This window comes from Theobroma cacao, chromosome 4 (genome assembly GCF_053813885.1).
Source record: "Theobroma cacao isolate CCN51 chromosome 4, ASM5381388v1, whole genome shotgun sequence".
NCBI lineage: Eukaryota > Viridiplantae > Streptophyta > Magnoliopsida > Malvales > Malvaceae > Theobroma > Theobroma cacao.
This window is the reverse complement of record NC_142642.1, coordinates 20,881,842-20,953,930: the sequence shown is the minus strand read 5'-3', so window position 1 is coordinate 20,953,930 and position 72,089 is coordinate 20,881,842. Positions and strand designations below refer to the sequence as shown.

Sequence of the window (72,089 nt, the reverse complement as noted above, 5' to 3'; positions counted from 1 at the left end):
ATGGTATGTGTCGTTACAATCTCAAGCAAACAAACATCTTCCTTTTTCTCAATAGTTCCCATTTGCATTTGTATTGACAACTTCAGGTGTCAAGTATCATAAAAATTTACAAATTAGTCATGGGATTGAAAATTTCAAATAATAAATATGAAACCAATTTCATAATAATTTTATTAAATCATCATATTGTTCTTCCTTGGGAACAATCAACCAAGGGTAATATATTCAGAAAAAAAAAGAAAAAGATGAAGAAAACATTAAAATCCTCAGATCCTAAGTATGGGTTGTCCTCCACCATTTTGATGCCTTATCTTGGCTATCAAGGTCCTCGAAGAAATTAGAGACTTCTAAGGATGTTCTTGCTTCTATAAGAACAATAAGAGTCATTTTAACGAAGGCATTGTTAGCTTCAACGTTGGTCATAGCAGTAAAATTCTCAATAGTGTGAGTCTCAACACACTTGCCCTTATCCTTCAAGGATGTTTGGTATAAATCAGCAAAGTGCTTTGGCGTTCGACAGATACGTAATTAGTGTCCAACCATGCCACAACAATGGTTGATACTTTCATCACGCTTTTTCAAGGGCTTCTTGCCTTTGCCATGATTTGGGCCAAGGTTGAATTGCCTATGGCAGTCAAGTCTTCCACCACCTTTACGTGGGTTTTGCCCTTGCTTACATTCACAGCCCTTTAATTGGCTTGTACTTTTACTAAAGCTAGCATTTGCTTCAAGCAATGTTTACGAGCTAGCAAGTCTAATATCACGATTTTTGAGCAGTAGTTCATTAATCTATTCTATAGTTAGAAGGATAGAAATCAATTCCAAGTATGTCTTAAATTGACGTTGCTAGTATTTTTATTACAATACAATATTTGAAGTATGGAAAATGGAAAAAGTTTTCTCTAATAGCTTTGATTCAGTGAGTTTAACACTGCATAACTCCAACTAAGAACTAATATCAAATAAGGTTGAGTTGTAGTCGAACATTGATTTAAAGTCTTGCAGCTTGAGATGCTATTAGTCATACTATGCCTAAGGGAGGATAACTGTCTTGGTATGATCATACCTCTCTTTCAACCTCATCCATAGGATCTCAGGGTCTCAAACAGATAAATATTGAGTCTTTAGGCTCTCATGCAAATGACGACGAATGAAGATTAGTGCATTCACCTTATCTTTGTCATTTGCTTTCTCATCTATAATAATTGCATTAGCAAGACCTTGCCCTTGGATATGCATCTCCACATCAAGGCACCAAGACATATAATTACTTCTTCTCACTTTTAAGATGTGAAATTTGGGCTTTTTGATATTTCTCATAATTCTACATGCAGAAAAATGGACCCACAAATTAATTATGACAACTACAAGGGTGTGGCCCATCGCCACTTCAAGGGCCGAAGGGATGCTATAGGCTCGTTGTTGGCTTTAGGCTGACTGGATTGAATACAAAATCAAAATCTATTTACTTGATGAAGAACCAAAAAATCACCTCCTTATTTGGTGATCGTGCTGATAATGTGTTGTAAAAAAAAAAAACAATAGAAATAGGTAGAAAAGAGAGATATTGAGAGAATGCTCTTTGTGTATTATTGAAGCAATGCTTGGAATGAAAAATAATTGTTATACAAATGAGGATGGGGTGACCCCCTATTTATAGTTGAAGCCCCTTATAGATCAATGGCTATCACAATCTCTTACTAAGATACATCTCTAAATTACATTATTTTCTTAATAAATCCCACATTATCACCTAGAAAATATCCACATGTAGATGAATCTTGAAATAACTAGAATGTGGATAATACATTTATCATTTATCAAATTTACTCTAATTTGAATTGGTCTAAATTGGTGTGATATGTCGATATTCCATAACAGAAGTAAGCTTTAAACTTTTTTTGATATAATTTTAAGATTTAATCTAAAAAATAATTTTCTTTTATTTCGTAAAACTTACCTCAATCATCGGATCTTCTTTTAAAAATATCATATTCGAATCCACTACCTTAAAAAATATATTTGAATTTTATTTCTAGTTTTTATTGATACTGAAAATTTATAAATATACAAAATGAGAAGGTGTTACATGACTTTTCAACACCTAAATTCTTTTTCATAAATTAAAAAAAAATTCACTCTTTTAAAAAAGTTTTTCATACTTATAATTTGGAGAATTACAAAAAAATCACTTTTCTAAATTTTATTTTATATTTTTTAGATTTATCAAACTAAAAGTCCAATTATGAAAAAAAAAACACCTTTTTAATAAGTTTTTTGTATAACTTTTTTTTTTTGTAATTTATCAAACCAAAAAAAATTACAAAAAAATCACTTTTCAATAAATTTTCTTATTATACATTTTTGTAATTTACCAAGCCAAAAAGTAAATATCATATGAAAGCAAATTATATTATGAAATAAAAAACACACACGCACACACTCCATGAATGAGAACATTTCATGACTAATTGTAGCGTCCATAAAAGTATCAATATTCTGAAGAGAAAAATCATCCTTGGGATAAGCTTTATTTAGATCTCTGAAATCCACCCACACCTGAATTGGTCTATTATTCTTCTTTACGGGAATCATGTTAGCTAGCTAAGTTGGGGGAGGTATCAACTTGATGAACCCAGCTTTAAAGAGTATGTTGATTTATCCTTTATCTGGCTTTCTATTTCATGGTGGAATACTTGTGCATGCTGCTTTACTGGCTTGGTTCCAAGAGAGATGTGCAACTCATAAATGATAAGTTTTTCATCCAATCCAAGCATTTGCTCGTTATGTCCAAGCGAACACATCTTGAAATTCCTTTTATAGTTAAACCATTGTTATTCTCTGTTCCTTCAAAAAGCTCTTACTTATAAAAAGTGGCTTAGGAGTCTCTCCTTGTTCAGCCAAGTTTAACTCTTTCAACTCATTACCTTATGGTTTTGGTTGTTCTTGAAGCTGTTTTGTTACAAGTAAAGCTTCATGTTCATTTTCTACTTTTTCCACTTGACGACAAGACAGTGGTATATTAAGTGGTTCATGTGATATGGGCTCAAGAGACGATGTTTCTCTAGACCACCCCATCATAAGAAGTAAACCATCTTCCCCTCTTCATGGGTATAAGAGCTTATTTCAGTTAGGTTTTCTTTTTTTCTTTTTGAGCGTCTTCTTTTTCCTCCACATTTCTTTTTTTTTTATATGATTTCCTTCTCTTTTTAGGAATACTCTTCCCACCTTGGAAATGGAACGCTTATGGGGCTAGCTATGGTAGTTTCACCTTCCTTTGCTAGTTCCTCAGAGAAAGAACCTTTAGCGTAACTTACTTCATTTCACTTAAACGGTGTCTTGGTTGTTAGAATGAAGATTTCATTCCCTTCTAGTAGCTTTTGATGCATTGGTGGCATGAAAAGGGAACAATATTATGAATGTGTAGGAACTTCTTTCTTATGAGAAAATGATAGGCCATATTAGCTTCAATAATGTGGAAGCAAGTCTGGTCTTGAATAGGTCTCATCTTGAAACTCACCATGACTTGTCCCAAAGTTTTAATTTTTTTGTTGTCAAAGAAAGTAATGGTCATAGTACAACGCAAGCGCTTTAGGTTTATCTTCACATCTTTAAGAGTAAACAGTGGCATAAGGTTTACTGAAGACCTATCATCAATGAATGTCCTTCGTACTAAGTATCTATTGACATTGCTCTCCACACAGAGTGGCATGTTGTGATAGAGGTGTGATGTGCACATGTTTGCTTTTGTGAATATTATAGAGTTTTCATATCCGCTTGCCATTTTCCTTATAAGTTGTCCCACTAAGTTACACTCCCTATGTTGTGCATCGGTTATTTGTACTAAGGTTGTGGCTGCTTTCCTAATTGACTCTTTTGAAAAGCCAAGTTGATCGAAGAAATGCCTGAACCTAGGCACCTTCAAGAGTGAGCTGACAATGGAGAAGGTAACCATAGCAACTGCATATGTGTCCTCTTCTTATTTGGAGGAAAGGGAAACTTCCTCTTGAACATTGATAACTACACTTACATGCCCTTGGGTATTTGGATGAGTAGGAAATGGGTTATTTTGAATCTTATTGTTTTTAATAAGGACTTCTCCTACTTGTGTGCTACTGTAAAAAATCTTACGCTGGTTCCTACACTTAACCAATGGATGACCCACCACGTGATGATAATCACAATATCGCATATTATACTTCTCTTCTGTTATTGGTGGTTGTGATATGTAAGGCAAATTTATTTGCTCGTCTCTGATCTATTCTTGAAGGAGTGCCCTTACTTTGTCAAGTGGAACAAAGAATGGAAGGGGTACAACAATCTTTTTATCTTGTCTTTTTTTGAAGTTGTCTCGCCATGGCCTCAAGTTTTCTTGAGGATTTATTTTTTTCCTTACCTCTTCCTTAGATTACGTTCACAGTCGGGATGTTTCGTCTATTGAAACAATTGGCTCTTTTTTGCCTAAGGGCCATGTTATAGGTTCGTCATACAGCTTTGACTAAAGTGGAAAAAGTAGGAAGAGGTAAGTTTTCTAAATGCATCTTATATTTATCGAACATACCTTGGATGAAAACTTTAACTAGCTCATTTTCATCATGAAAATCTTGTATGTCCAATGCCTGTTTTCTAAATCGCTAAATGTACTCCCTAAGTTCCTCTCTTGACTTTTGATGTTCCCTTCCCAGATCAATGAAGATCACTTTCTCTTAGGTAAAAAAGAACTTTTCCCCAAACATCTTGCACATTTGGTTCCAAGAGTCAACGGAGTCGGGAGTAAGATTGATGTACTAGGTATAAGCTTTCTCAATGAAGGACTTAGAGAACTCTTTCAGTTTTAAATCGTTATCTAAACCTGCTACTCCTAAGGTTTCCATAAACTTCATGACATATTCTCAAGTATCACTGATTTTGCCATTGAATTGTTTGAATTTTGGGCCATTGTAATCCTTGAGATATGACTTGGCTGCTAGCTTGGTAGGATAGGTAGCTTCAAGTCAAGCTTTGCAGGTTAAACTTTGGGAAATTAAGACTTTTGTTCTTTTGATCAAGCAACTTCTCAAACTCTTCTTTTGTGACAAAGCTTTGAGCATTAGTTGAAGGAGTTGCGGTGATAGCATTGCCAACAATAGAGGGATTAGTGGTATTGAGGAGTGGGTCAGTCATGTTCTCTCCATTTTCATTCGTGTTGTTGACCACGTTAACGACATTTTCGCCATTATAGGTTGGCATAGGTTGAAGTTAAGGGGTTGGGGTAGTTGAAGATGCAAATCGGACGATGGTCTACATCATCCGCTTATTGTTATCCTTCAACACTTGAAGCATTTTCATGAGCTCCTAGAGTAAGTGGGGACGAGCGTTTCTTGGTTGTCAAGAGAACTTTCCATATTTTATGACAAAAAATGGTAACTTTTTCACTTAATGTAATCACTTCTCCTTAGTGGAGTCCGAAAAATGTAAAGGGTTTTTCTAGTAGAGAGAGAGAGAAGATGTGTTGTAATAAGGAAAATGGGATGCACTAGAGGCAGTAAAGAGGAAGATTGGAGCAATCCTTGAAATGTAATACTTTGGTGGTAGGTGGTGAGGAATAAGAATAGGTGGAGAAGGCGATGGAGCATAGCAAATGAAAAAAGCTGTGTAGAGAGAATATTTGGAAGAGGTTAAAGAGAGTTTTGAGAGTAATTTATGATGATTTTCTGATCTCCTGCTTAATTGCCAAACTCTCATATTTATACTAAATAGAAACGCTTTCTTAGGAGTAGTTGGTAGAAGAAGAGCACTTTTAGGATAACACGTTCTGTATGGAAGAACGTTCTAGTTATGGGAAGAGCACGTTCATTATAGGACAAATGACTTATGGGAAGAGTATGTTAAAGAACGATTTATTGGGCATTATGTGGAGAGCATGCAATTAGATAATGCGCGTAAGTTGTGTAGTGGAGAAGTGACACTTAACGTTGTGCTACTTGTACTTTTAAAAAGAAAGAAAGGGTAAAGCATGTGTACCTCCATATTGATCTATTAAGCCAAAGTCTCTTAAGCATCCCAAATGTCAAAATAACTAGTAAACCCAATCACTCGTTTTGAATTACTTTCAGTTCCCCATGTGATATAGTTGTTCCATGCTTTTTCTCATACTGTAAAACAATTTTTAAAGAAATAATGGTTAGCCAAAATTAGGCATTTACATTAGCAAACTGACTTGATATGTTTGATGCTCATGAATGACTTTTAATTTTGATTTACAGTTATTTTTTGTTCTGTAAAGATTTCCTTGATTATCAACAATATAAATCGAAAAGTTATTCCTTTAGCCAAATATAGTATTTAATTTCACTCGATTGCAACGCATGGGGCCACTTTTAGTATATAAAACAAGAAGGTGGTAGTTGACCTTTCAACACCTGAATTCTTTTTTATAAATTATAAAAGAACTCACCCTTTTAAAAACTTTTTTTATACTTTTTTTTATAATTTGTCAAATTACAAAAAAATCGCTTTACTAAATTTTATTTTATATTTTTGAGATTTGTCAAACTAAAAGTCCAATTATGAAAAAAATTAACTTTTTAGTGCTTGTTTAGTCTCTTTTTTTTTTTAAGCTTATCTATTTCTTAAAAGCAAAAGTCAGACCAAACAGAATTTTAAGAAGCTCTTAAAAAATAACTTTTTTTAAGAACAAAATATTAAAAAAAATTTCAAGGAGATCTTTCTCTTTCAATTTTTTTTTAAAACATATAAGTTTTTCAAAAGAATTTTTCTTTTTGTTCCAAAAATGTCTTTATCTATTAAAAATAATCTCAACATCACCCTATCAACAGATACCCCTTTCGCTTTTAATCGAGCTCCCTCTCTTCTCCCTTTCTCTACAAATCACCAATCTTTAATGCAAATCGCAATCTCTTTCTTTTTATTTTTATTTTTTTATGGATAAAAAAAATAAAGTTAACTTTTTTTATTGTGAATAAAAAAATTCGTGATTAATAAAAAGTTATTTGTCAAATACCTTTTATGATAATTTTAATTAAAATTAAAACTTATAAATTGTTTTGTCAAACAACTTATCTATAAAAAAGAAATTATAAAAATAAATTTATTACACAATTTTAGTTTAATTTTAAAAACTAAAAACAAAGTCAAACCGAGCAAGCCCTTAATAAGTTTTTGTATAACTTTTTTTGTAATTTATCAAACCAAAAGAAAAATTACCAAAAAAATCACTCTTCAACAAATTTTCTTATTATACAATTTTGTAATTTGCCAAGAATAAAAGTAAATATCATATGAACGCAGATTATAAGCAAACTATATATATAGCACTTGAATAATATTTTTAAAATTTTTTGTCTACTTTCTAATAATTTGTCTTTGCATAATATGGAACTACAGATACCTTTTTCGTTTTTAATGCTTTCTAATGAAATTTTAAGAGATTTTTTTCTTAATGGGTTATTGTTATTTTATTATGAAAATTCATAATTATTTTTAGGGTGCTGCATTAACGCACTAAGGTTCTGAAAGAGTAGCATTTTATTTTCTTAAAAGAAAAAAGACCCGATGAATAATCACATCAGCTCACCAAAAAATGACAAAAATTTCACTACTTGTAGAATCACTTGCCCACTCCACAAGAGCAGAGCAGACACTCTCACGACAACGGGAAATTTCCATCATTAAAATATTGAAACCTGAAAACGACCTCATGGTAATACTTTTACTCAATCAGGATACAACATCTTATCCTCAATTAACAAATAATACACATGTAAAGGAATTTATTCTTTAGCACACAAATGTTGGAAAATTAGAGCAGCTAAACCACTCCAATGGTAATATGAGTGGAGACTTGAGAGAGGAGGGACAATTTACAGCTGATCAATGATCACGCAAAAGCCAATACCATTAATTATTCCTACTTCAATCACGGATCATCTAAAATATGAAGACAACACTGTCATGAACTCTAGACTTTTGGTTTTGAGCCACACATTCAGAGATCCACATCAGGTTCCTGATCTCCTGCTCCCTCAATCTCATGTAGGCAAAGAAAACACCATAATGGAACTGCACGGCATCCACAAGGAAAATTCAATACGTTATTTCATTGAAGAAAACAAGAGGGTAAAAAACATTTAAATGCAAGCATATGCTGCTGCTGTGCTTTTCTTTATTACTATTATTACAACCGTCATGGATGGCTGAGAACTCAAGTACAAACCTGTTGCTCAAAGGCTAAGCAAAGCCTTTTCACTTCCTCTTCGTAAAATGCCTTGTCAAGCATCTGGCTTTCCCCATACGATAATTTAGAGAAAATAGATTGGTAGGGAGGATATTTTTCCATCACAGCACGAACCTAGACAGTAAACCAAGTAAAGACTTAGAACAGCAAGTAACTTCATTTAAGCAAACCATAAATGTGAAACAAACCTGGTCAATATCCTCACAGACAGCTAGTTCCTCATGTCCATAAGGATAACTGTTTAACATGAAGCAACATTGTTAGAGATCAACACTCCAAAAGCATCTAATACCAAAAATATAAAAAACATAATTAGGCCCGCGAGAAAGAGCTTACAGCAGACCAAAGTTAGAGTATAATTTCCGACGATCATCTCGAGTAAGCTCAGTGCCAATGCTGCAAAATTTAAACCACACCAAACATATTTATCAAAAAATCCATGGCAAGAAATTATCACAAGTAAAATTAAAAGCCTTTCGGTAGCAAATCCTTAAGTAATAGAACCTGTTAATGGTAATATTGACAGCCCTCCTATCAGCCTCAAACGCTAAGAGGTCAGACATTATCTCTGCAGTTGCACCACCAAGTTTCTATAAAAAAAGAAAAAAAGAAAAATGAAATTGACCTTAACAACGAGGTAGGAAATGACAACAACTAGCATACACAAGAAGAAATAGCCACTTTTCTTCTGTATTCAGAACCTTACCTGGCAAAACTTGTAAAAATCTTCAAGGTATGCTTTGTAGAGAGTGTTCCTCATAATTTCAATGTTCATGTCATCAAGGTCCTATAGACAAACCAAGGTGAATAAATCCAAGAATCAAAGGCTTAGAAAATGAAATCAATCAACAAAAAACAAAACTCCTTCAACACAGCTATTAACAATCCAACATGCATGCTTATATAGAGAGAGAGATACACACAAGCACAGAATCAAAGACTAAAGTTAACATGTGAAACAATATTAGAAAAGTTGTTAGAATCCTGTACCTCAGAGGTAATACACTCGGAGAAGTATGGAGCCAGTGGAGTGTCAACAAGAACCAATCTATAGAGTTCACGCATGTTCTGAGCAACTGCCAGGGTTGCAATGCTGAATCAGGGAAAGAAGAAAAGTGAGAATATGTCTTATGAGAGGTAAGATAATAGAGTGATTTCCATCTAGGGGTTAGATCACCTGTCAAACATGCCCAAAGGATGGCACTTCTCCAAAAGCTCCTGAACATCTCTCTCATGCAAGGTTCCAGTAACAATCAAGACAACATTGTCTATCATGTGACCATATCTGAATGAAACAGTCAAAACATTAGTTTTTTCCTTGGTTTTGCACTAAATCCACAGCAACCTGTCAATCAAACTGCATCTCCGAACCAGCTAAAAAGATAGTTTTACCAATACCAACGAAACAGCCGAAAGGAGCCCAAACACTCAAGCAGCTACGTCCACCTTGATCATACAATTAATTCACAAAATAATGGGACGAGGGAAACAAACAACCCCTTCTAAATATCAAGGAAATAGAAGATCACATTGTGTCTTCCCCTACTATTAGGCTGAATAGTTAATGATGTGTCCAATTCATGCCACCCCATGAAGACCACCAGTGCTTAGGTGTTTCCAAATTAACACCTAGCATTGTATTTATCTTACACAAAAACCTCAACACAGCTAATATTAATTAAATCAAAGCTATACCATAAGATGTGACAGAAACCAATACCATGGCTATATCTAACAGCACGATGTTCAACCTCTCTCAAGCAATTCAAACAAAGAAACAAAAAAGGACAAATTTCTACATACGTGATATACTCTAAGAAGGTGGACAACGGCTCGGTAGCTTGGCACAACATATGTTTATACTCATCAACCAGTTTAAGAGTGCATTTCTCGACAATAGTAGTGGTATGTAGTGGTGAAGGTTCTGCAAAGCATTAGCAAGTAGGATCAAAATTAAAGGGAATAAGGTAAATTAAAAACACACCTCAATTAAATCAAAAGTATAATAAGAGGAGCATTAAATTAAGCCTGTAAAGTTGCAATAAATATCAATTAAAATGAAAATCTATGAATAACCATGGTAGATTTCAAACTGGAAAGGGAATTGAATTGAAGACGAGGAAGAAAGTGCGATCGAAGGGCGTACCATTTTGGAGATAAGGGCCGTACTCGGTGGCGGAGAGATGCATCTTGATATCGTCAAGGGTTTCACATTGGCAAAGATTGTTGTAATCGGCGGCGGTTAAGAGCCCCGCCCGGTGACCTCTGACGATGGCTTCCAAGTAACCGCCGTGGATATTGAAGGTCATAGCTTCGAATCCGTACATTTTCCTTTCCTGTTTAAATTATTGTTATTTGAGCAACTAAGATCTGAATTTGGGAAATTCTTTTGAATGGTTGTGCTCTGGAAATTACTGTTTAGATTTCACAAGCCAGGAAAGGAGTAGATCTGTGTCGTAACGTGGTTTCCATTAAATTACAATGCTGCCCCCCATATTTGTTCTTCTACATCATTGGCCGCCCAATGAACGCAATAGCTGAGAGAACTACAAGTCAGGCCCACCCAAAGCCCGCCAAGTTGGGCTTCTTCAGCTTTCAACTCCTATCATAATTATCCAACCCCATTAAAAAAAATTCAAATGTATTATTATAAATCGAATTTGGATACATATCGGATTTGGATAGGGATCGTCAGGTACTCATCACTCCAATCTAATTATAAATAATAGTTTTATTATTAAATTTTAATTTTATATATTATTATTTATAATTAATATGATAATTATTAACAGTCATAATCATTCTAAATATGATTTTAAACTTTAATTTAATAATTTGATTTTCAATAACAATAATATACATAAAATTTAATTTTAAATTAATTTTTATTCAGAGTTTGAATTTTTTTTAGATTTATATTTAATGCGCTGACAATGTATAGTTTTTATACACTATGAGGGCATCAAATGGTGCCACCTCACTAAAAAATATATTTAAAACTTTAAGTGATTTAAAAATAAATATTATTATTTTTTAAAAAATAAAAATAATTTTTTTTCCTTTCTCTAACTCCATCTCACCCAATCTCTTGTTCTTCTTCTTCTATTATAATTTCAAAACTTTGAATTCTTAATTTTGATTCTTAAAAATAATATTTATTTCAATATTCTTTTTAATTTATCATTTTCTATATATTGTGATTATTTATTTATCACTTTTATTTGATGAACAAAAGAGGCTTTTCAAACCCTTTTGAAACTCACACTGTGGAGACATCATTCTGAAGTTTCAATGTGATTATCTTGTGGAACTCACGAAGAAAAGTGAATTTTTTTTTTTTACAACTTTTTCTTTAAGGTTATTTGTTTGGGTTCATCTATTCATAGATCTAGAAAGATGTTGTGCTTAATAGATTTTGTTTCGTCCTATTTAATCTTCAATGAACCTGAAATATGTGGACTTGCTGGGTATTGAAGAAAGCTTGAGTTCTACCATTTTTTTGTACCAGTTGCATTTATACTCCCAGAAGATAATTATATTTCTCCACAATGATGTTTTGCTTTTCACCTTTTCCAATCCTTTTATTCATTTCATTCAACTTACACCAAGGCAAATCAGCCATTTTTGAACAAAGAAAAGATTTTACCTCATTATTTATTACCATTTTTTGAAAGTAATTTCAAATAGAATAGTGAAATAAATATGAATAATTAAATTAAGAAGAAGAGTACAATAAATATTACTTTGAAGAATCAAAATTAAGAATTTAGGATTTTACTTTTCAAAAAAAATGATTAAATACGCAGATAAGCCTTCAAACTATATTAAGAAAGTCAATTTAACCCCTATTCTTTTATTGGGTTCAAATAAGCTCCTAAATTTTTATTTTGTGTCAAATAAGCCTTCACACTAACCATTGACTAATTGAAGTTAGTCAATGCCACATCATCATCCACGTGGCATGTTGAAATGTCATCTTGATAACATGCCACGTGGTAGATGACGTGACATGAAAAATTATTGACTAAGAATTGAGTTTTTTCCTTTCTACCTATCCAATTGTCTAAAAATTATTTGTTAGGGATTTGAAACAAAAAATTAAAGAAAAAAACTAATTGCTTCAAACTTATTACCATCATTTTTTAACTGATTATCATCTTCTTTGTCACGACCCGATACTCCCTTTGAGCTCGTGACAACTACCGCGATGTCTCGATAAACATTTATTATCCAGAATGTCAACCGAAATCTTGCAAGGCTCTTACATCAATTTTACGTCTCTCCTGTGAGCAACAGTTACTAAATATCATGTTTTAAAGGAATATAAACTATTTTTAAATAAAAAATAAACAAAAATAATTTCTACCACACAAGGGTATTTTAGTCATTTTTACCTAAAAATTTTGAAACCTGGTGAAAATACAGCATATGATCAAAAAATATACATTTCTGATCTAAAAATAATTTTAATAATCTAAATCATCCATTTAAAATGAAATTTTGGCTAATCAAACTAAATAAAAATATTAAATAAAATATTCTATTTTCTTATAAAACAATATTTATAGAATCTTGCATAAACAATTTTTGTAGCGTAAGAGTAAAATAAATTCATATATATAATAGCACACTAAACCAGGTATACGAAAATATTCTACAATGACATGTGGGCCCAATATAACCGAAAATATAAAAGACTGTAGACCTTCGATTTCTAAGGATGCAAATCCAAAAGCAATCCTCGACATAATCTGTTATCTACAGACTGTCCTGAGCCTGAAATGGATAAAAAGAAAGGGTGAGTTTTTACAAACCCAGTGAGTAAGCAAAATTCATCTATAACATCTAAAGCCGAGTAAATGGAGACAGTTAAATCATCCCATCATAATATAGTTCATAACATTCAAAACTCATTTCAATTCCTATAAAACAATTACATTTCAGCAAAATAATCAACAAGGCTTATAATTCTCTTAAAAACTTGGCTTGTGCCAAAACTCATACTTGGTGACACATTGGCCCAAGCATCCAACCGAGTCCGCCAATGATGTTAAAACAACATATACCCATAAAACATGTTTTTACTTTTAAAATATAGCCATTCCTTGGCGTTGACTGAATTTTATCCTCATGTGGTGGTTCGGCGTGAAGTGAACTCTAAATTTACCTTCGGAGATACCTTCCGCGCCTCTCATTCTAAGGTAAAATATAACGGGCTTTACCGTGACCCTCTAATAAGCTGGTCCACAGAAACCCGTCCACTGCAGTAAGCTAAATACATAACTCACCAAATCAATAAAATTTCGGCAGCACAACATGGCTAATATAGTACTATCCAGCCTATCAATGTAAGACAAAACAATTTATATAATTCACAAAACCACAATTCCAACCATTCATGCTACCACAATTTCATAAGCCATCAATTCAAATCATGTATATATATATATAACACGAATATATAGCCTCCACTTACTCTATTTCGAAAATCAACATTTAGTTTCAGAATAATTTATAAATCTCATTCGTTTAACCAACATTTACAATGTAAAACATAATAATTTGCAAATTAAGTGCCTTATTCTTTAAAATCATAAAACAAGTATAAACCACTTTAGATAATTAATGAAATACCCCATACTTTGATATGGTGATAAATAAAGTTGAGCGAATGCAAATTGAGGTCAATTAAAATGTTTAAAAGTGATAAAAGACGAAAAGAGTAGTTTAGGATAAAATATTCCGAAAGTGAGAAAATAACAATAAAATAACAATAATTTTATCGGAGGAGAATTTGTGAGATAAAAGGCGATTCGGAAGTCAAATGAGGCATAATAAGGTATTTTGGGTACCAAGGAGACAAGATAAAATTTTTAGAATAAAATAATATTAAAATATTAATATTTAGTCGGATATCGAAATCAGTCATGAAGAAAGATCATATGGTTGATCTAAGTGGGGGAGAAGATGACAAGCCCGACTCTATAAAAACATGTGTCATGACATATATGTGATGGACAGCATGTTTGCATGCTAAGAGAGTCCCAAAAAATTTACAAAAGTCAGTATTGTACTTAGACGTACAACATAGTTGATTTAAGCCTCGAACTAGATCAAATAGAGAATTTAAGATGAAATTAAGAATTTTAAAGTCCCAGAATGGTTTAATATGGTGATTCGGAGTTCGAGGATCAATTTGGAGTCAAATCGAAATGTTCGCTATCTAGGGGCAAAATGGTCATTTGTCACATAAGAACAAAATGGAAATTTTAGAAAAGATTTTTTTTGGCCCCATTTGACTTATTAGAGTATAATTTGACTTATTGGAGTAAGATTTGAGGTTTAGAAGTGAAAAATTTTAATTTCGGTATAATTTGGAGAAAAAAGGTAAAATGGTAATTTTGTCACCCCAGGGGCAAAATTGTAATTTTCCACCACCAGGACATTTTTCCAGCACATGGTCTTCCTTTATCCTCATTTTGACCATTGACTAATTGTGTGGTGGAGATAAAAAGGATTAAAATTTTAAAATTTTAAAAATAGACCAATAAGAAAATGACATGTGTCATACCTTTATTATTTTATTGTTTCTCATTAAAAAGGCATAAAATCAGCCCATTTTCTTCATATGGCCGGCCAAGCAAGGAAGAGAGAGAAAGAGAGAAAGAACAAAGGGAAAAACAAGAAAACCTAGGTGAAAATTCAAAGAAAAAGTGAAGAAATCAAGGAAACAAGCTAGGTAAGTTAGAATTTCTTTAGTTCTCCTTGATACCTAGCTTACCCATGTTTTTGTTCTTGATTTCCATGGTTAAATATTGAGTTATTATGATGAATTCAATTCTGAAAAATGGGTTAGGAGAGATAAAATTGTTAGATTAATTTGATTTTAAGTTATGTTAGTGTTTTAAGTTAGTTTAGCATATTTAGAAACAAAACAACAAGAAAAGAATTTATTTTCTCCCACAACCCTTAATGGCCGAATTTACCATGTGTTGAGTGAGGATGAATTTGATTTTCATTCTAGGAGAATTGGTTAAGAAATGATGAATTATGAGCCTAAAAAAATAATGGGAATTTTCAGAGCAAAAATACGAATTTTTACCCACTAGGGGTATTTTCGTAATTTGCTATCGAGACTGATAAATTGAATCTCATTCACAGTCATTGAGGTAATTTAGTTATAATTGGAGTGTAAAAAGTGAGAAGAATTGATTTGGAGTTAAATTGGAGATAATAGGCAGAATTAGGTCAACATTGCATTTAAGCGGTAGTCGGATAAGTTGTATTTCATATCATGCACGTATACCGAGCCTGAATTGATTTTATAATGGTCAAGTATTGATGTGGTGAATTATGTATTGTACATTGTGGATAGGTGGTGAGCAAAGTACACTGGTAAAAGTACAGAGATTGTACTTGGAGACTGGGATTATGAGTACATCGACTCCTAGAACAGTGAGTGAACTTATTATCGTCTTAATTATCTAGAGTAGTTTTATACAACTATGTGGTTTTATGGAAAATGGGTTTAAATGGTAAATTGCTATGTTTTAAGAGAAATTGTAATTTTATAAAATGATTTTATAAATTTTTTGAAAAATCGAATATTGGTTTTGAAAATAGAGTAATTGGAGACTGCCTGCTTGTGTTGCAAATTTATGGTTTTGAATTGAATGGCTTATGACAATAAATGAGCATGAATGGCTAAACTAATTTTGGTGTTAGAATTATTTATATTGTGTATTTAGCCTTGAGAGGCTAGGTTGCGATAAATTGTCATGTCATGCTAGAATGAATTTTATTGATTGGTGGATTATATATTAATTATTTACTGCAGAGGGGGTTCCGTGGACCAGCCTATTAGAGGGGCAGGGTAAACTCCATTATATTATTACCTCGAACGGAGAGGCGCGTAGGGTATCTCCTAGGGTAAAGCTTAGGGTTCACTTCACGTCAGACCACCACGTGAAGGGGAACTCAGCCAATGTCTAGGAACGGCTGTATTTTTCTCAAACTAAAAATATATTTTAAGTGTATACAAAATTTTAACAGCCTTAGAGGACTCGGTTGGATGCCCTGCGCAAGGTATCACCGAGTATGAGTTTTGGCACGAGCCAAAGTTTTAAGAAATTCATAAGCCAAGTTGATTACTCGATTTATATGGATTGATTTTATTTGGTTGAAATGAACTGAAAGGTAATGAAATTACAGTATGATGACTTATTTTAATTGTCTCTATTTACTCGACTTTAGATACTTTAGATGGTATTTGTTTACTTATTGGGATTATAAAATCTCACCCCTTCTTCCTATACATTTTTCAGGCTCAGGACAGTTTTTAGATAGTCGAGTAGGACGAGAACTAAGCTCGGAATTGCATTATAGAAAGTAAGAGTTCACAGTCTTACATCCTCTTGGTCAATTGGAGCCCACGTGTTATTGCAGATCAAAACTTATATTTTGGTTATCTGTATTTCTATTCATACAAGTTTTACTTTACTTTCATGTGCGGAAAAAATTATTTACGAATATTTCTATAAAAATTTATTTTATGACAAAATAGAATATTTCATTTATTATTTTTGAATAGTACTAGTTGTCAACAATTTACTTTCAAACGAACGTTTTAGATATTTAATTTATTTTTAAATCATTAAATATATATTTTTTGCTCACCTATTACATTTTTAGCAAGTTTTGAGATTTTTAACGAAAAATTACAAAAATGCCCCTGTGAGCCAAAAAATAATATTTTATTATCCTTATTTGAAAATGACTTATGATTTTTTTTGAAATGCGAGATTTAATAACTATTTCTCACCGAGAAGTGTGAAAGTTGATACGAGAGCCTTGTGAGGTTTCGATCGACATTCGGGGTGAAAATGTCTGTCGAGGCCTCGAGGCGGTTATCACGGGCCCGATGGGGAGTTCCGGGTCGTGACAATTTAGGTTGGTATCAGAGTATGGTTTAAAGATCAAATATTTTGATTTTAAAGCTTTGGATTTTAAAGTCTTTGGTTTTAAAGTTGTTTTAAGGAATCTACACTGACACTGCGTGGCCCTAAGTCCAATTAAGTTAAGTTAAGTTAGGTTAGATTGAATAGAATGTATGCATCTACATATAGAAATCTACCTACTTTGGAGATGCATAAATAATTAAACAATTACTATTTGATTGCATATAGGTTTTGAGGTGCGCTGGTGACACATGCACCATGTCTAGGAGAGATGGTAGTCCTGACGCCTCTCATAGTATTAGCGAGGGATCGCTAGATTCTACTGCTAGGAGTCGATGGCAGCCCGAACCGAGTAGTCTAAAAAGTGCAGATAGTGATAATATTAATGTAAGCATGAGAGGTTCCCTTTTGAGAGAATCTAAGGAATATGCTAAAGAAAGGGGGAAATTAAGGATAGCCGAAGGAGCTATTCGTTCTAGGAAGAGCGTGACAGTAGTTCGACACTTTCCACCAGGCTGTGGGAGAAATGTAAGGGGACAACCAGAAAAGGATAAGGAGAAAGTAACAGTGGCGAGTAAACCCCTTAGAAAAGTGTCAGGTGTACGACATTTTCCTCCCGATTGTGGAAGAAATGCTGCGCTGGTGAGTGATGAAGAATATAGGAGAATACAACAAGCCTGGATTAAGGAGCAAAAAAAAAAATCTCAAGAGGAGGAAAACCCGAAAGAGGATCTTCTGGAGGACTCGGAGTAGAATCTTTCGATAAGATCAGATTAAGATGATAATCCCAAGGACATGTAATATTTTTGTAGGATTTTACACTACCTTAACTCTAAGTAGATGTTGTGTAAAAGAGATAATAATTATCTGTACAAAGAATTAAAAATAGTTTGGCTTTTAAAGTATAGGACTAGAATGTATTATAAAATGGCTGTTTAAGTAACTGAAGGTATATGGGAATCTTTAGTATGATAGGGATAAATTGGTAATATAATTATTGAGGAAGGTTATAGAAGGAAGCAATAAGGTTATAAATGACATTTGGAATGGATAATGTGATTACATTAATGATTGTAATTTAAGCATGGAAGGGATTATTCAGTGATGTTATGACACTATGAGGTAATAGTTGGGCACAAATATAACCCAATGAAGTTAAATTATGGAATATGGAGAATATAAAATTTTGATTCAGTAAGGATTGCGAGAATAAAGTAAGGAGGAAGCTGAGCTATTTTTGTAGTTAATTATACCGAAAGTCAATAAGATTATTGGAGTATAAGACAAAGAAGATAAATGGGATAGGGATGACAATAAATTTAAGAAAAGTTGTAGATAGTAAGCAACTTATGTGTGGAGTGGTATATTTATCATGAATTTATTACACTGTATGGAAAGGATGTTTTGAGGTGGAATTTTATGAATGTTGATAAACGTCAAAAGATGACATGAGATGAAAGTATTAACTTGGCTTAGTGTGTATGACAAGAAAATAGAAGGTACCTATACTTATGGAACTCATGATATATATCTAAAAGGGAAACCACTGGTTGAGAATGATTGATGTGGTGACTTTGAATATAGACAAATAGATTTGATGAGAAAATTTTTAATAGCTACAGTACTTCAACATTGACTGTTCAACGCTGTAATGCTTCGAATACCTCACGCTTATGATGCATGAGTAAGATGGGAGTGACATGATAATGAGCTTACAAATTGAATTTTGGTTGTTGGTCATTGTGTTTTGTTATCTGGGAGTTTTAAATATTCTGGAGAATGTTTACCCAAATGAATTGAAAAACTTCTTTATTTTCTTGTATATGGGCATATAATTAAAAGAAAAATTGAAAGATTCTTGAGATGACTATATTGAGATGAGATACCAAGTAATGAAAGTGTGAAGGAAGAATTACGAGACTGATATAGAAAATCAGTTTATATAGAATATCATTACGAGAATTTGTAATATCTGTTTTGATATAGTAAAATGACAAGAGTTAGGAACAACATGAGGCTAATTGTGTGACACTCTAGAAACCTATGAAGATGAGTTAGGGATTGAATGGATGAGTACGTATTTATATATCTTTAAGAGTAAGTGTTTTAGGAATACATAAACATCTTTGAGAAGAGATTCTAATCATACACAGCAAGTATGAAACGTAAAATTTTTAAAACTTGCTGAGAAGCTTAACGGCTAAATCACAAGTTAAGGGATCACATGCTGTGAGACATAAGTTTAAGATAGATATTCCCAAGGAAATACTCAAGAGAAGTTTTACTCTGGATCTCGTTAAAGCAAGCACTAAGTTATGTGATTATAAAAAGGAAGCTGTAAGCTGAGAGTGATATTAGTATTAGTATTGAAAAATACTTGAGGAGAATCTAGTTTTAAGTTTTACAATTTCAATTACAATTTATAAATTGGTTAAGGAAGAATGATGTTATATTCATATGAAGGAGTGGAACAAAGGATGATAGAAGTTAACCTTGAAAATGAAGTTAGATAATGAAACTTTCCTAATATATATTATGGAAATTAGAATTCGAAAATGCTTGAGGTATACATGATTCAAATGAGTTTGAGTCTTAAGTGACAAATCAATATCATAATGCAAGAAAGATACAAGGTAATGTAGAGGTATGAAGGATAATCAAGGAAAAAGGATGACTCTTAGGAATTGTGGTATTGCATGAGATGCAATGATCAAGTTGAGATAAATCTTTGAGGCATCAATAGGATTATAAAACATACACGCATAATAGATTATAATTCAATGGAGATGACATTGTGATGAATGATATATAGTATAAAGAAACTCAAACATATGGTTGGAAATGATATGAATGATATGAAGTTATACACAAGTATAATAAGAAGGTTGACATGCATTATAAGAATTATTACATTGAAACTAGGATTGGGATACGGATGAATAAAGGGGGAATGTAGTCTAAGGCATGTGAACACATGGATTCCTATATATAAAGAGAGATGTTGACATTTGAAAATGCATGTATATATGTATATATGAAATTGATAATTTTACTAACTGAAGTGAAGAATGGTTCTCGGTAATTGGGAGATTTTGAAATAGTGTCCAGAGAGGTTAGTGAGCAAAAGTGTTAACGGACATGTAATGAACGATTAAAGTTATGAATGACTTTGAAAGTAAACCTTGAATTGTTTAAGTTCTTAATGGAACTTTATTAAAAGAAGGGTCTGGACCAGTATAAGATGGATGAATCAAGGTTGAGAAATTTGGTATGGAGAAAATTAATAAAATGATGAATAGGTATACATAAGTAAGTATGATATGTGATCGAAATCGGTATAATTGAGGTGAAGTTATGGTTCAAATTTAATAATGGTGATAAAGGCATGCTTAGTGTCTCGATATAAGAAATCATGGTTGTGAAAAGTATTACTGATCCGGTTTCAAAGGATGATAATTGCCATAAATAAAGCATTTAATTGAACTAAAGGTGAACGAGGTAAATAAATTGAATGTCCTCATAGAAGGAACAAGGAGTAGGATCATAGAAGGAGATTGATAACGCAACATCGACGGGAATTCGGGGACAAATTATATTTAAGTGGGGGAGATTGAAATACCCCATACTTTGATATGGTGATAAATAAAGTTGATCGAATGCAAATTGAGGTCAATTAAAATGTTTAAAAGTGATAAAAGACAAAAAGAGTAGTTTAGGATAAAATATTCTGAAAGTGAGAAAATAACAATAAAATAATAATAATTTTATCGGAAGAGAATTTGTGAGATAAAAGGCGATTCGGAAGTCAAATGAGGCATAATAAGGTATTTTGGGTACCAAGGAGACAAAATAAAATTTTTAGAATAAAATAATATTTTATTAATAAAATAATATTTTATTAATAAAATAATATTAAAATATTAATATTTAGCTGGATATCGAAATCAGTCATGAAGAAGGATCATATGGTTGATCTAAGTGGGGGAGAAGATGACAAGCCCGACTCTATTAAAATATTTGTCATGACATACATGTGATGGACAGCATGTTTGCATGCTAAGAGAGTCCCAAAAAATTTACAAAAGTCAGTATTGTACCTAGACGTACAACATAGTTGATTTAAGCCTCGAACTAGATCAAATAGAGAATTTAAGATGAAATTAAGAATTTTAAAGTCCCAAAATGGTTTAATATGGTGATTCGGAGTTCGAAGATCAATTTGGAGTCAAATCCGAATTTTCGCTATCTAGGGGCAAAATGGTCATTTGCCACCTGGGAACAAAATGAAAATTTTAGAAAAGATTTTTTTTGGCCCCATTTGACTTATTAGAGTATAATTTGACTTATTGGAGTAAGATTTGAGGTTTAGAAGTGAAAAATTTTAATTTCGGTATAATTTGGAGAAAAAGGGTAAAATGATAATTTTGTCACCCCAGGGGCAAAATTGTAATTTTCCACCACCAGGACATTTTTCCAGCACATGGTCTTCCTTTATCCTCATTTTGACCATTGACTAATTGTGTGGTGGAGATAAAAAGGATTAAAATTTTAAAATTTTAAAAATGGACCAATAAGAAAATGACATGTGTCATACCTTTATTATTTTATTGTTTCTTATTAAAAAGGCATAAAATCAGCCCATTTTCTTCATATGGCCGGCCAAGCAAGGAAGAGAGAGAAAGAGAGAAAGAACAAAGGGAAAAACAAGAAAACCTAGGTGAAAATTCAAAGAAAAAGTGAAGAAATCAAGGAAACAAGCTAGGTAAGTTAGAATTTCTTTAGTTCTCCTTGATACCTAGCTTACCCATGCTTTTGTTCTTAATTTTCATGATTGAATATTGAGTTATTATGATAAATTCAATTCTGAAAAATGGGTTACGAGAGAGAAAATTGTTAGATTAATTTGATTTTAAGTTATGTTAGTGTTTTAAGTTAGTTTAGCATATTTAGAAACAAAACAACAAGAAAAGAATTTATTTTCTCCCACAACCCTTAATGGCCGAATTTACCATGTGTTGAGTGAGGATGAATTTGATTTTCATTCTAGGAGAATTGGTTAAGAAATGATGAATTATGAGCTTAAAAAAATAATGGGAATTTTCAGAGCAAAAATACGAATTTTTACCCACTAGGGGTATTTTCATAATTTACTATCGAGACTGATAAATTGAATCTCATTCACAGTCATTGAGGTAATTTAGTTATAATTGGAGTGTAGAAAGTGAGAAGAATTGATTTGGAGTTAAATTGGAGATAATAGGCAGAATTAGGTCAACACTGCATTTAAGCAGTAGTCGGATAAGTTGTATATCATATCATGCATATATACCGAGCCTGAATTGATTTTATAATGGTCAAGTATTGATGTGGTGAATTTTGTATTGTACATTGTGGATAGGTGGTGAGCAAAGTACACTGGTAAAAGTACAGAGATTGTACTTGGAGACTGGGATTATGAGTACATCGACTCCTAGAACAGTGAGTGAACTTATTATCGTCTTAATTATCTAGAGTAGTTTTATACAACTATGTGGTTTTATGGAAAATGGGTTTAAATGGTAAATTGCTATGTTTTAAGAGAAATTGTAATTTTATAAAATGATTTTATAAATTTTCTGAAAAATCGAATATTGGTTTTGAAAATAGAGTAATTGGAGACTGCCTGCTTGTGTTGCAAATTTATGGTTTTGAATTGAATAGCTTATGACAATAAATGAGCATGAATGGTTAAACTAATTTTGGTGTTAGAATTATTTATATTGTGTATTCAGCCTTGAGAGGCTAGGTTGCGATAAATTGTCATGTCATGCTAGAATGAATTTTATTGATTGGTGGATTATATATTAATTATTTACTGCAGAGGGGGTTCCGTGGATCAGCCTATTAGAGGTGCCGGTAAACTCCATTATATTATTACCTCGAACGGAGAGGCGTGTAGGGTATCTCCTGAGGTAAAGCTTAGGGTTCACTTCACGCTAAACCACCACGTGAAGGGGAACTCAACCAACGCCAAGGAACGACTGTATTTTTCTCAAACTAAAAATATATTTTAAGTGTATACAAAATTTTAACAGCCTTGGGGGACTTGGTTGGATGCCCTGCGCAAGGTATCACCGAGTATGAGTTTTGGCACAAGCCAAAGTTTTAAGAAATTCATAAGCCAAGTTGATTACTCGATTTATATGGATTGATTTTATTTGGTTGAAATGAACTGAAAGGTAATGAAATTACAGTATGATGACTTATTTTAATTGTCTCAATTTACTCGGCTTTAGATACTTTAGATGGTATCTGTTTACTCATTGGGATTATAAAATCTCACCCCTTCTTCCTATACATTTTTCAAGCTCAGGACAGTTTGTAGATAGTCGAGTAGGACGAGAACTAAGCTCGAAACTGCATTATAGAAAGTAAGAGTTCACAGTCTTACATCCTCTTAGTCAATTGGGGCCCACGTGTTATTTCAGATCAAAACTTATATTTTGGTTATCTGTATTTCTATTCATTCAATTTTTACTTTACTTTCATGTGCGAAAAAAATTATTTACGAATATTTCTATAAAAATTTATTTTATGACAAAATAGAATATTTCATTTATTATTTTTGAATAGTATTAGTTGTCAACAATTTACTTTCAAACGAACGTTTTAGATATTTAATTTGTTTTTAAATAATTAAATATATATTTTCTGCTCACTTACTACATTTGTAGCAAGTTTTGAGATTTTTGACTAAAAATTACGAAAATGCCCCTATGAGCCAAAAAATAATATTTTATTATCCTTATTTGAAAATGACTTATGATTTTTTTTGAAATGCGAGATTTAATAACTATTTCTCACCGAGAAGTGTGAAAGTTGATACGAGAGCCTTGCGAGGTTTCGATCGGCATTCGGGGTGAAAATGTCTGTCGAGGCCTCGCGGAGGTTGTCACGGGCCCGATGGGTAGTTTCGAGTCGTGACAATTAAGATGAACATCTAATTACTCACAATTGCAGGAGTTTGGAGTACTCCTATTCTTGGTCCTCGGGCACAATATCTTTACCCTTATCAGAGGGCTCACCACCTATACAAAATACACGACACGTAATTCAATATATTTGTGCCAAACTGTTATAAAACTATTTCAGGCTCTATATGAATGCATGACATTGAATGAGAATTGTCCGAATAATCACTTAAAGATGGTGTTCTACGTAGGTTCAATTGTGATCGGAATGAATTTGTATTAGACCTAATTCGAACTATACACCATTGATTTAACCAAAACATCCGATTCAACTCCAAATATATTCATTATATTTCCAATAATCTAATACACCAAAGTATTACAATGAACTTGATTTTTGGCTAACTTCACCATTTTTCGAAATCCATTCCGATTCTGAACTAACATACTAATCAATGTTTACACAATCTCATAAATCCATATATATATCATTAGGAATCAAATCCAAGTCCATTTACTATAATTTTCTCAGTTTCCATCAAGCCATTTTCTAAAGGAACTATATTTTTCAATAACTGGTTCGATATCCAACATTATAATTCATCAATTCCTAGCTAAATAACATGATTTACAACCAAATCCTTCATCAACATGCCCTATAGAAAATTCGGCCAAATGAGGGTTATTGAAGAACATGTGATTTTCTTGCTTGTTTTTCTTTCCAAACATCACAAAATGACTAAAAACACTAGGATATTATGAAATCTAGAAAAATTCATCACAAAAACTTATCTCTCTAGGTTTGGCCAGCAAAGGTTCTTTCTTGAAAACTTCAATTTCAGCCATGGAAAATGAAAAAGAATGCATGGGAAAGGTAGATCACAAGCTAAAATTAAAAAATCTTACCTTTACTTGCTTGATTCCTTGAAATCCAACAATTTCTCTTGAATTTTTCTTTCCTAGGGTTTGTTCTTCTCTTTTTCTCTTTGTTTCCTTGCTTGGCCAGCCAAAAAAGTGTAAATGTGAGGGTTTTAAGTGAATTTATATAGGCAATTAAAATAATATTAAAGCTTGACACTTGTCACCTTTTAATTGGTCAATGTTTAAAAACTTAACAATTAAGCATTTCATTCCCACCACATATAATCTCTCACTTAAAAAAATAATGGGTGAAATTCATGGGTTTGACAAGCGTCATGGTGGTGTAAATTTCTAAAATTTCCAATTTCGTCCTCATGGACACTTAAAATGACCGTTTTGCCCCTATGTTTCAAAAAATGTCGAAATTGAAATTTTTCACTTTTCAAATTCAAATAATGCTCTAATTAATCAAATTTAGTCAAAATATCATCCAACATTCCAATTTTGCCCTTGGGTGGCTACATCATGAAAATTCTCGAATTAACTCTAAATAAATCCTCGAATTCCAAATCATCATATTAAGACATTCTAAGATTCAATAACTCTCAAATACATCGTAAAATCTTTATTTGGCCTAGTTCGAGGTTTTAATCAACATAATTGTACCATTAGGTACAATACCAACTTTTAACGATTTTTCGATACATTCACTTATGCAAACGTTCTATCAAGCACATGAATGACATGACAAGTGTATAATAGAGTAGGGCTTGACATTCTTAATAGACGTAATCCTTCTTAATGGAAGTCATCATTCTTAACAAAAGAAAAAAAACCTTCACTTTCTTTAACATTCTCTAAACCCAGCGTACCTTATAGTTAGAATGTCCTCTCCCTGTCTACAAATTCCTATTCCTCTTCTAAAAATTGTTTATTCAATAGTTTTGAATTTTCAAAAATTGTGAAAGATGTGGGGAGAGAATTTATTATTGTTAGTAAATAAAATTCAATACTATCAAATTTTTCTTACAAATTTTAAGGAAGAGAAAAGCATTGGATTTTCTTTATAGATTCTAGGGAAGAAAAGAGAAGGATTTAACTTTCTTTTATAAATTCTATAGAAGAAAAGAGCATCATATTTCTTTTACAAATTTGAAGAAGAAATGAGAAAGATTTGACTTTCTTTTATTATGGAACAACATTGTGTATCTTTACTAGTTTCAATATTATAAAAGTTATGTGTCCTACCTTTTACTCTTCCTTTTCTCAAAATCGTTTGTGGGTATTCTTGGATTTCTCTGCATTAGCTTTTAGTCAAGCAACAATGATTTAAATCAAACTGAAAAAGTTGGATTAGGTATTTTTGTTAATAAGGATGATTTTAATTAAGAAGATGGTAATTAGTTAAGAAACAATGATAATCAGTTTGAAACATGTAGTTTTTTTTTCTTTTTAATTTTTTGTTTCAAATCCCAAGCCAATAATTTTTGAAAATTTGAAAAGGAAAAACCCAATTCCGAGTTAATAATTTTTGATGTCACGTCATTTTCCACGAGGTATAAAAAATTACTGACTATATCTTGACTAACGGAAGTTAGTCAATAATTAGTGAAATGAGCTTATGTAACTCAAAATAAAAATTTAGGGGCTTATTTGAACATAATAAAAAGATAGAGGTAAAATTGACTTTCTTGATATAATTCGAGAGCTTATTTGGGTATTTAGCCAAAAATATTTAAGATTTTGAATCTATTGTTGTTAAGGGATGAAGAGGAAGAGATAGAATGAGAGAAAGTTAAAGAGATAGAATAATTGTTTATTTTTAAAAAAATTTATTAAAAAATTAATAATATTTAATTTTAAATCTCTTAAAATTTTGAATTTATTTTTTAATGAGGTGGCATAATCTTATGCCCTGACAATGTATAGAAATTATACACTATTAGTACAGCAAATATAAATCCTAATTCATATTAGTTGGCTAATTAGCAGGCACTTTATCCATTACCATTTCTACTAATAAGTTCAAGTTTTAATAAATAGATTATTTGAAAAGAAAGGAAATTCAATCCTTTCTTTTTGGTAATAAGATTAAATACATGTTGCGATTGGAGAGTTAGATATGATGATGATAAACTTGCATAGATGGGATTAGTAGTGTCCACATGTTGTGTTAGGTCTTGAACATGATTTTTTAAGTTTGAATTTGGTTTGAAATATTATTATAGTATAAAATTATTTATTTTATTTAATTTTGATTTTAAAAATATATTTAAAAATATTAATAAAAATATATTTTAATATTTAAATAAAAATAATTTAATTTAAATTTGAATAACTTTTATAAATTTTAAAAGTGTCAATTGGGTTTAGCATGATTCATGGGCATCTATGGGAGAGATTTTTTTATGAATATTTGTAACACAAAAGAGAAATAAAAATAGTAGTATAAGTTATGTGCTATGCATGTTTGTGTATAGTAAGAGGGAGATGTGCAAAATTATGTGTGAAATTTATGTATGTTTTGTCATTGCTGAAGATATTGGTGAAAACTAAATTATATATGCTAAATGTTCAAATTGAGGCTAAATGTTTGGACACCTTTTCAATTAGGGGCCAAACATTTCAATTGTAATAATTAAGAGCCAAACATTTTCGATTCTTTACAACTAAAGGTTAAGTTGATAGGTGGATGGAACATGTATCACATGTGACAAAAAATTACATCGAAAATGTAGTTGTTACATGCCATGTTGAAAATTTAGTTATTACACATCATGTTGAAAAATGTAATTGTTACATGCTATGTTGAAAATTTAGTTGTTACACGCCATTTGAAAAATGTAGTTGTTATACGCCATGTTGAAGATTTAGTTGTTACATGTCATGTTGAAAATTTAGTTGTTACAAAACATGTTGAAAAATGTAGTTGTTACACACGATATTGAAGATTTAGTTGTTATACGTCTTGTTGAAAAATTTAGTTGTTACACATCAAGATGAAAAAGCTGTTATATGTTGCGCCATAATTTGAACTGTTTTGACTTGATAAAAAAGACTTTTTTAGAAAAGATGAAAAAGTTGTTATGTGTTACGCCATAATTTGAATCGTTTTGACTTGACAAAAAAGACTTTTTGACAAAACTACCCTTTCATATCTTACCTTTCCAAGTCAATGTCCATGTCATACGTGTGTCTTACATGCACTAGACACTTCTCACCTTAGCCCTTAATTGTAAATAACCAAAAATGTTTGACCATTGATTGTTACAATTGAAACGTTTGGCCCTAAATTGACAAAAACTCAAAAGTTTTTACCCCAAATTGAGCATTTAGTTAATTATATAATAAAGGAAAACTATTTATTGTTTTCCAAGACATGAAGGATCATTGAACATATCCTTCTCTCTTGTGACTGGTTTGTCACTGTCATCATGTGGTTTGGTTTAAAGACCTATTTGGCCTGGCATTTCTTTAGCTTAAAAACTATTATGAAGCTCTTATGAAAAATAATAGCTTTTAAAATTAATCTAAATCTGTTTATTAACTTTATTTTTATGAAGAAAGGTGATTTGCAAAGAGAGAAGAAAGGGAGATCGATTGAGGGAGAGAGAGGGGTACTTTTTGGGAGGGTAATGTTAGGATTATTTTTAATGGATGAAGACATTTTTAGAACAAAAAAAAATTCTTGAAAAGCTGATGTGTTTTTAAAATAAGAGAAGAGAGAGTTCCTCTTTGGAGTTTTTCCTGAAGCCTTTTTATTTTATTTTATTTTTTTTAAAAAATATTTTTTAAAAGCTTTTCAAAATTCTGTTTGACTAGAGGTAGATAAGCTGAGAGAAAGTCAAGCAAAATAGATGCTAAATGTGAATTATAAAGTTGATAGGCAAAGGATTTCTACACTGGATAGTTGGTTAAATAAAATATAGTAATTTAAAGTGAATGTAACAATGGTTTTCTTATCTTTTATATACATTTCAACGTTGATAAAATTATTTTTAAAAATAAATTAGTAAGCATACACATTTACGTAAAAAGTAAGAGTAATTGATACAAGTTATAGTAGGTGTTTGGCCCAACTCATGAGAGAACTTTGTTATTTTAAAAGTAAAACTAAAATGTTTGGTTTTCAAAATTTATTTATTTTTACTTTTGCGGTAAACTCATTTAAATATTAATATGTGATAACACATACTTAATGAGATGTTCTACATTCTCACTGTACCTTTCAAAAACTCGTAAAATTATACGAAGAAAGGCATTTCTTCACATTCATCATTTTTATTTGTTTCACTTTATATCTTTTTATCTATTTTAATTTTTTATTTTAAAACTAAATTAAAATATTATTTAATGGTTCCTTACATCTTACAACATTTATGTATTAAGTTTGTCAAGTACTATATTAATTTCTTTTTATTACACTTTTAAACACTCTATTCAAACAACACTTCTTATAACATACTTTTAAACTCTTGCATTATATTTTTATTATATTTCATTTAAGCTCTCCTTTGATTTTAAGTTTATATAATTCGATCTTTGTATGATAGTTGATTTCTCTTGCTTTCCTTGATCCATAAATAATGCTAGTGTAAAACCCGACCCTATAAATACATGTCATGACATACATGCACTGAGTAGTATGTTATTACGCTAGAAAAGCACCTACGAATAAACGAAACCTGATATTGTACCTAACGGTACACTTAAATTGATTTAACCTCGAACTAGTTCAAATAGGAATTGTAGGATGAAATTTAATATTTTATAGTTCAGGAATGACTAAAAATGATTGTTCGGAGTTCGAGGGTTCATTTGGGGTAAAATTAAAAATTTTGATATTCGAGGGCAAAATCGTCATTTTGCCACCTAAGATAATAATTTGATCATGGAGTGAAATTTTTGACCAAGATTAACTATTTGGAGTATAATTTAATGATAGGAAGTGAAAAAGTTTAATTCTGGTATTTTTGGAGTGTAGGGGCAAAATCGTAATTTTGCCACCCACGGACAAAATTTGAGATTTTGAGAGAATTTAGATCAAATTTGACAAATTGGAGAATGGTATGAGTATAAGGGATGAAAAATATGTCTATGGGCAATTTTTCAATTTTTTGGGCAAAAATGTAATTTTTCACTTTTACGGGGGCAAAAGTGTAAATTTCAAAAATTACTCCACCGAGACTTTGGATGAGTCTGAGAATTTTATCTAAGCTATGAATATATGAGACAAGTGTATGGTGAAAATTTGGAAACAAATGGATGAAATTTTAAAAATGGGCCAATGGGAAAGTGACATGTGGCATTTTTTTATGATATAATATTATTTTAATGAAAAGTCAGCCCATTTAAACCCAAATTTTAAGTGCTGGCCGGCCATAAGGAAGAACAAGAGAGGAAATAGAGAGGAAAGGAAGAAAAAAAGAAAAACCAAAGAGAAACAAGAAAATTCAAAGGGAATTCGCAGTTTTCGACCGTTTACGCGTCTAACGGTAAGATTTTTCGATTTTGGCTTGATTTCTACCTTTCCTATGCCTTTATTTCCATTTAGCATGCTTGAGGAGAGAGATCAAAAAGTGATATCAAGGGCTGGATGAAATTCTAGGGGAGAGAAATTGAAATTTTTAGGTTTTGATTTTTAGTTAAATTGATAGTTTTAGTTAGTTAAATGTGTTTAGAAATTAAATTGGGCAAGAAATCATTAAATTTTCACAATACCCACTCTTGGCTGGATGCTCAATGCTGTACAATGATGATGAATTGATTTTATTCTAAGGAAAATGAAGAGAAAATGATGAAAAACGATTAAACGTGATAGAAAAACAAAGTAGAAAATTAACCGACTTAATGTCCCATTTTTGGCCGAATTTTCCAAGGAAGGGAGTGAGCTGATTTTGTTGTTTTTAGAAGGTTATTGGCTGATATTTAATGGTTAGAAATGTTGGAGAGAGAATGGGATGATTTAGAGCTAAAATGGAGCGCGTTAGCAATTTATCGAGCAAAGTGCCAAAAATAGGTTAATATCGCGTTTAAGCCGTTTTAGGCTATTGCATTTCATACCATGCATTAGTATAGGATTTAAGTTAATTATATAGTGATTTAGCATCAATGTGATGAATTGTGTAAATTTTTGTAATGTGTCTAGGAGGAGAGCCTTCCGGAAAAGGCAAAGAAGTCGTACCCGACGAGTAGTGATCGGGGCGCTTAGAAAGCTTTTAGTTTGTACAAACGGTGAGTAAACTTATTATTATTGTAAATTATCTAGAGTTTATTTTTAAATGCCTTTTATGTATTTTATGAAATGAAAACAGGATTTTTGATGTTTTAGGAGTAAATGTGATAAATAAAAATATATTGTATTGATTATGAAATTGAGTAATTGGAGGCTGCAAACTGACTTGAAAAATATATATTTTCCTAGGAATGGCTTATGAGAAATGAGTATATGTGGCTATATTTTGTGAGTGCATTTGGGAAAGTTATGTAAGTTGATTTTACTATGCAGGCTGGATAAATAAATAAAAGCCACGTTATACTGTCGAAATTTTATTAAAATTGGTGGGTTAGTCACTGCAGTGACGGGTTTTCGTGGACTGCCTATTAGAGGGGCACGGTAAACCCAGTTATATAGTTACTCCGGTTGTAGAGGCGAGGAGGGTAACTCCCGGGGCAGTATTAGAGCTCACTTCACGTCGAACCCCCACGTGAATGTGTAACTCGGCCAACGCCAAGGAACGGCTGGTTTTTTTTAAAAAAAATGTGTTTCACGTGTGAATATTTTAACACCCTTGGCGGACTCGGTTAGATACCTCGGCCAAGGTATCCCCGAGGATTAGTTTTGGCTTGAGCCTTGTTTTAATAAAAGACGTAAGCCTTAACAACTGTTTTGGTAAATTACAAATATTTTATGGTTTAAGAAATAAATTGGAAACATTATGAAATGGGTTGAAATTTGTTGTTTAAACTTGCCTCCATTTTACTCGCCTTTAGATATTATGATAATGTCTGTTTACTCATTGGGATTTTATAATCTCACCACCCTCCTTTCCACCCATTTCAGGTTCAGTATAGACTGTAGATAGCTGATCTCATCGAGGACTACCATTGGATCTGCATTTTTCAAACCGTAGGTTCACAGTCCTCTTTACTTTTGTTTATTCGGGGGCCCTCTTGTTATTGTAAATTAAATTAAATATTTTGGCTTACTGTATTTCAATATGTATAAATTCATTTAGCTTTTACGCTATAAAAATTATTCAGTATAACTCTATAAATATTGTTTTATAAGAAAATAGAATATTTTTCTTAATATTTCTTTTATTTTCTTATTATATTCAAATAACCGTAATTTCGTTTTAAATGAAGATTTTAGACTTTTAAACTCATTTTGAATATGAATTATGTGTTTTGTACTTGTATATTACGTTTTAGCCAGTTTCAAAATTTTTGAGAAAAAAATGACCAAAATACCCTTGTGTGGCGAAAATTTTATTTTGATTGTTTTTGATCTAAAATAGTGTATATTCTCTAAAAACTCGATATTTAACAACGATTGCTCACAGGAAAGGAAAGAAACTGATATGTAAGCCTTCTGGGGTTCCGGTTGGCATTCCGGATAATGAGTGTCAATCAGGGACGTTGCTGCGATTGTCATGGGCCCGAGGGAGGTTCCGGGTCGTGACAGCTAGTATGGTTTTTGAAGAAATAAGCTAACTATTAATTAATTGCCCAATACACTATATATGTATCCAACCTTTTTTTATTTGTTTTAATTGATTAAGGGTAACATGCATAATGTATTGCTTATGTTATCAACTATTGTAATACATTGGTTATGTCAAAATAAAAAAGAAGAAAATCCATAAAAAATAATAATAAAAAAGAGAAGAAATTTCCAAAATAGAAAAAGAAGTTAGTCTTCAATAATGGAGTATGAGGCAGATAGAAGTTGCTATAAACACCCCCGCTTTTTTTTAAATGATATAGCTTCTATTATACTATGAAGAAAAACATCTCCAAAATGTATAATTAAATAAATGTCATATTCTGTATTTTTTGACAATATTTAATTTTTTTTAAAAATATTGTTTTGGAATATGGACATTTCGCACCACATTAGACCAATTCAAATTATAGTAAATTTGATAAATGATAAATATATTATCTATATTTTAGATATTTCAAGATTCATCTACATGTTGTGGGATCTATCAAGAAAATAACGTAATTTAGAGATGTATCTAAGTAGGAGATTGTGATAGCCATTGATTTGTAAGGGGTTTCAACTATAAATAGGGGTCATCCTACCTTTATTTTGTATCACAGTTATTTTTTTTCCAAGTATTGCTTTAGTAATACATAAAGAGTATTCTCTCAATATATCTCTTTTCAACCTGTTTTTATTATTTTTTTACAACATATTATTAGCATGATCACCAAAAGAGAAGGTAATTTTCTTGGTTCTTCATCAACCAATTAGATTTTAACTTTGTATATCTTCTAGTCGGCTTGAAGTTGACAATAGACCTAGAGCATCACTTCGGCACCTGAAGCTGCGGTGGGCCTTCGCGAATCCCTGTAGTTGTCATAATTAATTTATGGGTCCATTTTTGTGTGTGTAGAATTATGACAAATATCGAAAAGCCCAAGTTCCACATCTTGGAAGTGAGTGGAAGCAATCTTCTATCCTGATGCCTTGATGCGGAGATGCATCTCCAAGGGTAAGGTCTTGCTAACACAATTATTATAGATGAGAAAGCAAATGACAAAGAGAAGGCTAATGCATTGATCTTCATTCGCTGTCATTTGCTTGAGAGCTTGAAGACTTAATATTTATCCATCCGAGACCTTGAGATCCTGTGAACGAGGTTGAGAGAGAGGTATGATCATACCAAGACAGTTATCCTTATTTAGGCATAGTATGACTGACAGCATAAGCTGCAGGACTTCAAATCAGTGTCTGACTACCACTCAACCTTATTTGTTATTGTTTATTGACTGGAGTTATGTAGTGTTAAGCTCACTAAATCAGAGTTATTAGAGAAAACTTTTTCCACCTTCCATGCTTTAAATATTGCATTGCAACAACAATATCGGCAACGTCAATTTAAGACATACTTGGAGTTAATTTCTGTCTTCTTGACTATAAAGTAAACTAATGAACTGCTGCTCAAGAACCATTATCTTAGACTTGTTGGCTCGAAAGCATTGCTTGAAGCAAATGCTAACTCTAGTAAGAGTATAGGTTGATTTAAAGGCTGTGAACATAGGAAAGGGCATAACCCAAGTAGGGGTGGGGGCATATTTAACCACTTTAGGAAATCCAACCTTGGCTCGAATCATGGCAAGGGCAAGAAGCTTGTGAAGAAGTATGATGAAAGTATTTGTCATTGTTATGGCATAGTTAGACACTGGTCACATACCTGTCGTATGCTAAAGCACTTTGCTAATCTATACCAAACATCCCTGAAGGATAAGGGCAAGCGTGTTGAGACTCACGCCATTGAGAATTCTACTGCTATGACCAACGTCGAAGCTAGCAATGCCTCCGTTAATATGATTTCCCCTGCTCTTGTAGAAGCTACAATATCCTTGGAAGTTTTTGATTTCTTCGAGAACCCTGATAACTAGGATAAGGCATCAAAATGGTGGAAGATAGCCCAAACTAAGGATTTGAGGATTTTAATTTTTTTTCATTTTTTATTTATTACTCTTGGTTGATTTTTCCTAAAAAAGAATAATATGGTCATTTAATAAAATTATTATGAAATTGATTCAATATTTATTATTTGAAATTTTCAATCTCATGACTAATTTACAAATTTTTATGATACTTGACATCTAAAGTTGTCAATACAAGTGCAAATGGGAACCACCGAGAAAAAGGAAGATGTTTGTTTGCTTGATAGTGTAACAACATATACCATACTTTGTTGCAAGCACTTTTTCTCAAGTGTGACATTGCGTAAGGCAAATATCAATATAATATCAAGTCTCATTGAGATTATTGATGGCTTCAGGAATGCCACAGTTGCTTTGCCAAATGGCACCACTTTGCATATCGAGGATGCATTGCTAAGTTGTAGATCGAAGAGCAATTTACTTAGCTTCAAAGATGTACACCGTAATGAGTAACATCTTGAGACAATTTATAAGCAAAATAAGGAATGTACCTACATTACCTCTTATAAGATGGGCCAGAAGACCATTTATGAAAAGTTGAAAGCTTCAACTATAGGATTATATTGTGTCACTGTTAGAGCTGTTGAATCCCTTTCATTATTGCATAGAATTCAAATTTGATATTTATGGACTAATATAATCGGCAAGTGCGCCGTTTCGATATTTTATGGTATTAATGGATGTATCTTGCACATGGTCCCTTGTTTGCTTTTTATCTATTCGCAACATCGCCTTTGCATGTTTACTTGTGCAAATTAAAAAGCTTCGAGCACACTTTCTTGATTATCCAATCAAGAGCATAGGGATGGATAGTTTTGGTGAATTTACGTTGAAAAGCTTTGATACGTATTATGCTTCACTCGGACTCAAGGTTGAGCACCTAATTCCACATATTCATACTCAGCATGAATAGGTAGAATCCCTAATTAAATGCATCTAAATTATCGCACATACTCTTTTATTGAGGACAAAGCTCAACTCTTTAGCATGGGGTCATGCTATTTTGCATGCGACGACACTAACTAGATTGTGCCCCACTGCTAGCCCCTTACAATCTTCCATACAGTTGGTTCTAGGCTATGAACTAGACATTTTACATTTACGCATTTTTGGTTGCGTTGCACAAGTGCTTGTAGCATTGCCAAAAAAGACTAAAATAGGTCCCCAATTCCATTGGGGCATTTATGTTGGTTTTGATTCACTGTCCATCATTAGGTTCTTAGAACCAATGACGGGGTGACTTTTTTACTGCCAGATTCGTGGATTATCATTTTAATGAGATAGTGTTTTCATCAATTGGGATACATAAGGCTTCCATGGTTGAGAAGCAGAAACCAATTGAGAATTTCTCCTAGAATGAGAAAAATCTATCCCATTTAGACCCAAGAACTCCTGAATGTGAAAACGAGGTGCAACGCATAATCCATTTACTAGCTATCGTTAATAGACTTCTTGACGTATTAAATTATATTGCCAAGGTCATGAAGTCTCATATTCTAACTATGAATGCTCCAACTAGGATTGTTGTTCCTGAAGGACAAGTTAAAATGGATCAAAATGGCCTACGCATGAAGCATGGAAGACTGATAGGATCAAAAGACACTAGCCCTCGAAAACAAAAGGGGAGGACTCAGGAATTCACTCTAGAAAAAGCTTGGTATTGAGCTTATTCCATAACAGGCACGAACCCATGAAAAGGTCACCTACCTTGGGAATATTGAGATCTTTGTAACATATTAAAATGAGATTTGAGATTGGAATGAGATAATCATCGATGATGTATTTGCATTCTCAATTGCTCATGAGATTATGAACGATGATTATGAACCGCGATCTATTATCGGATGTCGTCAAAGGCAAGATTGGCCTGAGTGAGAAGAAGCAATCCAGGTTGAATTGGCTTCCCTAGCTAAACGAGAGGTTTTTAGACCTGTAGCTCGAACCACCGATAATGCAAAGTCTTTTGGATACAAGTGGGTCTTTATTCAAAAACCAAATGAGAAAAACGAGGTCGTGAGATATAAAGACCAACTTGTAACCTAAGGCTTTTCTTAAAGACTTGGGATTGATTATGATGAGATGTATTCACTTGTAATGGATTCAATTACCTTTCATTTCCTTATTAGCATAGCTGTTTCTGAAAAATTGGAATGCTTCTTATGGACGTTATGCGACATATCCATATGATTTATTAGACTATAATACTTATATGAAAATTCCTGAAGGGTTCAAAATTACTAAAGCATACACTTACTGCAACTTATTCTCAATAAAGTTGCAAAGATCTTTATATGGGTTAAAGCAATCCGATTGCATGTGGTATTAACGCTTAAGCGAGTACCTAATTAAGAAAGGGTACAAAAATGATCCTATTTGCCTATGCGTGTTTGTTAAGAAATCAAAAATTGGATTTGCTATGGTAGCAGTTTATGTCGATGATATGAATTTGATTGGAACTCTAGAAGAGTTATCTAAAACTGCTAAATATTTGAAAAAGGTGTTTGAAGTTAAAGATTTACGTAAAACCAAACTTTGTCTTAGTCTAGAGCTTGAGCACAAAGCAAATGGAATAGTTTTCCATTAGTCAGCCTATATTGAGAGATTGCTTAGATGTTTTAACATGGATAAGGCTCACCCATTAAGCACCCCTACGGTTGTGAGGTCTTTTAATCCCTAGAAAGACCTATTTCGTCCTAGAGAACCTTATGAAGAGATACTTGGTCTTGAAATACTATATCTCAATGTAATTGGGGCTTTGATGTGCTTGGCACAATGTACAAAACCAGATATCGCTATTGCGATAAATTTGTTGGCGCATTTTAGTTTTAAGCCAACCTAGAGACATTGGAATGAGATGAAATATATCTTCTATTATCTTTGAGGAATCGTAGATTTAGAATTATATTATTCCAGGGATTCTACTAACTCTGATTTAGTTGGATATGCTGATGTGGGATATAAATCTGATCCACAAAAGGCTCACTCTCAAATCGGTTATATATTTTACTATAATGGCACTGCCATTTCTTGCCGTTCTACTAAGCAAATGCTAATAGCTACATCCTCTAACCACTCCAAAATCATCCCTCTATATGAAGTTGGAAGAGAGTGTGTTTGGTTGAGATCCGTTGTAATACATATTCCTAATTCTTGTTGTTTAACATTAGTTACAAATTCTCCCATCATAATTTATGAAGATAATGCTATTTATATTGCACAAAGCAGGGGAGGATATATTAAAGGTGATAGGACGAAGCATATCTCGTCAAAATTTTTTTATACTCACGAACTCTAGGAAAGTCGATAAGTTGATGTTAAACAGATTCGCTCCACCAATAATCTTGCAAATCTTTTTACCAAGTCATTGCCAATGTCAACATTTAAGAAATTAGTTTATGGCATTAGAATGTGGCAAAAGATTGATTTGCCCCTAAAGTGGCGAAGTATCATTTACCCTAGAAGTGGTAAGCCTTAGAAACGTTAGACCCTAGAAGTGGCAATATGGTTCAATTGAGATGGAGCAATTATGGATTTAGTGCACTGTACTCTTTTTCCCTTTTATCTAGTTTTTGTCCCACTTGGTTTTTCCAACTTAAGGTTTTTAACGATATAGTAATAGCACGTCTAAGTAGGCCACCACAGTTGTGTTCAATCAGTGTTATGGAATATGGACATATCACACCACATTAGATCAATTCAAATTAGAGTAAATCTGATAAATGATAAATGTATTATTCACATTCTAGATATTTCAAGATTCATCTACATGTGGATATTATCTAGGTGATAATGTGAGATTTATCAAGAAGATAATGTAATTTAGAGATGTATCTTAATAGGACATTGTGATAGCCATTGATCTGTGAGGGGCTTCAACTATAAATAAGGGGTCACCCCACCCTCATTTTGTATCACAGTTAATTTTTATTCCAAGCATTGCTTCAGTAATACATAAATAACATTCTCTCAATATCTCTCTTTTCATTCTGTTTCTATTATTTCTTTTACAATAAATATAAAATAATAATTATGATAATATTATATTGATGGTAAATCTATACTAATATAAAGATAAACATTGGCTGAGTTAATATATCTTATCTAAAATGAGTTTTCTTCAAATTAGCTGCTTAAATGTATAACATAAGCGGAACTTTTAACAAACTTAACACCAGGTACTTCTCATTTCCTTTCATACAAACTATATACTATTTTTTTTAGTACAAGAGGGAGTATTATCTCAAATTCCATCTCCATGTTACCACCTAAACTACACTCATCATGAGTTCTACACAGTACAATCTCAACCAAAAGCTATTGCACTAACATTGTAGGTTTTACAAGTAATATTCATAATTTTAGCTAATTAATTTACAACATTGCAGAATTTTACAAGACATCCACAATGCTAGCAGCTTAATTTATCTTATACCATACAAACTACACATTCTTGGTGTTCTTTTTGGTACATCATAAAACGAAGGGGACCTCTCTTTCTTGCAACTCTATGCTATCTTTACCAGAAGAGCAGATAAATTGGAAGTCACCAATTCCATCATAGAATAGCCCACCAAACTCATCATCACTTCCTGCTTGTTGGTTCTTTGGCTCATCGTCTGCATCAGTGCTTTCATCTTCAGACACATTTGCATTCTTTTCTACTAGTTCTCTGAATATCGAAGATCGAAGGAGCAGGCCTAGTGCAGTAGGTGATGAAGTCTTGTTGTATGAGTTGACAGGAATTTTGCCTTCAACAACTTCTTGCTTTTGTGGAGAGTTTAAGTACTCTGTAGCAAATGAGTGGTAGAATGAGGGCTTAGATTCCTCTCTTGGACTGTAGCTACTTGCTAATGGTACTGATTCAGGTTCTGTCATTCCCAGTGATTCATCAGCGGCAACTGGATTATTTGTCCCTGGCTTTAACCATCTAATGTAAGTACTCAAATCGAAGTTGGTCACAGCATTTATCCCTCTATATTCAATTGCTGCAATGTCATAAGCGCGAGCAGCCTCCTCTTGGGTGCCTGCAATGAGATAAAACTTGTTGTTTAGGCAAGTAGAACCCTGTTATTTATACTAATCCGTATCTTGTTATTAATGGCTGAAAGGTTGCCATATTTAGCACAGGAAACTAAAGAGGCTTACTGTAAGTGCCAAGGTAGAGATATTTGTTGCCAAAGACTCTCCCTATTCTTGCTTCCCATCTTCCATTGTGATGGTGCCTGCATGTTTTTAACCAAAGAAACTTTTAGTTTTGTTGTGCTGTTGCATAAAAAATACAGATATTAACCACCAAATTATCAAGAAGATTACCTCGCAACTCCCCTGTACTTGGATACACCTCTTGAAAACCCACTGCTCTTTCTGTAACAAACAAAATCCAATTGATGTTATCAAGTAAGAATAAGCTTTAGATAGTTATCAGTTTGTGATTTGATAGATGAAGCCTTACCTTCTTAATGAGGCCAAATACTCCTCTTTTGCGACAGTTTGCATTATCTCAATCTCTTTTTCATAATCTGATATCTGCAGAAATCATCTAGGGAGTTAGATAAATTTTTTTTATGCTGCTTCTCGCAATATATGCAGAAACCAATGTCTTGAGGTTTTGTTTGTGAGATATACACTATCCATACCGGAAAATTGGTGAAAGTTGATGTCCCCCAATACTTAAGAGCAGCTAAATCATAAGCTCTTGCTGCGGCTTCTTCATCATCATAAGCTCCTGAGAATTTTAGAAGAGAACATGGTCATTTTCTCTGTAGTATACAAAAGATAATTCGCTGGGTGTTAAAGAAAAGTGAAACTTGATATAACAGCAAATTGATGATGCACTCACCAAGATAAACTGCAGGTTCAAAGTGTCAATTCCACCACACGGATCGATGGAAGAACATAAAGATCAGGCAACAGGTAAGAATCCAGAATTCAAAATTATAATGAAAAAGTGCAATGCAACTAAGAAACAAAGTTTACCTTGTTTTCCTTTCTTCTTCTGTGTAACATTCCAAGAGAGCTTATCCCACAAGTGGGCTTCATACCGGCCAGTCCACCGATGTCTGTTCATTTTCATGTAAGGCAAAAGTTAGCCATAGAGAAATAAAACAAGGGTAAAGTTTCTCTAGATGAAACAATCTCAGAATACTAGAAAGGTCTTGTTTGCACCTGCTGACTCCACGAAACCTTGAACTTCTTTTCACTGTGGTAGCCGCATTGGTTTGATCGTTTTGTTGCTGTGGCTGCTGACCTTGATTGTCATAACAGCCAAGAGCAACTGAAGCTGGATCTCTTCGCCTTCTTTTGACACACCTTATTGTTTGAATCTCACCATCTGCTGAACACATGCGTCGCCTTCCTTGGATTTGTTCATCCTTAACCAGAATCATTTCCATCTCTAGTTACCTTGATTCTTTTCTTCTTTCTTCTCTCCCTTGCTAATTTTTTTTTTTATTTCTTTGGCTGCTTGACCCATGGAGAGCAAGAGTCCGTGTATATATAATGCGCTTGTGAATTTTGGAGTTTTTATGTTTGATGATTGGTGTAGAAAATATTGTTTAAGTCAAAACAAGTGTGTCGATGATCTCTATGAGCAATTAAGAAAAGTTTGCAACGTCCATACAAATTTTAGGTGTCCATATTCTGTTCGCCAGCCAAATTATACATACATATATATATATATATTAAAAAAAACGATTGTTTAATTCATTTCAAATTTGATTCACAAAGTCGGTTTGGTATGTGTGCATCAAGTAAGGTCAAACATTTGCTGCCATTCCAAGGGATGTTAGTCTTTTGCAAGTTTTTCCTATGGTAAGACTGCCCTTTTTTGGTTTCAGCAGCTCACAGCAAGTTGTGAAACTCTGATTAACCATTAGAAAACCAAACCTCAACGGAGAATATTAGTGCTTCATGCATGGTTCCTAGAACACCCAACTTGATCCATTCGTGCTAGGGTCAAGACTCAAGACCTTTGCTTGTTGTAAAGTGACCAAATTGGTAGATTGCTAGAGATGGCAAAATAGGTTCTATTGCTAATAATTTAGAACTTAGAAGTAATCGCCTCTAAACCTCATGACAGTAGCTGTCCAGACAGGCTAAAAACTGTCAAACTCGAAAGCTGCTAAACATGCACGGTTGTAATACGAGCCAGGAAAATTTAAACAAACTCCAACTAAAAACAAAGAAAGTACTTGTGAGTAGAACTTTACCATGCCTGGTTCAGACATGGCGTCATCATATCAGACAAGTTAAATATATAACAAATTATGTTTGGTATAACTTACAAGAAATTGTCCGGAAATTCCTTTGAGCCTTTTGTTTTCTGTGAAAGGGGGTAAAGATCATAGAGTTAACTTTACATGGCATAGCACGGTAATTCATAGTGACACACTGACAGCTTTTGGGTTCAGCTTCTTTGGATTCCCCGTCCAGTTCGTTATGTTCTTGTGTACCATTTGGAACTGACACTCTTGGTACCTCTTTCCAGGGGCGCCTGTGGGCAGAATGGAGTTTGTTCACCCTACGAAGCTCTGACTGAGTTTCCTATGGAATCAACATGCAAATTATTCTTCTAGACAATGTGAACTTACTATTTAATTCAGGTTGGAGTGGGGGGTATCACAAGAAATTCCCTCTGTATTCTTCTTAGAAAATACTTAGATGAAGCATAACTTATTATCTTAAGTTCTCTCAGTCCACTTTTGTCTGGAATGAATACGAAAGTGCTACTAGGTTATGAAGGCCGATCAATAAGATATCATTGACTGATGGAGTCATGGTTATATCACATATCAATGATCTTGTATGTTCCTATCATAAATGTTGTTAAATGTGTGTAAGGAAAAACAAAAAAACACTACGATAAATTTGATATAGGACTGTATATTTTTAAAATATGCTATTAAAAATATTTTTATTAACACTTTTTCTATGCTTTTTACAGCAATATTATAGATTTGACTGCAGTATACAAAATTTTAGTAGTATTATGATTAAAATGTAACTATAAAGACACTACAAAAAAATTAGCCTTTTCCAACGAAATTTTTTGTTGGAAAAAGGCTAAATTCCGTTGGAAATGCCTATTTCCAACGGAATTTCAACGAAAAATTCCGTTGAAAATTCTGTCGGTAAAACTCTCGTGGGTAATACTTTTCGTTGGAAATCCGTTGAAAAAAATGAACTCATTGTAAGGTACTCGACTGGATTTTCGTTGGAAATGAAATTCCGTTGGAACTTCATTTCCAAAGGAAAATTCTATTGGAACTTCATTTTCAACGGAAAATTCCGTTGGAAAAGGATTTCCAACGGAAAATTCCGTTGAAAATGATTTTCCAATGGAATTAAAATGTTCAAAAAATCATTTGCAACGGAATTTTTCGTTGGAAATGCTTTTCCAACGAAAATTATTTGACTAGATTACCAATTTCCAAAAAAATTACCAAAAATTGCTTTCTCAAAAAAAAAAAAATACAAATTTCCATTTCGATAATAAAATATCCATTCACATCGACATTTGAATTTCATATTATATGAGCTTAGGATTATAGTCTATAAATATATTCAAGTTAATTATTTGTAAATTTTTCTTTTTGTCTTTTTTTTCTTTGAGTTGAGGAGCATAGTTACCACAGTAAATATTATATAAGTTGAATAGAGATAATTTCATTAAATAGAGAAAATTTTATATAAAACAGTTTTAGCACTAATAAAAATCTTTCAATATTATTGCTAAACATTAAGAAAATGGTAACAATCTTGTTGCAAAACATGAAGAAAGTGGTAGTCAACTTCTTCTAAGAGATTAAGATATGTGATTTCTTTTGTTTTTTATCTTTAGAGCTTATTTCGTGTGAGCACATACCAAGACAAATATTATACCTAATTATTTGTATAGAAGGTCTGTACAACTGTCTTCAAATCCAAGGAGGGGTTTTAGGATATACTCAAATTCATTCCAAGTTGACCATATGAAAGTTTGTCGTTATTTTTTGTTGTAAATTTTTTTTGAAATTAGATTTTGCTTATAGTTATCGACCTAAAAATTCATTAAGTAAATAGATAAGATAATAATGTAACAAAGATAAATAGTGTCACATGCTATTAGTTTAGAATCTTTAAGAGGAATTATAGTCATCAACAGTTTTGAAATTCATTCATAAACAAACTTCAATTACATAGCATGTTTATAAGCTCAGCAACAAGATCCCGTCCAAGCACTAACCGGAAAAAGTGAGCAAGCACGGAGATCGGCAGCAACAACGGTCTACGCTCGGCAAAACCAGAACTCCACGCTCGGCAAATAGGCTTAGATCCGGTCCAAGAACTCACCAAAAAAGTTAGTGTAGACACCTATTACACAAACAAATATATATAATAAAAATTAATCAAGAAATAAATAAAATAATCAAATAATATAATAAAAATAAAAATTAAACAAAATTAATTAAAAAATAATAAAATTAAATAAAAAATCAAGAGGGAACAAATAAGGACCGAAAAGGAGGGAGAAATTGGAGCTCTTTGCACCGATCAAGAACCCGTCGGCAAAGAGGAGAGAAAGATTCAAGTTTTTTTTTGTTAGATCTAGGGATTGCCAGTGGAGGGAAGAGATATTTAGGGTTTTGGCTGATTGAACTTCAAGCCACCGGTGGCGGGGAAGGTGAGAGAGAAGGAGAAAGCGGCCGACGAAGGAAAAAGTTTAGAGAGAAGTGAGAGGGTGGCTGCTGCTAGAGAGAGAAAGGGAAAGAAGAAAATGAAGGGAGGGATTGCTAGTGGAGGGAAGAGATATTTAGGGTTTTGGGTGACCGAGCTTCAAGCCATTGGTGGAGGGAAAGGTGGAGAGAAGGAGAAAGAGGACGACGGAGGGAAAAGTTTAGAGAGAAGTGAGAGGGTGGCTGCTGCTAGAGAGAGAAAAAGGAAAGAAGAAAATGAAGGGAGAGGAGCAAAAGAGGGGTTTTTATACCTAGGGTTGGTAGCTATTAAACGACGTAGTTTTGACCATTAGAGAAATTGCCGCATAAGCACCAAACGGTGCGTTTGGTGTGAAGAACACTGGGTTGAAGTGTAAAGCTTGACCTTATAAAATACTTATCATGACATGCATGTGATGGATAGAATGTTTGCATGCTAGAAGAGTCCCGAAAAATTTACAAAAATCGGTATTGTACTTAGAGGTACAATAAAGTTGATTTAAGCCTCGACTAGATCAAATAGAGATTTTAGGGTGAAATTAAAAATTTTAAAGTCCCAGAATGATTTAATATGGTGATTTGGAGTTCGAGGATCATTTTAGAGTCAAATTAAAAATTTCACTATCCAATGGTAAAATGGTAATTTTGCCACTCAAGGACAAAAACAAGAAAATTTTCAAAGATTTTGATTACATTTGACTTATTGGAGTATGATTTGAGGTTGAGAAGTGAAAAATTACAATCCCGGCATTTTTCGGAGCATAGGGGTAAAATGGTAATTTTGCCACCGTAGGGGCAAAATTGTAATTTTCCACCACCAGGACACTTGTCCAGCACATGGTCTTCCCTTATCCTCACTTTGACCTTTGACTAATCATGTGGTGGAGATTGGAAGCATAATTATTAAAGTATAAAAAGAAAAATGGACTAATAAGCATGTGACATGTGTCAAGCAAGGATATTTTATTATTTTCTATAAAAATCAGCCTATAAACCCCTCATTTCTCTCCAAATATTCAGCCACACCAAGAACAAAGGGAAAAAGGAAGAGAACAAACCCTAGGTGGGTAATTTGAAGAGAAAAAGTGTGGAAAATCAAGGAAAATAAGTGAAAAAGGTACGATTTTTCAATTTAAACTTGAAATCTATTTTCCTTAAGCATTTCTCCTTATTTTTCATGGTTAAATTACATGTTTTCATGATGAATTCATGACTGGTCAAAATGGATATGGAGAGAGAAAGATGTTGGATTGATTTGATTTTAAGTTATGTTAGTGTTTTTAGTTAGTTTAGCATATTTAGAAGCAAAACAACAAGAAAAGAATCCACTTTTCCCATGAATGTTCATTGGCCGAATCTTCCTTGATATGTGTGAGAGATGGATTGTTATTATTTTAAGAGAAATGGCTTAAAAAATGATGAATAATGGTGAGAAAATTAAGTAGGAAAAATCACGGTGTTAGTGCACTGTAATGGCTGAATTTTTCCATGAAGAAATGGGAAGGTTTTGATTCTGAAATTGGTGTTATTTGAATAATGTTTGGTGAATTGAGGTATTAGAAAAGAAATGGAGTAATTTGGGATTAAATTGGACGCGTTAGTAATTAATCGAGTGATAAGACGAATTTGGCAGGTATCGAAATTTAGATGGTTACTCGTGCATTTGCATTCCATATCATGCATTAGTAGTCTAAATTAGTTTAATTTCGATTTAGTACTAATGTAGTGAGTTTCTTGATTTTGTATTATGTCAAGGTGGTGAGTCCTCCGATAAAGGTAAGGAAATTGCACCCGAGGATCAGTAGTCTAAGTACTTCAAAAATCTACACTCTAGACATTGTGAGTAAACTTACTGTCATTTTAATTATCTAGGGTGATTTTTAGATGATTTCATGAATTCTATGGAAAAAGGGATTTAAAAAGGTAAATTTTCATTTTTTATGAATAAATGTGTTTCAATGAAATTAATTTATAAATTGTTTTGAAATTAATAATGATCTTGAAAAATAAAGTACACAGAGACTGTTAATTGTTGTAATTCGATTGTTTAAATTGATTGGCTTATGATAAATCGACATGATTGGCTGGTTGGCAATTGTATTGAAATACGAATTGTTTGGTTGCCTTGAAAGGTTGCGAATTACAAAAATTGCCTTATCATGTTATTGAATTTTATTGTATGATGAATTATATATTAATTAATCACTGTAGTAGGGGTTTCTGTGGACCAGCCTTTTAGAGGGGCATGGTAAACCCCATTATATTCTTACCTCGATCGGAGAGGCGCGTTGGGTATCTCCTGGGGTAAAGTTTAAGGTTCACCTCACGCTAAACCACCACGTGAGGGAGAACTTAACCAACATCAAGGAATGACTATGTTTTCAAAACGAAATAAAAATATGTTTTACGTGTATACGAAATTTTTAATAGCCTTGGCGATCTCGGTAGGATGCCTTGGCCAAGGTGTCCCCGATGATGGATTTATAGCACAAGCCTAGTTTTTATGAGATTCATAACCCTCTTTACGTATTTTGATTGAATATGTTCTAATGCTGTGACCCAGTTTACGATGATTTATTTTATTATCTCCATGTACTCAACTCTAGATGTTTATGATGATGTCTGTTTACTTACTGGGATTTTATAATCTCACCATCCCCTTTCCATCCATTTCAGACTCAGATTAGACTGTAGATAGCTGATCTCATCGAGGACTACTGTGGGATTTGCATTATCAAAATCGTAGGTTCACAATCCTCTTTACTTTTGGTTATTCGGAGGGGCCCTACTAGTTATTGTAAATTAAATTAAATACTCTGGCTTATTGTATTACAGTATGTATGAATTTATTTTGCTTTTACGTTACAAAAATTATCTACGCATAATTCTAAAAATGTTGTTTAATAAGAAAATAGCATATTTTACTTAATATTTGTTTTATTTTCTTATTATATCTAAATAATCATAATTTCGTTTTAAATGGAGGTTTTGGACTTTTAAACTTATTTTTAATCATGAATTATGTGTTTTGTACTTGTAAATTACATTTTAGCGGGTTTTGAATTTTTTTGAAAAAAATGACCAAAATACCCCTGTGAGACGAAAGTTATTATTTTATTTGTTTTAAGTTGGAAACAGTTTAAAATCTTTTAGAACATGATATTTGGCAACGGTTGCTCACAAGGGAAATGAGAAACTGATATTAAGCCTTGCGGAGTTTTGGGTTAACATTTTGGGTAATGAGTGTCTATTGGGACACCGCGGCAGTTATCACGAGCTCGAGGGGAGTACCGGGTAGTGACATGAAGAGACAGGCCTAGGGCGCCCCTCTCAAATGGATCAGTTTTCTTGGGTCACTATTTAAGTCCAAGTCAAGTAAAGGCTTTATTTTTTTCTATATAGATTTGTTGTGGCTTGGGTTGGTCAATTTTGTTTGTTCTTAGGATTATTGTATAATCCTGTAGGATTGAGTTCAAATTACTTTAGCATAATATTATAAAAAATCTCCACGTAATATTTTTAGAGTTAGGAAATTAATGCAAACCAAAAAGTACGTAAATAATAATAGCAAAAAGATAATAAAGTTAAAATATATACTTTTAAAAAAATGTTTAGTTATAGAAAGGATTTGAATTTAGGAGAATATTAATAAAAAATATATAAACCTTGGCAAATGAAACATACATATAAAACAAAATAAATAAATGTCTAAATAAAGTATAGTTGTAGTGATGGATTTAGTTTAGTTAGAGATATGACAGTTCCAATTCGTTTGAAATTAAGTTGGGGAGTTTTAAAATCAGAATGGATGGGTGGTAGATTTGGTTAAAGTTTAACTTATTTTTCATTAGGGCAAAGGTTCAAGTCACCCTATCAACACAAATTTAAATATTTTGAATTTTATCAATAAATTAATGTTTAAAAATTACTCAATATAAAACATAATGGTATATTACTACATTTATTATATATATATATATATTAATGATACAAATATTATCTAATAATATTTGATATATATTACAAAAATTGTATAATTGCTAATCAATATAATTTTATGAAAAATATGATAATAACTAATAAAACTAATAACTATAATCATATAAATAAAATTACTATAAGCTTACATATAAAACATATAAATATATATTTATGTAGGATATTTAAATATCTCATATACATACATATATATTAACTTATAAAGTTATATCAGTTAAAGAATATAACTTGTAATTTAATATTAATACAATAAGTTTTTTCCTTTTAATAATGCAGGTTTATATCCATAGTCTAATATAGTTATCATTCTAATTTGTATACGTAGATATAATAAACTAATATATTTTAAATATATTAAATTAATAAGTTCATTATATATCTATCTTCTTAATTTATATATATTAACTAATTAATCCTAAAACATACATAAAGTATTAGTATTTTTTAAAAATTTCTTATTAGATCTTACCATGTGTTTTTTTAAAATTTAAATATTTATTTTCTTCTTTTTATCAATTTTTAATGTTATAGAATCAATTAATTTAAAATTATTAATTTATAATTTATGATTCAATAAAGTTTATAAAAAGTAAAAAAAATTAGCAAAAGAAAACATAATTAAACTTCTAAATATTATAAACTTCACATATGAATATATTTTCTTTTAATAATATCAATTTTTTATAAAAGATTAATAAAATTTATAAAATTTTTTAAATATTTTAATAAAAAAATAAAAAATTATTATTACCAACGAAATTTTCCAATGGAATATTCCGTTGGAAAATTTCTGTTGATAATAACTTTTTCCAACAAAATTTTCGTTGGAAACTTCAACCAGGTTTTAAATTTTTTTACTCCTAGAACTTTTTGACGGATTTCCAACAGAAAATTTTTCGTTGAAAATTTCCAATGAAAATTCCGTCGGACATGATGGTCTCATTTTTTTTTTACTCCCAAAAAATTTTTCCAACGAAAAATTTTCCATTGGAATTTTCCAATGGAAATTCCGTCAGAAATGGTGGTCTCCTTTTTTTTTGCTCGCCAAAAATATTTCCAACGGAAAGTTTTCCATTGGAAATCCGTTGGAAAAATTTTTGTCTCCTGTTTTTTTTGCTCGCCAAAAATTTTTCCAACGAATTTCCAGCAGAATTTTTCCATTGGGAAAATGGATCGAAAATTTTTTAAATTTTCATCGAAAAAAACAAAATATTTTGTAGTGAGATAGTATACATAAGCAAAGACTATACTTTTGATATTGCTATTAAATATAAAAAAAAATGCAATTAAAAGTTTAAATAATTACCCTTTTTAAGATTTCAATTTATGAAAAGATATGTTATCTAAAGATGTATAATTAAAATCCAAATTTGTTGTAGTGAAATCAATAGAATTGACTTTAAGGTTTGCTATAAAATGACATTTTCCTTTCGATTTGTTTTGCTTACTAGATAACACCTAATATAATCCGCCTTATTTAACCAAGTCTATCAAAAGTAAAAAATTAATCTTTTTTTTTTTTTTTGGGATTTGGAGAAGGAGGATTTGAATCTTTCTGTTTAAGTAGGAAGATCATGCACCAACTAATGAGCCAAATGTTCAAGTGCAAAAATTAATCCCTTTTTTATCTTAATAAGGTGAGTTATTGAGATATTAATACGATAATTATAGTTTTAAAAAATGATAATTATATATCAAAATTATCTAATAATTTAAAATTATCATATTATTTGATAAAAGGAGTTGCATAAAAAGGCATGAGGTTTTTCACCGAAAAACAATTACAGTTTCGAAAAAATAATAACATGGAAACAAAATGTCACGACCCAAATTTTCGAGCCATGACCGGCGCAAGGGCCCAATAAACGTAGTCTATTAAGCCCAAGCAAGCCTATCAATTTATCCTACTCATCATTCCATCAAATATCGCTAAGTCATATTTCATACTTTTGAATCAAAATAGTGATATACATTGCCAACTCGTACTGGCATTACTCCTTAAAAATTTACATACAATGTCTACAACATGTATTCTAATAATTTACATTAAGTTTGTCTATACAAAACAAAATAACACTTGACTTCCAGCAGAGTGACTCGGATGAATATATAGCTACCGAATGCCGAGACACCTACCAAAAGATGGACACAGGTCTACAAGGACACCTTGTCCTAGTTACCGGCTACCTCGTGATCTGAAAACAGGAATTTGAAAATGGTGAGTATAAACCTAGTGAGTGAACAAGAAAGGGAACAAGCATACCATAAGGAATCTTTAATGAAATCATGATGCATTCTTTTTCAAAACAATGCAATTTGTTTCTATTCTTATTAAAAACCCCTCATCAAGCCTTTAAATGATTAATCATTTGAAAATCATTAACCCATACATAACGAACCATTTGAAGAATAAAAGCTTTAATATTACACAAGTAAGTCAAATACGACAACGAATCTTCGCTGCAGCAGAAAGGCATTCTTGTTGCAGCTACGCTGCAGTGACGTTGGGATTTAGTTATTAACTGAACAAGGGTTTCTCAACTGGCCGTGGATTTCTCACTAAACCTCATCATTTTAAACTTAACTCATTTAATCCTTAATATTGAAAGTCCATGCTCCGATATGGTAGCAAAGTAGTGAAAGATAGGTCAACAATTGGACAAGATAGGATACCAAAACAAAAAGTTTTTCACTATAGCGAGATTCAATCTCGCTGCAGTGAAATTGTAACCCATAAACAGAATGTTTCTCGCTACAGCGAAATTCAATCTCGCTGCAGCGAAATTGTAACCCAAAAACAGAAAGTTTCTCTTGCAGCGAGAATGTATTTCGCTGCAGCAAGAAGCTATAGTGTCATTCTCGCTACAGTGAAAATGCATCCTCGCTGCAGTGAGTTTTCGGCCAGCCTACCCTTTCAAAACCCGAGAGTTTCTCGCTGCAGTGAGAATGATTCTCGCTGCAGTGAAATACAGGGCATCAAATGAAAATTTCCCTTTCTCCCAAAGAAAACCACCCTGTTTGAAATGTTCAAAACCAATATGAAACACATAACAATTTCTCAAGGTTTAACATGTCAAGTTTCACATGCATTACAATCATAAACCATTATCCATCAATTTCCTATAACACACATATTTACATATGTATATATATACGCATATACCCATCATCATCATCACACCATCCCATCATCATCATCACCAGTTCATGCGCACTCCCTACTCGCACATGGTTGGGTCATCACCGGGTTATGCACACTCCCTACTCGCACATAACCGGGTCATCCTCGGCTTATGCGCACTCCCTACTCGCACATAGCCGAGTCAATATAATTACACAACATTATATTCAAGCATATATGTATATCAACATAATGCAGCCACATAGAAATCCATAATAACCACATATCATAACATAAATCATTTCTCAAGAGCTTGTTCCCAAGGCATTCATTTTCATGAAAAATCGTATAAAATCATTCAAACATTTGTCAAATACATTATTCCCAAAATAAGTTTTGAAGGCAGTCCACTCACCAATTGATTGTAGAGCTTTTAAATGACTCCAATTCCCCTAATTGTCCAAATGAGATGATGGGGCTTCCTTAAAACCTAGGATCACATTAACATAAACAATAGATCAATTTACACACTATGACCCCTAAAACCTATCTCTAAACTAGCTTTCAATTGCCATATTAAATGGCCATCTATGTTCACTATCTTAATCACTAAAAGTAATGAACATAATCAACAATAAAATAGCTCATAAATCCCAATTACTAGCCATTTTCTGCAGCTAAAAACCAAGCTTAATTCATCACTTACCCTAAGGCTCCTTTGTAGTCAAATTCTCTTCCAATTACTTCTAAATCAATGGGGTAATTCTCTTTTTCTCTCTCTAGAACACCCAGCTAGTAAGAGAAAGTATGAAAACCAGATTTTTGAAGGGTTTTAAAGTGAGAGGATGAAAGAGCATAAGGGTTTATGGAAAAGTGCACCAAAAACATGAAAATTGGAGTTAGAGAGAGAAAGTTATGGAAGCTTGAAGAAAACTCCCATGGAAGAATTGAAGAAACGTGAGAGAGGAGAAGAGAAGAAGAAGACAGCTGCTGGAAATTTCAAGACGTTGCTGGAAATTCAAGATATTTATAGGCCAAATTTATCCATTCCCATAAAATTACCAATTTGCCCTTCCACCAATTAACTTACTCTCCTCCAATCTTTTATGCAATCTTTTTGTTCTTTTGACACTGGGACAAGGTCCATAATGGTCTAGACATGTTCGGGTCCATAAAAACATAAAACTTTAACCCGAGATGAAAAATGACCATTTTGCCCCTACCGTGAAAATCGTCAAAATTTTGGTTTCCTTTCCATTTTACCCATAATTTCACCATCCATTTATGCCTTAAGCCTACTTAGGCCATAATATTGTTTAAAACTTACTTTGGGAGCTTATTAGAGAAAATGACGAAACTACCCCTGGCTCGTATTATTACATCTATACTTAATTACAAGCCTATAAAGGTTGAGGTCTCACACAAAAATACTTTCATTTCTCTAGAGAAAAACCACCCTTTCTTCATTATCAAGTTAAAGTTTTTGTACTGTGAAAAGTGTGTGGTCACTGCTCGTTTTTGTAACAATTTTCCTTCGCACTTTTGTAAATAATAGACTCCTAAAATATCTAGAATCATCTTGAATAAGTCTATTTGAAAAGTTAAGAGACTAAACATTATGTGTTAGAACATGAAAATGTTTTCATATAAAGAATAGACTCCTACTCGTTTTCATGTTCTTATTTGTTAGAATTGATGTTTGCCCTATAGTCAATCGGTTAGTTATGAGTCACATTCATTATAATTGTCATTATTTACTATAAAGATGAAATTCATGGAATAAACATACTTTGTGAAAGGAATTATAAAATGTTATAATTATGATTTTTTTATTGCATCATAGTATTATTCCAAAATGACATGATATAGATAAAGTCGAGAGATTGAAACATATTATGAAACAAGTAACCATTCTCATAGGTTGAAGTATAAAGATATTGAAACAAACATGAGTGCTTATTAAAATGAACAACTTCCTTCGAAATGATGCACCATGAGAATTTCATTAGACATTTCACTCAAATGTTTGCAGAAACAAGTTCTCATGTGACAATTGTGTAAGTGATCCTTAAGCTTGATACGTGTGGAGTATTATACTTTATACTATTTTATGTTGTCTTAACCGAAGCTTTTTAATGGGACCAATATTAGGTATAAAATGAAGCATATGGAGATAAATGAATGCCCAATAGAGGGTTCATCACCTTGATTCGAAGGGGACTATCTCACTACTTCTTGACATGTATTAACTCAAGAAAGTTCTTGACTAAGGTAGAATGAATATTCGGAAAGGATTTCTCGAATTTTATTAAGGAGTTAATAATTAGTTTCAAGAGCTAACAAAGTTAAGGCATATATAGAGTAGACATCAAACCATGCGTTATCAAAATATTAGTTGATGCAAGGATCGAATTACATGGTAAGACTGTGCATTAAAAGATTAAGTCGAAACACTTTGAATTTTCTTAAAATTTAGATGGTCATGACATATGGTTAGATGTCAATCTTGATCTATAAATATTAAATAACTAATTCAAAATTACTAATGAATTCAAAAGAGTTTGATTTATCTAATTGTCATTGATTTAGGATTATAAATCATGTTTAATGTTAACATGTTAACAAGTTAATGGGTCACACACATTAAAAATGACTATTTGAAAAATTGAAATGGAAAACACTAATAAAAAAATTAAGTTTTATTTATGGAAAAATCCATCGGTAAAAGTGTGCATTTCATCAGTAATTGAAATTATCGAGGAAAAACTCCGTTGATAATCAATTGAAAATATCTTCGTCGGTAATAAGTTTGTAGCAGTATTTTAAAATTCCATCGGTAACATCATCGACAACAATTTTTGTCAGTATTTCCTTCGGTAAAAATTTGATTCATCAATCAAAAAATTTGTTGGTGATGTAAAAAATCTATCAATAAAGTCATTGACCAAAAGTTTTTCCACCAATAAATCCATCGATAATGTATTGATGAATCTCGCGATCGACAAAGTAATTTATCGATGGAAGTCCTGATGGAATTAGCAACTAAAATTTCTTTCATGTTTTGTTGGTAATGTGTATTATTCCATCGGTAATAAAAAATAAGATACATCAGTATTAAAATAATTTCATCTGTAATAATTAACTTTTTGTAATTTTTTTATTTTGTGTTTCCTGCATTGAATAATAATAATAATATTAATATATTAAAAGTAATAATTTTGTTTGAAAAATTACTCAAAATGTATTATATAATGGAAAAAACATACCACATATTTTGAAAATTAAAAAAGAAATGTCATCTCAAAATCAATGAAAAACATTAATACAAGGAATCTATAGCACAACGAAAAGGAATTACGATTGTCAATCGAACAAAAAGGAATTATGATAGTCAATTAGCTAAATCATTAAGAAGGGGAAACTGCTGTTATGATTGAGGATGCGACTACTGTGATGATGCAGACTCGCTAGTTTGATTTGGAAGCCTCTCAAGAATAACTTTCATGATGGACTTAATATCATCCACATCAGTCTTCAACTCCTTCACATCACTCTTCATTTCTTGATAGCCCTTAGGTTTAGATTATGAAACTTATGCAGCAGCAACAGAAGGCATTAGACCACAAGCAAACTTAGATGTCATAGTTGGAGCAATAGTGTAGCATATTGCATCTTGGTGCTAAACTCTAGACGTGGGTCCGAGTGGTTTGTAGCTCTCTAATTGACTCAACCATGCTACTGGATTGAACCCCAATTGGAATGATGGATCATCACTGTACTTCTACAATATAACAAATGTATATGATTCCTGCAAATAGAAAAGAAAATGACATTTTGTATTAATAAAATTGTTAAGTAACATATACATATATTCAATAATATAATTAAAATAAACTGACTCATTTCTATTACTTACACTAACAGTCTTTGACTTGTTGTCGACAAACTCTCCGGTATCTTTCTATTGCTTGTGAGTGCACTCGAAAACCTCAAAGAATGTCAACTGTCTTTATAGCATCTCAAACTGTAATCATAATAAGAAAAAAAATGTATCATCACCAATATACATGTTTTCGCAATCTTCAACAACACAATGACAACATGTTTTAAAATTGTAAAATAATGACAACGCATAACACACTCAAAAGAAAAACAAACGTATCATCAAAACATATGCATGGCTTCGCTTCGCAGTCGTCAACAACACAACGACAACATGAAAATGCTCACATTATTGACTTTATGATTTAAGAGCACATACCATTTTTTTCTGATGTAAAACAAAAGGTAAAGAACCCTTTGTGTGCTTTGTTATGTTATCGTCATTCTTTGTTAGGTGATTTTGCTGGGCCTTCATGGATCGACGCTGCCACTTATGCGTGGCCTAGACATTATTGACTAGTTGGTCCCAAACCTCTATAGTGATCCAAGGGCGTGACTTCCTTTTAGTTAAGAGGATATCATGACGAGTGCCCGTGTCCCTCTTGGCTTTCTCGCGCTCGTTTGCAAACAAATCTTTTAATCTATTTTTGAAAATCTTCTCTCATCTGTTGCGAACCGTCGAAGCATCAATATTAGCCCACGTAAAGACTTCTACATTGAAAATAAATATTTATATTAGTATTGTTAAAGGAAACCTAGATAAATATACAATAACAATATGGTACCTCAAATTTACACCGCATGGCATTTTTCACAATGGTAGAAATAAACCTCCACGTAGGCCAGGGCCCACTAAAGTGATTATTGATTATTCTCGTAATGGTTGTAGTCACTCCAGTCTCCACAAAGTACTACAAAATCAATACATCTTTATTAAAACACATTAATGAAATTACTACATATAATGAAATAAGCTAATAGTTGTAAATTACCTCTTTTTGACAAGATGCAACAAGATTAGTCGGTCGGGATTGGTAGGAGTGGGCAAGCCTACACTAAGCCTTCAGCCCCTAAACTGTGATATAGAGTTTGACACACTTGCTGCGGTAATTGAAGTTGGCGGCATTTCCTCGATCTCCTCTAGATCGAATGGAGTAGCAGCTGATGTGGACATTGATGGTATCGATGATTGAGGTGGCATCGGAGGTAACACAATCGGTGGTGGAGACTGAGGAGGTGGAATCGAAGTTTGCATAGTTGAATTACCTACGCCACTCGATCATGCTCAAGGGCCAGTAGTAGTCTTGTATTTAACCATGACTATGCAAAAATCTGTCATCACATTATTGACTAACCATTGTTATGAACTAACAATAAATGAAAAGCATAATCACTAATATTAAGTACTATCAATAAATGTAATTCCATGATCATAAGAAACATGTTAATAATGGTTGATGTTGAAACAAAATGACATATATAGATAAATTTGCATAAAAAAGTACATCATGTCAACATCTTTACATCGATTAAATATATAAAAACTATCATCGACCATTAATCATCATCTGAGCATGCAAACTCATTTTCAGGATCATCACTTTCATTATCATCTTCTTATTCTGCATCTTTCTCTGTCTCTTCGTCTTCTCCTTCAACTCCTTCATCGTCATCATCTTTTTCATTATATTCGACCTCAACAAACATATTAACTTCTTCATATCCACCATTAACAAGAATTGTACTACTGTCAAGGTCTTTTGAAGGATCATTAAATCTTGTATTGATATTGTCTTTATCTTCTTGATGCACCACTTCATTATTCAGAATATCAAATCGATTCCAAGCCTTCATTTTGAACACTACCCACCAATCACATCAATCTCTTTTGTTTGATGGGTATGGACTGTAGTAAACTTGAGTAGCTTGTTCAACTAAAACAAAAAGCTCATTACTAGTAAGAATTGAGTTATGTCTAATTTCGACCAACCCATGAAAAAAATCAACTGTAAAACCTTTGTTGATATCAAACAATGACATTTGAACAGAACTTCTTGATTGTTTACACCAAAGATTTCTAACTCAACGATATCGACCAACAGATCGTAAAAGTCACGATCGTAATCATTATAGCAAATTCTTTGATGCAGACACTACTATTCATTATGGAATGATTTTCTCCATATTCCAATGCATGGAACTTGTATCCATTCACATAGTAACCTTTTTAACACATCGCTATATGACTAGGACTATGCGACATGTCAACTAGCTAATAATCATTTTGATTCGCATGTTGGGCCATTTACGAGAAAGTGACATGCCATATAATTATTTGAAGTGTTATTTAAACACTTACAATTAAATTGATGAATGATAACTTACATATTGTTTAAACCAATTTCAGAAGGTTGCATCACAGATTTTCTCCAATTCCTTGTTGAAAATACCATATCATTATTTTTTCACCATATCATTGAACATCCTAAACATCGAAGGAACATATAGTGAATTAATACCAATATTTTATTGAGAATGAGTTAGCGGAGTTAAAAGATGATTTGGAAGTGAACCAGGGCAAAGTAAGACACTTTGAGACCTGAGGAGAGAAGTGGAGAATTTTAAAATAAAATAATATTTTATTAATAAAATAATATTAAAATAATCTGATGCCAGAATGGGTCGCATCTTGCGAGAGATAGGTTAAGTCTAAGTGGGGGAGACTAAAAATAGAATTTTTGGATGACTTGAATAAAACAATATTTTATTTATTTATATTATATTATATTATTTAGATAAAAAAATTATTGGTTACATGCAAAATTGGATGAAAAGAAAATAATTAGTCATGGAAAATAAGGTTATGTGGAAGATTGGCATATGCATGTGACAATAGTATTACATGCAAAAGATGGCATATAAAGGTGTAATCTTAGTGGGGAACATGTGAAACTCCCACTATGTGACAAATAAAAAGGGCATAAGACAAAATGAATAAGATAACATATGTATGTGAAATTTTAAGTTAAAAGAATGCATGGAGGATTTATGCATGATGGACTTGGTGACAAATTAGACTAAAGGAAAGGAAATGTAATGCATGTAAAGTCATTGGACAAAAGTAAGGTGCATGAAATGGAAATGCATTAAGAATGCATGAAGATAGATTAAAGAATGGATGGATAATGGAAGTAGATATTCAACCAATTAAAAGAGATGGAAATTGGATGCATGAAATCATATAGGTTGGCAAGGTAGCCAAATAGAATAAAAAGGTAAATGTGTGCATGCAATTTGATTGGCTAAGTGGGTGGCCAAATAAATAGTAAAATTTCAAAGGGAAAAAGAAATGAGAATTGGCCTTGGAAAGCTTGTGAGAACCAGCCATTGTGAGAGAATAGAGAAAGAGCTTGGTTCTTGAGAGGTTCCACCCAAAAAAAGAATAAAAAAAAGGAAAAGAAAGAGGAAATTGGGTCTTGAAAGGTTTCACTCGAGGAGAAAAGAAAAGACAGGAAGAAAGAAAGAAAGTGGGGAAGGCTTAGGTTTGTGAGGATTCAAGGAAACCATGGGTTCCTTACTCTTCATTGTTGCGTTTAACATTTCATCACCCAAAAAGGAATCTTTAACATGCAAGAGAGGAACTGTGGAGCTTGAGAAAAGAGGAAAGCTTGGTTCCAAAGTTTCAAGAGAAACAAGGGTAAGCATTATGGTTTTGGTTTGATTATGTTTTGATAATCGGTTGGTAACCATAAGAAATGTATTGTGGCAACAAAGAAAAGCTTGATTGGAGAGGATTTACTGACATGCAAGCCATCAAACTCTTAGATGCATGATGGATTCAAAGTGAAAGAGAAAAGGTAAGCATGGTATTTTGTTTTAAGGTCTACGGGTTGGAAGAATTGTTAAGAAAATAATTTATGAATAATGTTGGCAACTTGGTGATTGCAACTTGGAAGAATATTGGAGTGCATGCGGGGCTCAACCAACCCTAAAGGTAAAAATGTATAATGCTTTAAGTATGGTTAGAAAATTTTGGGAAAATGGCTGTTGTTGTGTTGATTGATAGTTTGAAAGACACGTTGTGAAGAATGATGATTGTTGGAAAGATCTAAAAATGCATAAGCTAGTTAGAAATGTTAAGGTTGCTTGCTATGTTGTTTAAAAGAAATAAGGATGAATAATGTGGATGGAAGATTGGGAAACAAACATTGAAAGTTAGATAGACAAATTATGCATGTAAGCTTGGAAATAATTGAGTGAAATTGGATTGATTGTTGCTGCCATATATGTGGTTAATGCTATGAAAATATAACATGGACTATGATGAATGTTGCTTGGAAAGGTTGAAATGGGCGCTTAATGTTATAAATAAGTGGCCGGTACATGTAATATAGAGAATTATGCATGTAAAGGATATGAATTCCTTTAGTAAAAATATGTCAATATGCATATGAATATGCAAAGGCCAATTGAGAAAGAATGGTGATTTTAGCATGATTTGAGTTATTAAAATGATGATTAATGTTTGAATGAGAAAGAGAATGGGTAGGATATAAAAGCCTTAAGTAAACGTGAGTAGCAAATGTAAGACAAATGAATTGTAATGTTACTAAAAGTATTTTGGAACTAATTGTTGCCAAGAGATTAACTAAGTGAAAGATAATTACCGATGACATAATTCAAGGAGAAAACAGGTGACTAGCAAGTCATCTCGATGAATTGAGGACATAAGGAGTTTATTTGGCGAAGTAATATCTCACCAAGAGAAGTGAATGGGGGGTGTTAATTTTAAAAGATTTTATGCTATATCAAAGTATATGTATAGAATTATTCAATGCCTTTGTGGAAAGCATGAGTTGCTAGAAAATGATAAGTGATTTGAATACATGGTTTGGAATGATTTATACACTGCTTTTGTGGAAAGCATGAGTTGGTAGAAACAATAGGCATTTGTGAATGCAAATTGAGTTTGAAGGTGTTTTGTGTATACTATATATATATATATGATATATGTTAAGTGTTTTAGAAACCGGGAAACAAGCCCTTTTGCAATGTTCTTCATCAAAATCGTTCCTTGTATCTTTGTGTGACGTGCATAGTTAAATGCACTTCATAAATGGCTTAAATGCAAATTCTTGTGAGCCAATTTTAGTCTGAACTTTATGCAAATGTTTACACCATGCATTTTAATGTGAAAAACAATTTTGAAAGGTTACCGAACCTTGTTTTCAAATTATTTAAAAAAAACTCTTGAAAACTTTGATTTGTTTTCAAACCGAGAGCATTGAGAGTAGGCCGAATGTCTCATTGGGATAGTGTGACCTTCGTGCACAAGTGAGCTCTAGCTAGAGAACCTTTTGGGTCACCAACGGGCTGTTGGACGTGGCTAAGCCATGGTCTGTGATTATATGTAGCAAGGCCACTGGTTGATATACGTGGCTAGGCCATTGGTTGATATCTGTGGTTGCAACCATATGATTTCTTCGTTGTCGGTCAACATCGTCGAGATTGCCACGGCTTTGGGAATCCGATAGAGGGGGGCCTCTTGGATGTTATTACGTGGAAAATGTTCCACGGGTTGATTATCTATGATTACCTACTTGAGAGTCTTGAGAGTTTTTAGACCTGTACTCTTTCGCATGGTGGAGAGATATTGTTTTTTCATAACTCCCCTTTTTAATTGAAACCTTTCAGTGCTTTATATGTTGATCATGAATTTATGTATGTAGATGTACTCGGTTATTTTTACATGCCACATGATTTGGGAACGTGCGTGTTTTTATACGACCATTTGTTTTTATGAAGGAAATAAATGATTTCGACGATTGAAATCTATTTTTCTATGCTTTGACTTCGGCATTGTTTGCCAAGGAAAGTATTGCACTATGATTTTCACGACATTATTTTTGCAAGGCACAAATAGTTTATTTGTTATTTGGTTTTATAAGGTTACCATATTATACTCTGGTTTTATCCTTCAAATTATCTACTCTAAGCTTGTTTCCCATCTACGTCTTGCTCACGGAGTCGGTGATCACTGAGTTTGTGAGACTTACCCCCTTATCTCCCATTTTATAGATAAGTGATCGGCCAAGCATTCATTCGTTGACACATATTGTCCACTACGGATAGATAAAGGCATCTCACAGCACTTTATTCCTAGTCGCTTCTCTGCTAGAGGTCGAGTTGTTCATAGTATATTTTGCTGTAAATAGACACTAGTCTTAATGTAAATGTACAGTTGGAGATTATAAACTTTAATGTACTTATACAATTAATGTGGAGTAAAAGTTTAGTTGATTTGTTCGACTTTTTGTTTTAAGTATATTGCAAAGTGTTATATGGTTCAAAGCGATTATATAATGGAATGAATATAACGTATTAACAAAAGTTTCAAATAAGGCTTGTTCGAGGACTTGGTGGTTCTCTTGCAAGACTCAGATGTCAATAGCGATCAAGGAACGGGTCATTACAGGTTTTCCCAAAACCCAGTAGCTTATGGTCACCAACTTTTACTCCACATGTGATATTAGGAATTGTATCCAGTTGTTCCAAAATCTCAACACTGGATAAACGAGGAATTAGAGGATCCCTTTTGACATGTTTTTTAAATTTATCTCTTTGGTGAAAAAATGGATGATCCATTAGCAAAAATTGTCAATGAAAATAAAAGAAACAAGGCTTCTTTCCATACTGCAAGATGATACTCTTCCCATGTTCCATGCAATATGGATATGATAAACGTTCATGAGTGCTTTATTGGGACAACATACCATATGCAAGGAAGTCATTAATGGTCCATAAGAATGTTGCTCGTAGAATAAAATTTTGTTTCATAAAAGCATCATACATGACAACAGTTTTGTCCTACAAAACTTTTAACTCATCTATCAGAGGTTGTAAGAAAACATCTATATTTTGTCTAAGATGTCTACTCCCTAAGATGACCATATTTAGAAAGATGTCTGGTTGTTTCATGCATATCGACAGAGGTAAGTTATAAATAGTGAGCATTATTAGCCAAACAGAGAACGATTTGGTCGTCAGACCAAATGGGCTGAAACCATCAGAACATAAATTGAGTATGATGTTGTGAGGCTCTATCGTAAAATACGAATAGGTCTGCTTAAAGTGTTGTCAAGCCTCACCATCAACAGAATGTCTAAGCACTCCATCATTGGATTAATGTGTAGCATGCCATGTCATGTGTTCTGTAGTTTTTCCAGACATATAAAGTCTCTATGGTCTAGGTATGAGTGGCAAGTATCGCAGAATCTTATAAGGAACTTTGTTCTCCTTTCCTCCCTTTGATTTATTTAGTTTATACCAAAGATGACCACAACATGAACAGTAAGACAACTCAAAGATTCGTTATAAAACAACAAGCAGTTATTCTTACATGAATGAATTTTCAGATAACTTAGCCCAAGTTCCTTCAATTCTTTCTTCATTATATAGAAGTTCTCCAATAATGCTTCATCCGATGGCAACATGTTCTTCACTAGATGCATCAGACAATTAAAACGTGTCTCACTCATGTTAAACTTTGACTTCACATTCAATGATTGGGACATAGCTGGTAGTTTTGTGTGCTTGGTGCATCCGGACCACAAATCTGAATCAACATAATTTAACAACAAAAAAAACGTTGCAACATTCAAATTTGGATCTTCATGAATATCCCTCCCATTTTCATTCCTAACATTGGATTGAAAATCTCGACGTAAAGCATCCATAACCATTTCAACTTATGAATTTTCTACTCTAGCACCATACACTACTTCTTCGACATGATCATGAACAAAATGTCCTGATGATTGTCCGATATGGAATGATTCACCATGTGATTCTCATATTATGTGTGCACCGATAAAACCTTTATGAAATAGATGCTCTCAAACCTTATCAATAGTTAAGAACTTACTATTCATACACTAGGAGCAAGGACATCTTATCTTATTCCCACTTACATATCTAGGTTGATGAAAGGCAAATGAAATAAATTCTTCAACGCCATTCACAAATTTTGTCTGAAGAAATCCATTTAAATCCACTCGGAAATACATCCAACTCCGATCTTGTTCTATTCTGACAAATGTAACGGACATATGATGTTATCCATTATAAGATAATAAAAAATTAATTATTAATTAATTACTAGAATGTTAATCAAAAGAATTTAGTCATATTCATTATATATATAATTTTTGTTACTATAAATCAATAAAAATTATATATTTCATATATAATTTTCATATAATTTTTGTTTTTGTAAATCAATAAAAATAATGGATATATATTTCATCAAATTTATCATTAATTATATGTATTGTATTATATATATTACTTTTGTTATTGTAAATCAATAAAATTATGTATATACTTTTCCTTATTGTACATCAATAAATATTATATATATTATATATATAGTTTTCATATATATTTTTCTGTAAATCAATAAAAATAATGGATATATATTTTATCAAATTTATCATTAATCATATGTATTATATTACATATATTACTTTTGTTATTGTAAATCAATAAAATTATGAATACAATTTTCCTTATTGTATATTTAGTGTATTATATATATATATATATATATATATAATTTTCATATAATTTTTATTTTTTAAAATCAATAAAAAATTATGGATATATATTACATCAACTTTATTATTATATATTTAATACATATATATAACTTTTGTTATTGTAAATAAATAAAAATTATGTACATATAGTAGTTCAAATTTATCATGAAATTATAATTTTTTTATTGATCCATTTTAATCAAAATTATTATATTGTAATACTTTTTGGAAAATGAATGTGACTAAATTCTTTTTGTTCAAACTATATATATCTACTATTAAATCAAATACTAAATGCATGCATTCGGGTTAATACTAGAAAACTAATTTGATGAGCTAAAATTTCAATATTAACTATCATCAACAAAGACACATAACTTTGATATTGCATTTCCTATGCAATGGAAACAGTCAATTAAATTCAACAACCGCAATCCCCCACACTCTACATTTAATTAACAAGCAACTCCAGCCAAAAACTTATATGCTCAAGGATTTCACATAACAACAAATGTCAAGCCCAGCTCTACAATATGTTTATTATGCCATTCTTACATAAGAATGCATATTTGCTTACTTAGGTACTTCGAAAATCGTTAAAGGACGACAATGTACCAAATGGTACAATTAAGTTGAATTAAGCCTCGAACTAGACCAAATAGAGATTTTAAGATGAAATTGAGAATTTTAAAACCCTAGAATGACTTAAAATGGTGATTCGGAGTTCGAGAACCGATTTGGAGTAAAATTAGAATTTTCATGACCTAGGGATAAAATGGTCATTTTGCCACCCGAGGTTAAAATTGGAATGTTGGAAGAAGTTTTTGATCAAGATTGACTATTTAGAACATAATTTGAGTTTGAGAAGTGGAAAATTTTAATTCTGACATTTTTTAGAGCATAGGGGTAAAATAGTCATTTTACCACCCTAGGGGCAAAATTGTAATTTTATACCACCCAACACTTGTCCAGCACATGGATTTTACTCAATATTATCATGGATAATTGAGAAAATTTAAGTGGTGGAGAGAGATTGCTTAATGGGTAAGTATGACACTAGACCAATGGTAAGGTGACATGTGTCAAATTCTTAACCATTTATTATTTTCCTTATAAATTAGCACAAAATCAGCCTATTTCTCTTCATATGGCCAGCCAAAGCAAGAACAAAGGAAGAAAAAGGAAGAACAAGAACTCTAGGCTGAAAATTCAAGAGAAAATTGGTGGATTTCAAGTAATCAAGCAATCAAAGGTAAAATTAATTGATTTTGACTTGTGATTTACCTTTCCCATGCATTATTTTGTATTTTTCATGGTTGAATCACAAGATATCATGAAGGATAGTGTGCTGATCAAACCCTAGGAGAGATTTTTATGCTTGATTTGGTTAGATTTTAATGTATTTTAGTGTTTTTAGTTGATTGGTGATATGTAGCATGAAAATCAAGCAAGAAAAATTCATGTTCTCCCATCACCCATCATTGGCCGAATTCTCCATTTGGAATATTGAGGATGATTTTGATTTTATTTCAAGTGATTTGGTTAGGAATTAGTGATTTATGGTGTGAGAATCAAGTAGAAAAAATTATAGCGTTGATGCACCCACCATGGCCGAATTTTCCAAGAGAAAATGTGAAAATGATTTTGCTAGATTTTATGCTATTTGACTTGTATTTGATGATTTGGAGTATTGGGAGAAAATTAGAATTTATTTGGAGTTAAATTGGACATATTGGCTAATTAATCGAGAGATAGATCAAATTAGGCCAATACCGTTTTATTTAGGTACACAATTGAATTTGTGTAGAACACCGTGTTTAGACAATAATCTGAACAATTTGCATCCCATTTCATACATTAGCATAAAGCCTGAATTGGTTTTATAACAATTTAGCACAATGTAGTAAATGGCTTATTGTGCATTATGTCTAGGTGGTGAGCATTCTAGCAAAAGTAAAGAGATAGTACCCGAGGATCAAGAATCGGAGTACTTGAAATTTGACTCCCGAAATAGTGAGTAACCTTATCATCATCTTAATTATCTAAAGTATGTTTTATTCGATTTTGTGAATTTTATGAAAAATGAATTAAATGATTAATTTTTCGGTTTTATAAACAAAATGTGATTTAATGAAATGATTTCATAAAATTGTTTTAAAATTGAATGATGGTTTGAAAATAGAGTAATTGGAGACTGTTTTTGTGTGTTGTAAATTCATGATTCTAATTGATTGGCTTATGGCAATATTGGCATGAATGGTTGATTTGATAAATGTGTTGGAAATGTGTAAATTGTTGATTTGCCTTGAAAGACTGTAAAATAAAATAAAATAATTGCCATGTCATGCTGTTGAATTTTATTGTATGGTGGGTTTAACTTGCTGTAGTGGGCGGGGTTTCTATGGACCAACCTACTAGAGGGGCGCGAAATCCCGTTATATTTTACCTTGATTGGAGAGGCGAGTAGGGTAACTCCCGAGGTATAACTTTAGAGTCACTTCACGCCAAACCACCACGTGAGGGTGAACTCATCCAACGCCAAGGAACGACTAAGTTTCAAAATAAAAACATAATTTATGCGTACATAACTTTTTAACAGCCTTGACGAACTCAGTTGGGATAGCCCTCAATCAAGGCATCCCTGATAACTGAGTATGAGAATGATTTTGGCACGAGCCAAAGTTTTAAGAAATTCATAAGCCATGTTGATTACTCGATTTATATGAATTGATTTTATTTGGTTGAAACAAGTTGAAAAGTGATGAATTACAGTATGTTAAACTATTTTATCTGTCTCCATTTATCTGGCTTTAGATATTTTAAATGGTATTTGTTTGCTCACTGGGATTATATAATCTCACCACCCTCATTTCCACCCATTTCAGGCTCAAGATAGTCTATAGATAACTGATTTCATCGAAGAGCACCATTGGATTTGCATCCTCCAACTGTAGGTTCACAATCTTTCTTACTTTTGGTTATTCGATGGCCCATTGGTTATTGTAAATTAAATTAAATACTCTGACTTATTGTATTACAGTATGTATGAATTTATTTTGCTTTTACGCTGTAAAAATTATTTATGCAGTGTTCTAAAAATAATATTTTATGAGAAAATTGAATATTTTATTCAATATTTTTATTTTATTCTAATAGTCATAATTTCATTTTAAACGAGTGTTTTAGACATCCAAATTTATTTTTGATTATGAAATATGTGTTTTGCACCCATATACTATATTTTTTACGGATTTCGAGATTAATGAGGAAAAATGACCAAAATGCCCCTGTGAGAAAAAAATTATTTTTCTATTGTTTTGATTTGGAAATAGTTTATAATCTCTCAAAACATAATTTTAGTGACTAATACTCACAGGGGAAGCGAGAAAAACTGATGTTAAGCCTTGCGAGGTTTCAATTGACATTTGGGGTAATTGTCTATTAGGATGTCGCGGCTGTTGTGATGGACTCGATGAGAGTTCCGGGTCGTGACAATTCTATTGGTATCAGAGCAAAGGGAAAGATAACCTTATTTTTGGGAACTCTCGCATATGATCAGTGACAAAGTATGGCTATCCGCCTAGGAGCTTGGAAGGGGAGGGAATGGACTGCTTCGAGACCCCCCCGGAGTGAAGTGCACTGTAAAACCCGATCCTATAAATACATGTCATGACATACATGCATTGAGTAGCATGTTATTACGCTAGAAAAGCACCTAAGAATAGACGAAACCTGATATTGTACCTAACGGTACACTTAAATTGATTTAACCTTGAACTAGTTCAAATAGGAATTGTAGGATGAAATTTAATATTTTATAGTCCAAGAATGACTAAAAATGATTGTTCGGAGTTCGAAGGTTCATTTGGGGTAAAATTAGAAATTTTGATATTCAAGGGCAAAATCGTCATTTTGCCACCTAAGATAATAATTTGATCATGGAGTGAAATTTTTGACCAAGATTAACTATTTGGAGTATAATTTAATGATAGGAAGTGAAAAAGTTTAATTCTGGTGATTTTTGGAATGTAGGGGCAAAATCGTAATTTTACCACCCACGGACAAAATTTGAGATTTTGAGAGAATTTAGATCAAATTTGACAAATTGGAGAATGGTATGAGTATAAGGGATGAAAAATATGTCTATGGGCAATTTTTCAATTTTTGGGCCAAAAATGTAATTTTTGACTTTTACGGGGGTAAAAGTGTAAATTTCAAAAATTATTCCACCGAGACTTTGGATGAGTCTGAGAATTTTACCTAAGCTATGAATATATGAGACAAGTGTATGGTGAAAATTTGGAAACAAATGGATGAAATTTTAAAAATGGGCCAATGGGAAAGTGACATGTGGCATTTTTTTAATGAAATAATATTATTTTAATGAAAAGTCAGCCCATTTAAACCCAAATTTTGAGTGCTGGCGAGCCATAAGGAAGAAAAAGAGAGGAAATAGAGAGGAAAGGAAGAAAAAAAAGAAAAACCAAAGAGAAACAAGAAAATTCAAAGAGAAATTCGCGGTTTTCGACCGTTTACGCGTCTAATGGTAAGATTTTTTGATTTTAGCTTGATTTCTACCTTTCCTATGCCTTTATTTCCATTTAGCATGCTTGAGGAGAGAGATCAAAAAGTGATATCAAGGGCTGGACGAAATTCTAGGGGAGAGAAATTGAAATTTTTAGGTTTTGATTTTTAGTTAAATTGATAGTTTTAGTTAGTTAAATGTGTTTAGAAATTAAATTGGGCAAGAAATCATTAAATTTTCACAATACCCACTCTTGGCTGAATGCTCAATGCTGTACAATGATGATGAATTGATTTTATTCTAAGGGAAATGAAGAGAAAATGATGAAAAACGATTAAACGTGATAAAAAAACAAAGTAGAAAATTAACCGAGTTAATGTCCCATTTTTGGCCGAATTTTCCAAGGAAGGGAGTGAGCTGATTTTGTTGTTTTTAGAAGGTTATTGGCTGATATTTAATGGTTAGAAATGTTGGAGAGAGAATGGGATGATTTAGAGCTAAAATGGAGCGCGTTAGCAATTTATCGGGCAAAGTGCCAAAAATAGGTTAATACTGCGTTTAAGCCGTTTTAGGCTATTGCATTTCATACCATGCATTAGTATAGGATTTAAGTTAATTATATAGTGATTTAGCATCAATGTGATGAATTGTGTAAATTTTTGTAATGTGTCTAGGAGGAGAGCCTTCCGGAAAAGGCAAAGATGTCGTACCCGACGAGTAGTGATCGGGGCGCTTAGAAAGCTTTTAGTTTGTACAAACGGTGAGTAAACTTATTATTATTGTAAATTATCTAGAGTTTATTTTTAAATGCCCTTTATGTATTTTATGAAATGAAAACGGGATTTTTGATGTTTTAGGAATAAATGTGATAAATAAAAATATATTGTATTGATTATGAAATTGAGTAATTGAAGGCTGCAAATTGACTTGAAAAATATATATTTTCCTAGGAATGGCTTATGAGAAATGAGTATATGTGGCTATATTTTGTGAGTGCATTTGGAAAATTTATGTAAGTTGTTTTTACTATGCAGGCTGGATAAATAAATAAAAGTCACGTTATACTGTCGAAATTTTATTAAAATTGGTGGGTTAGTCACTACAGTGACGGGTTTTCGTGGACTGCCTATTAGAGGGGCACGGTAAACCCAGTTATATAGTTACTCCGATTGTAGAGGCGAGGAGGGTAACTCCCGGGGTAGTATTAGAGCTCACTTCACGTCGAACCCCCACGTGAATGTGTAACTCGGCCAACGCCAAGGAACGGCTGGTTTTAAAAATAAAAATGTGTTTCACGTGTGAATATTTTAACACCCTTGGCGGACTCGGTTAGATGCATCGGCCAAGGTATCCCCGAGGATTAGTTTTGGCTTGAGCCTTGTTTTAATAAAAGACATAAGCCTTAACAATTGTTTTGGTAAATTACAAATATTTTATGGTTTAAGAAATAAATTGAAAACATTATGAAATGGGTTGAAATTTATTGTTTAAACTTGCCTCTATTTTACTCGCCTTTAGATATTTATGATAATGTCTGTTTACTCATTGGGATTGCAAAATCTCACCCAACTCCTTTCCACCCATTTCAGGTTCAGTATAGACTGTAGATAGCTGATCTCATCGAGGACTACCATTGGATCTACATTTTCCAAACAGTAGGTTCACAGTCCTCTTTACTTTTGTTTATTCGGGGGCCCTCTTGTTATTGTAAATTAAATTAAATATTTTGGCTTACTGTATTTCAGTATGTATAAATTTATTTAGCTTTTACGCTATAAAAATTATTCACGTATAACTCTATAAATATTGTTTTATAAGAAAATAGAATATTTTCCTTAATATTTCTTTTATTTTCTAATTATATTCAAATAACCGTAATTTCGTTTTAAATGAAGATTTTAGACTTTTAAACTCATTTTGAATATGAATTATGTGTTTTGTACTTGTATATTACGTTTTAGCCAGTTTCAAAATTTTTGAGAAAAAAATGACCAAAATACCCCTGTGTGGCGAAAATTTTATTTTGATTGTTTTTGATCTAAAATAGTGTATATTCTCTAAAAACTAGATATTTAACAATGATTGCTCATAGGAAAGGAAAGAAACTGATATGTAAGCCTTGCGGGGTTCCGGTTGGCATTCCGGATAATGAGTGTCAATCAGGGACGTTGCGGCGATTGTCATGGGCCTGAGGCAAGTTCCGGGTCGTGACATGCACCCTTTGCTGAGTGCTCTGATAGGTACCATTGAATGCCATCGTACCTTGAGGGGTAGAAGAATTCTATTGGTATCAGAGCTTTTGGTTTTAAAGATAAGAGTTTTTGGTTTTAAAGTTATTTTAAAAATTTACAGTGTCAATGTGGCCCCGAGTTAAGTTAGGTTAGATCGAATAGAATACATGCATCTACATGTAGAAGCCTAACCGCCTTTGTGATGCATGAATGATTAAGTAATTACTACTTGGTTACGTATAGGTTTTGAGGTGCACTGGTGACACACACATTATGTCTAGGAGAGATAGTAGTCCCGACGCCCCTCATAGTATTAGCTAGGGATCGCTAGATTCTACTGCTAAGAGCCGATAGCAGCCCGAACCGAGTAGTCCAGAAAGTGTAAATAGTAATAATATTAATGTAAGCATGAGAGATTCTCTTTTTAGAGAATCTAAGGAATATGCTAAAGAAAGGGGGAAATTAGGGATAGTCGAAGGAGGTATTCGTCCTAGGAATGGGGTGTTAGTTGTTCGACACTATCTTCCAGGCTGTGGAATGAATGTAAAAGAACAACAAGAAAAGAGAAAGGAGAAAGTAACTGTTGCAAATTATCCCCTTAAGAAGGTGAACGTTGTACGACATTTTCCTCCCGATTGTGGAAGAAATGCTGCACCGGTAAGTTATGAGGAATGTAGGAGAATACAACAAGCCTGGATTGAGGAACAAAGGAGAAAATCTCAAGAGGAGGAGAACCCGGAAGAGGATCTTAAAAAGGACTTGGAGTAGAATCTTTCGATAAGATCATATTAAGATGATGATCCTAATGACATGTAATATTTTCGTAGGATTTTATACTACTTTAACTCTAGGTAGATGTAGTGTAAAAGAGATAATAGTTAGCTGTACAAAGAAGTTAATAGTTTGGCTTTTAAAGTTTATGACTAGAATGGATTATAAAATAGCTATTTAAATGACTGGATGTATATGGAAATCTTTTAGTATGACAGGGATGAACTGGTAATATAATTATTGAGAAAGGTTATAGGAGGAAGCAATAAGGTTATAAATGACATTCGAAATGGATAACGTGATTAAGTTGATGATTGTAATTTAAGCATGAAGGGGATTACTCAGTGATGCCATGACACTATGAGGTAATAATTGGGCACAAATATAGCCCAATGAAGTTAAATTATGGAATATGGGGAATATGAAATTTTGATTTAGTAAGGATTGCGAGAATAAAGTGAGGAGGAAGCTGAATTGTTTTCATAGTTAATTATTTCGAAAGTCAATAAAATTATTGAAGTACAAGACAAGGAAGATAATTAGATAGGGATGACAATAAATTTGAGGAAAGTTGTAGATAGTA

General features: G+C 32.5%; 2 protein-coding genes across 2 annotated transcripts; both read right to left on the bottom strand.

Annotated features, from left to right (window-relative positions):
* Positions 1 to 7,678: 7,678 nt before the first annotated feature.
* On the bottom strand, positions 7,679 to 10,677 carry LOC18601456 (V-type proton ATPase subunit d2). The gene is made up of 10 exons (XM_007032397.3): positions 10,383 to 10,677; positions 10,040 to 10,160; positions 9,414 to 9,521; positions 9,227 to 9,329; positions 8,943 to 9,023; positions 8,741 to 8,826; positions 8,573 to 8,632; positions 8,425 to 8,473; positions 8,216 to 8,350; positions 7,679 to 8,061 (listed from the first exon to the last, which is right to left on the bottom strand). The coding sequence occupies exons 1-10, from the start codon at positions 10,561 to 10,563 to the stop codon at positions 7,930 to 7,932; spliced, it is 1,056 nt and encodes a 351-aa protein (XP_007032459.1). The 5' UTR covers positions 10,564 to 10,677; the 3' UTR covers positions 7,679 to 7,929.
* A 28,339-nt stretch (positions 10,678 to 39,016) lies between these two features.
* Positions 39,017 to 41,080, bottom strand: LOC18601455 (AP2-like ethylene-responsive transcription factor SMOS1). The gene is made up of 8 exons (XM_007032396.3): positions 40,854 to 41,080; positions 40,665 to 40,747; positions 40,528 to 40,536; positions 40,325 to 40,413; positions 40,141 to 40,214; positions 40,002 to 40,052; positions 39,834 to 39,910; positions 39,017 to 39,712 (listed from the first exon to the last, which is right to left on the bottom strand). Exons 1-8 carry the CDS (start codon positions 41,078 to 41,080, stop codon positions 39,159 to 39,161), a joined length of 1,164 nt encoding a protein of 387 aa, XP_007032458.1. The 3' UTR covers positions 39,017 to 39,158.
* Between the last annotated feature and the right edge of the window lie 31,009 nt (positions 41,081 to 72,089).

Bases quoted from the DNA above. Each gene is read 5' to 3' on its own strand.
- LOC18601456 (XM_007032397.3), bottom strand. From the start codon at position 10,563: ATGTACGGATTCGAAGCTATGACCTTCAATATCCACGGCGGTTACTTG. The intron at 9,024-9,226 runs GTACAGGATTCT...GTTTGTCTATAG, and splicing joins CCGAGTGTATTACCTCTGAG to GACCTTGATGACATGAACAT. The intron at 8,351-8,424 runs GTTTGTTTCACA...TTTACTGTCTAG, and splicing joins TCTGTGAGGATATTGACCAG to GTTCGTGCTGTGATGGAAAA.
- LOC18601455 (XM_007032396.3), bottom strand. From the start codon at position 41,080: ATGGAAATGATTCTGGTTAAGGATGAACAAATCCAAGGAAGGCGACGC. The intron at 40,053-40,140 runs GTAAGGCTTCAT...TGTTTGTTACAG, and splicing joins TATTTGGCCTCATTAAGAAG to AAAGAGCAGTGGGTTTTCAA. The intron at 39,911-40,001 runs GTAATCTTCTTG...AAAAACATGCAG, and splicing joins AAGTACAGGGGAGTTGCGAG to GCACCATCACAATGGAAGAT.